A 69,551-nucleotide genomic window follows, 5' to 3' on the forward strand; every position below is an offset into this window, starting at 1 on the left:
TTTCTGTGGTTGCTAAATATGCGCCAGACGCTATTTTTTATAAACAATAATTGAAAAATTTAAGTCATTTTAGTATGTCTGAAATTTTAATATTATATTATTTACACATAAATAAATGCAAAATTAATTTGCCAGGCATTAACTCGGTTGCATTCATCAGCCAGATGGATTTAAAATCAAAAAAATAATGTGTATTTTCAGCAAAACGATCGCTGCTTGGGTTAAGAAACTAGACAAACAAAAGATACGACAATTGCGGGGTGAATGTTGTTCGCACATGTTATTAAGATGGTCAGTCACAGTCACAATAAATTCACAGTTTGTTAACGATTCTTGTCGAGTTTCTATTTAGTGAAAAGTAATTGTGATACAATATAATGGCAAATAAAATACAATGTGTGTTTTGCAAGGAAAAAAACGAGAATATAATAACTTTTGTGGATGAAAAACTGTTAAAGTGTAAAGAAGTTTTGAGTGCGCGTATGAAATACAATTTAAAATATAATAATGTACAGTTACCGGACCAAGTGAATACCACTGATGGATACCATAAAAAATGTTACAATTCTTTTGCAGCCTTAATGGCTAAGTATCGTAACATATCTGACATTAATTCAGTTTTGTCAAATCTTCGTCATACATCAAGTTCTTCGCTGTCAAGTGTGAGTGACACTGTTTTAGATAGTGATGAATTTTCCAATTTATCGTCGACCGGTTTTTCTGATACATCTAGTTCTAAGACATTATTTAGACAAGGCGAAAACGGCGGGTTCGAAGGGAAAAATATTCCCATGAGATTTTTTTGCATAATCACATTCGTGAAATATCCCAGAATAAGGCTCAAGAAGTCGCCCACGTGAAAAGTGGGCCAATTTTTTTTAACAATTTTTTTTTAATCAAATTGCAATAATCAATATTTTTTGCCCGAAAAATTTTTTCTTTAATTTTTTGGACCATTCGGGACAAAAAAGGTCTTTTATAATTTTTCTCTAAAGTTGATCGTTTTCGACTTATAAGCAATTTAAAAATGAAAAAAAAGGAAAATGGCGATTTTCAAGGCTTTATAACTCGGTTAAAAGTTATTATTATGAAAGTCAATATATGACTAAACAAAGTTTAAAGACCCCCCTACAAGATGCTGAAGAAATTTTTGTCATTATTTTATTACTAAGCTGTTATTTTTAAGTAATAATAATAAGCGCCATGCACATGTGCGGCCGCTGTAAATTCTGAGTGCGAGAGAGAAGCCATTCCAGCAGTCCAATTGTGCATCTTACTCGCACTCACATTTACAGCGGCGTCAATATGATCTAACCGCTCTTTTTTATTAATTAAAAATAACAGCTTAGTAGTAAATTAATGACACATATTTCTTCAGGATCATGTAGCGGCGACTTTAAACTTTGATTTAGTCACTTTCTGACTATATATAATATGATCTAACCGCTCTTTTTTATTAATTAAAAATAACAGCTTAGTAGTAAATTAATGACACATATTTCTTCAGGATCATGTAGCGGCGACTTTAAACTTTGATTTAGTCACTTTCTGACTTTCATAATAATAATTTTTAACCGAGTTATTAAGTCTTAAAAATGGCCATTTTCGTGTTTTTCAAATTTTAAATTGCTTATAACTCGAAAAAGATCAACTTTAGAGAAAAATTATAAGAGAGCTTTTTTATCCAGAATAGCCCAAAAAACCTAAAAAAAATAGTCCGGGCCAAAAACATTGATTTTTGCAATTTGATTAAAAAAAAATTGTTAAAAAAAAATGGCCCACTTTTCACGTGGGCGACTTCTTGATCCTTATTCTGGGATGTCTCACGAATGTGATTATGCAAAAATATCTCATGGGAATATTTTTCCCAACAAACCCGCCGTTTCCGCCTTGTCTAATTACCAAAAACTTCAATTAGTATAAGTGAAACAGATATGACGAGGCTTCTTCAAGTTCATGTACCAGTTCAAATTTCCAAGAAACAAACTTTTGTCCTGAAATCCCGCCGATTGATGATTATCAGTCAACAGACACAGGTAATAAAAGAATATGTTTTTTTTTGTGGAAAATGATACATTCCTGTAATGATGTTAAGATATATGATAAAATAACAGAGTGGGTAACAAAATTACAAAATCAGGAGTTATTAAAAAAAATTAATGATAGTAGAGCTTTAAATAGTTTAATTTTTTATCATCATTCATGTGAATTGGAATATTTAAATAAATATATATAAATATAAACATATTTAATTCTGTCATTATTAGCTAGATTGAGATAAATAAAAATTTCTTTAAATACCGTAGGTAGATTTATTCCTGTCTCTTTCCGCCAGTCTACTCTACTCTACCGCTATCTTTCTGTAATAACTAATATATTACTGGAATACCCTACAACTTTAACTTGATCTGGCTGATGACTGCAACCGAGTTAATGTCTGGCAAATTAATTTTGCATTTATTTATGTGTTAATCATATAATATTAAAATTACAGACATACTAAAATGATTTACATTTTTCTATTATTATTTATAATAAATAGCGTCTGGCGCGCATTTAGCAACCACAGAAATGTCTAGCAATTATAATTCAAGTTTCTAATAATGTTTGAGAAGTAATGACAAAAAAAATTTTCGTCTTAAACTAATTTCAAATATATTTACCTGAATATTTTGTTTGTCTTATTTCTTAACACAGCCAGCGTACGTTTTGATGAAAATATATATCATTTTAAATGATTTTAAATCCATCTGGCTGATTACTGCAACCGAGTTAATGTCTGGCAAATTAATTTTGCATTTATTTATGTGTTAATAATATAATATTAAAATTACAGACATACTAAAATGATTTACATTTTTCTATTATTATTTATAATAAATAGCGTCTGGCGCGCATTTAGCAATCACAGAAATGTCTGGCAATTATAATTCATGTTTCTATTAATGTTTAAGAAGTAATGACAAAAAATTTTTTTGTCTTAAACTAATTTCAAATATATTTACCTGAATCTTTTGTTTGTCTTATTTCTTAACACAGCCAGCGTACGTTTTGATGAAAATATATATCATTTTAAATGATTTTAAATCCATCTGGCTGATTACTGCAACCGAGTTAATGTCTGGCAAATTAATTTTGCATTTATTTATGTGTAAATAACATAATATTAAAATTTCAGACATACTAAAATGATTTAAATTTTTCAATTATTATTTATAAAAAATAGCGTCTGGCGCATATTTAGCAACCACAGAAATGCCTGGCAATTATAATTCATATTTCTAATAATGTTTAAAAAGTAATGGCAAAAAAAATTTTCGTCTTAAAATAATTTTAAATTCGATATATTTACCTGTACAGGTGCGCTGCGCAGTAATGAACGCAACCTGTCTCAGTAGCCAGATGGCCGGGAAGGTGTTCGAGGATTCATAGGGAATAATATATTAAAGAATCAGCTGTCTTAAAATACTTTCTCGAAAACGTTGAGAGCCATTTAGACTATAGCGTCTGGCACGTATTTAGCAACCACAGAAATGTCTAGCAATTATAATTCATATTTTTAATAATGTTTAAAAAGTAATGGCAAAAAAATTTTTCGTCTTAAAATAATTTTAAATTCGATATATTTACCTGCACAGGTGCGCTGCGCAGTAATGAACGCAACCTGTCTCAGTAGCCAGATGGCCGGTAAGGTGTTCTAGGATGTATAGGGAATAATATATTAAAGAATCAACCGTCTTAAAATAGTTGCTCGAAAACGTTGCTAGCTCTTAGACCATAAGTAGCTTTCTGAATTTTAAATCTCGGTTAGTTTTCACTGTAGCAGATTTTCGTAAACAGCTTTTGGAAGTTTTTAATTTTATTTATAAAGGCGACAATTTTACAAGTGATGATATCTCTATCCATGAGGCAATCGGTTTGAAAACTTTATTAAATGATTATTCTTTTAATATTTTTTTACATATTTTTAAGAAAGTGTTTACCCAAACTGATGTGATAATTAATGTTGTTCAAAATCAGTCAACTGACATATTTATTCCAAAAATAGAATAACAAAGCTGGTAAAAAATTTCAGAGATAATAATTTTTAATATATACGCAGTGACGTTTTGGATTCGCTTGATATTTCCGAACACCCCCAAAAAAGACAAAAGTATGATATAGATCTCGAAAAACAAGTGTATTTTAAAATTTTTGATACTATTATTACTTATGCAAATAGATACTCATTTTTTCAAATTTTGAAGATATGCAAATTTTTGACCTTTTTGACCTTTTGAGAGAGAGAGAGAGAGAGAGAGAGAGAGAGAGAGAGAGAGAGAGAGAGAGAGAGAGAGAGAGGCGCATCTGCGTTTCTTGGCCGGTGGTGTAAGACGGCTGGTGGCCTGCTCAGCTCATCTTCTTGTGTTTATTCTCTGGTTAATCTGCGTACCAGTTCCTTCCATTCTCCTCTGCTTCTTGCTGTGTTTTTCACTTCTTCCAACTTAAGCCGATTCTGTTGTGTTCTCTGGTAAATGTTTTCTTCCAGGTATTATCTGGTCGTCCCCTCTTCCTTGTCCCCTCAGGTTGATATTCGAGTGCTTGTCTTGCGATGTTACTAGGATCTTTCCTTAACGTATGGCCGATCCATTTCCATTTCTTCTGTCTAATTGTTGTTATTATACTGGTTTGTTTCGTTCATTTCCAGAGTTCTTCATTCGTTATTTTATTAGGCCAGTAAATTTTTTGGATCTTTCTTAAGGACCTATTTACAAAAGTCTGTAGCCTTTTTGTTGCGCTTTCATCGTGCTTCCAAGTTTTGACTCCGTAGAGTAATATGCTGTTTACACAAGTTTTGAATACATTGATTTTTGTTGACTCTGATATTTCACTTGTTTGCCAGATTTTGTTTAACGCATTGAAGGGTTAAAAATTTTTATATGCTGATCCAAATATTTTCGGAAGATGGGATAAGTTACAAACTATGTATAATTTTATATACTGCAAATCATCGCAACAAACTGTTCCCGAAATTAATAAATTATTATCATGAATTCTCTCATTGCCACCAACTTTTGCCTTAAATGAACGGGATTTCTCTTGTCTCAAAAGAGTCAAAACGTATTGTCCAAACATCATGAAACAAAAGAGAATTCAAGCTTTTCTTTAATGTCAATAGAAAAAAACTATTAAAATCTCTCCAACACACTAATAAATTTTACGATGATGTTATATACATACATGTTTTGCTACTTCCAAACAACATAGACTAAAGTTAATTTATAAACATGTTTAGGTTCTAAATCTATGTAAGAAAACAAAAAAAATAATAAAAAAACAAAAACCAAAAATCTGCTAATCTGCTATGATGATTGAAGCCTTTTAATTAGATGGTATACCTATCTGAGGAGACAAAAACCTTGCCGACCCTGTCCCTAAAGCCACGAGCCGCCACTGACTACCATGGCGAATAATATGCAATTTGAGGCGCTGTGCCCTGCGAGTTGCGTAATTAGGTGCCTAGTGCTCTGCCTGGCGAGGTGCGTTGCTTCACTACATTTCTACACTTGCGAGTACGTTCGAATCAGATCCTCCACATAACGATTTTAACGAAAACATAAATAAAAATCTTCACGAATAAACTAACGCTTTTGTAATTTAACATGGGTTTTAACCGAAACAAAAGCTTGAGACACCTTTTAGGGAGAAAAAGTCAAAAAGGTGAGTATACCCCGATATTATGTTGTAGTCTCATATTTTTTGAATATTTTATTTTTTTAATTTCTCTGATATATTTAATAACAAAGAAACTAGACGGTATTACTCTTTAATATGTTTTTCTATGTTTCAAATGTGTGATGTGACGCATGTCGTCAGTTAAAACACATATTAAAGAGCAATATCGTCTAGTTTCTTTGTTATTAAAGATATCAGAGAAATTAAAAAAATAAAATATTCACAAAATATGAGACTACAACAAAGTATCGAGGTATACTCACCTTTTTGCCTTTTTCTCCCTACAAGGTGTCTCAAACTTTTGTTTCGGTTAAAACACATGTTAAATTACAAAACCGTCTATTTTTTTTATTTCTAGAGCTATCAGGGACATTCAAAAAACAAAATGTTCACAAAACATAAGACTACAATACGATTTCGATATATGCTCCCATTTGTACCTCGTCCTCCCTACAGGGCGTCTCAAACTTAACATAAGAAAAACATTTCTTTTCTTCCACCCGGTATAAGTACAAAAAAAAAGTTTGAGTAAACCTTTGCATAACTGTGTAAATACTGAAGAAAAGTCTAAAATAATAAAAAGAAATTAGCGGAACCCGTTAATCTGTTCACGAAAAAATGTACTATAAAAATTCAGCAGAATTTTCTATATCCCTAACTTTTGACGAGCAGTTTATTTAATGGTTTTGATGTTTCACCTAAATAAAAATGTGCATTCATAAGTATTCATATACATATTCATTTATTATAAATACTGATTGTATTTGTTCTTTTGTTCTTTATTGTTCATTGTTAGTTATAGAAAGTTTTTAAAGTTTAGATAAAGGAAAAAGAGGATACAAGTAGCAGCGATTGGAGCCATACAGAAGAAACATAAGATACAGCTTGGGAAGTTTAATAAAAATAATTACATTTTTATAAAAAAGAACTTTTTTATAGTAAACGTTTTTATTATTTATAGGAGAGAATATAAAATAATTTGACGATATAAAATGTTTAAAATTTCAAAAATTACCTTAGTAATTCGCTTAGAAAATTCTTATAACTTACTTTAATGGTCTACCAAATTTCATTAAAATCAACCTAATAGATTTTGCACAATAAATTTGCAATTTAAATGTTTTTAAAAAAGTTCAAATTTTTAAAAATCTTTCTGAACAAAAAGTAGACCATTTAGAAGGCTATTTTTTACATATAAAGAGATGCTCTACCTATCTAATACACTTTACAGAATTAAAATCGGATTATTTAAGGGGCCTCAGCTTTGTTTAATATAAAAAAAAAATTATTTTTAGCAATGCAAATAATTAAAATCGGTATAATTTGACTTAAACTTTCAAATGCTGTCAGCAGAATTGCTATTTTATTTTTTAATCAAAAGTTATTCTCGTTCAAAAATTGCAATTTTTCGATTTTTTTAATGTTCCACCGCGTTTATCTCGAAAACTATGCATCCTACGAAAAAACTTGTAAGAACTTTTTTGCTTAGAATTACCCAAGGAATACAAAAATGTTTTATTTTGCGAAAAATTGATGTTATGTAAGTCCTCAAGTTCTTTGTTATAACAATCTTATCGACAAACGGATCAACTGTTACCCAAAAAATTCGTGTTCTACGGGTCAAAATACGTAAAAAAAACTTGGGTAAGCCCATCTAAATAAAGGAGCCCGTAGCACCCCCTCGTGGACACAGCACTAATTTGTTTATAAGCCAAAAAATTGTTTATAACTTTAAAACATTGCTGAGGCTGCATAAATAATCCGATTTCAATTCTGTAAAGTGCATTAGATAGGTGGAGTGCTTCTTTATATGTAAAAAAATTGACAAATCTTTGTATGTTCTAGTTTTTGCTGTGCAAGGTTTTAAAAAAATTTAATTTTTTAAAAAAAGTTTAGATTGCAAAATTATTATGCAAAATCTAGTGAGTCAATTTTAATGAAATTTGGTGGACGGCTTTAGCACATTACAAAAATTTTCTAAGCGAATTAGGAAGGTTAAAAGTGTAACCTAAGTGATGGAAAAACATTGAATATATTGAATATAATTATTGCTATTTTGCAGCAAATGTGTTAAATTAAGACATTTTTAACCAGTCGTATCTGATAGAAATTTTAATTATCTTTGTTTTATTCCTATACGACTTTGTTCCAAAATGAATCGTTTTAAAGTTATAAGCAAAGAAAGTAGAAAAAAAAAACGAAATATTTTGAAATTTTTAAATATTTTATTTTTTTTTTTTTTATTAATGTTCCGGGCATATTTGAGAAGGAGCATAAGTCAATTATTATTAACGAAGTTATCACCTAACTTTATCGGCAAAAATCCGAATGCCACCTCTCACATCCACCTAAAAACAAATCCTTCCTGGTGAATTACTATAACGGATCTACGGAGCTTTACCCCACTAATCAATCACCCTTTATAATAGCACTTAAATATTGCATTGTTAGCTAGTTCTAAGCTATTCTGAAAATTTCAGGTAGCTAGGTAGCCTACAACTATTTTTAAAATGAATTACAAAATTTGCGGAGGCCGTGACAACAACCAAGCCAAGTATGTAAAAATGTTTTAAAAAATCGTGGAAACATACGATCATTGCCTATAGATCAAAAAGAGAGATAAGAGGACGAGGAAGGAGATGAGGACCATTTAAAAGTCTCAGAGGTAGAGAAAAACGCACCCGAAGCAGAAGAAGAAGCCGCTCTAGTAAAAGAAGTCCATCTAGAAGAAGAGGATAGTCAAATTTATACTGTAGATTGATGGTTTCATAGTAAAGTAGCAGTTTCAGTATAACAAATTACTTATTTTAAAGTAAAATCGTGGTTTAATCCCAATAAAAATAGTAAATTATATTTTTTATTAAACGCTTCGTAATGATTAACTTATGTTTTGTCATTGAAGATTGAAAGATAAAGAATAATCTTGACATCCAAAAATTAGTCATCCAGAGATATAACACACATTTATATTTTAGTTCTTATTCTGCAATAAAATCTTCCTATTGCATCATGCCTCTTTTTATGTTTGCAGCATATAAGAAAAATGTATCTCGCAAGTACTACAAAACCATAAACACTCAATATAACAACTCTAAGAACAAATTTTGATAGTTTTCTTCTTGCGCTCTTTTATGTTCTTGATTTATTAATGTCAATTTTAGTATTCTGTCGGTGAATTCCTTTTTCTGTCGGTGAATACTTCAAAAGTCCTGAAAATGGGCATGAAACGGACAAATTTGTGGTTAGGTAAATATACTGAACAAGGAAAGTATGAAGAAGAAAATAAAGAAGAGGTAAGTTAATTACAATATAAGTGAATTCAAATAATTTTTTGCTGATTTATATCTTAAAACACATATATTATAAAGGAATTACTTCCAAATGTCCATATATTATGTGAATTGTTTATGTAGAGTATACAGATTTTATTTTGTTGTAAACTATTATTTAATACTGATCTATGTATAATTTTATTCTTCGCTAATTATTATGAATTTGATGTTCTATTTATTATCATCTGCGTTTGTCACACATATCTTTTAAGTTGTAAAGTTTTATTTCATGGTAATGTTTGCAGTTCTTCCAATAATTGTTAACATTATAGTATTCTATCTTTTCTCTGTTACGCAACAGTGCGTCTTACGAATTTTATTAAAAATGAACAAAGCTCACCGGTGCACTTTCCGCATAGAAGGGTTTCTCTCTAGCTCCTTATTTGTCGTTCTCATACATATTTCTTTTGTATTGTACCGATATAGCTATTTGTATAACAAGGGAGGAAAGTGCTACTTTTCCTCCTTAGAATGAAGTTTACTGCCCGACGCGTAGCGGAGGGCAGTAATCATTCGAGGGAGGAAAAGGCACTTTACTCCCATGTTATACACATGATTTTTCCACCTTCAAATATCAAGTAATTTTTTCATTTTTAAATAATTTATATACAGCGTGTCTACTTAAGTTGGAAACATATGGGAAACTTTTTTGTTATTCATTTTATGAAAAAAAGTTATTCTTTATAAAAAGTTCTGCATGCTCTAAAACCTAAGATTCTATCATCATATATCAAATTTTGTCAATATTATACGAGGTATGTCAAAAAATATGAACTTTGTTCAAGAGTAAAGTACCTTTATTTCTCTCAATATCGAAAATTCTTATTATGAAAAGTTGTTTGGATATAAAAACTAAGATCAAATATGCAACTACATGCTTTTAATTGGAAAAAAATATTTTCCAAATTTTTCTCAATTTTATTCATACTAACTTCGTTTTTATTTATTGCACATACAATAACTCTTTTATTATTACTTTTACGAAAAAAAATGTATTCTTTATAAAAAGCTCTCTATGTCCTAAGACCGCAGATGCAACCATCAGATGTCACATTTTATTAATTTTATACGAGGTATGTCAAAAAATATGAATTTCACTCAAGAGTAAAGTACCTTTATTTTTCACAATATTTAAAACGGTTATTAAAAAAGATGTTTAGAATTAAAAACTATGTTTCAATATGCAATTACATCCTTCTAATTGAAATATTGTGAAATATAAAAGTACTATAATCTTGAGCGAATTTCATATTTTTTGACACACCTCGTATAAAATTAATAAAAGTTGATATATCATGGTTGTGTCTTAGATTTTAGACCATGCAAAGCTTTTTATGAAGAATAACTTTTTTTCGTAAAATGAATAATAAACGAGTTATCATATTTGTAATAATTAAAAACGATGTTGGGTATCCATAAATTTGAGAAATTTTTTTTTTCAATTAGAAGCATGTAATTGCATATTTGATCTTAGTTTTTAATTCCAAACAACTTTTTATCATAAGAATTTTCGATATTGAGAGAAATAAAGGTACTTTACCCTTGACCGAAATTCATATTTTTTGACATACCTCGTATAATATTGAGAAAATTTGATATCTGATGATTGAATTTTAGGTTTTGGGGCATGCAGAACTTTTTATAAAGGATAACTTTTTTTCGTAAAATCAATTATAAAAAAGTTTTCCATGTTTCCAACTTAAGTAGACACGCTGTATGTAACTATCTGACAAAATTTATTAGAGCACTAAAACTAACAAGTAGGTGCAGTATAACTGTCAACTGTCAAATATAAGTCAAATTATTAATGTAAACATTGTTAAATCAAAATAACAATTTACTGTTTTTACCATTCTGCAAAATACAGGATGCTCTATAAATAAACGTTAAAATGTATAGATACTTACGTAATAGATAACAGAATATTGTATAAGGCGTCAATAAGTTATTTCATCAATGACATACCATGACATCACTTTTGCTTTTCCTCCCTAGGGAGAAAAAGTACTTTCCCTCCCTAAGGAGAAAAAGTACGACTTTGCTCCCTACAAACAGGTCAGGAAATGTATATTTTCGGTAGAGGTATGTGAAAAATATTTTCCTCGGTAGGTTTTTCGCATATTTTTACATAAATCTTGCGTTACAGAAATTTCACTTTCTCTGGTAATTGAATAAATATTTAACTCCTTATGTAATCTCTTTTTGTCTACTCAGTGAATTTCGTCGTTGTTAACTCGTTGATGACGGGTTCTTGTTTTTTTCTCTTTCCCAAGGGTTTTATTTATCATCGTTGATGTTTATTACAGATAATCTCTGAGATATTCATGCTGCTTCCTTTACAACTCTCTCCAAAATAACAATATTTTCCATACTCCTTCATTGCCTATAATTCTTCTTTGACATGTCAATACCTCTTTTCGCCTGATTCTATGTACTAAAAATAAAACCATCGTCGTTTTATGGTGCATAATTATTGTCCTCTATGTTAGTCCAGAATGTTTTAATTCTAGTAAATTTAAAAATTATTCAAATAAATTAGTTTTAAAAATTACATCAGAAAACTAGCTAAATATTGTGCGCATCACAAACCTGAGATGATATTTCTTTAAATCAGGAGATAATTAATCATTATTAAATAAATAAAAATATATTTAATTATACCTTATCGGTGTCACGACATTATGTAGCGTTAAAAATATCTAAATTAAATTAAACACATGAACAAAGATAATCTGCTTCTTTATGCAACTCGACCCCAGAATACTCTATCAGTGTTACTAAGAGTGATAATGAACAAAAAAAATTAATATAAAAAGATGACTAATTTGTGTAGACGACATACTTCAGCAAGGTACATCAATCAATATGAAGTTCTTCATTCTCCTTTCGCTGGTTGCTCTTTGCAGCTGTTCACCAGCTCATCAAAAGCAAAACAAATATGAACAATCAAAGAACGCTGTTCAAGGAAATAATCCTTACAACACCTTTTGGAAGACATATAGCCAACAGCGTCAAGGAGAAGAACCATGGAACCAGTGGGCTCAATATGGCCAAGACAATCAAGCTGGTAATTACTGGAGACAATACGTACAAGGCAAAAACCAAGTTGGCGGTGCTACTGTACCCTGGATCTACCATTACTGGTAAGTTAAATTCTTGGTAGTAACAATTATTTTTTCTTTGCACTGCCTCATACACTTTGTCAGAAAATTTCTTTTTTAAATTGTTTTCGTTTTTTTGAACATTTTTGCAAGTGTATTAATACTAAGATGTTCAGAAGCAATATTCTGAAGCCGCCTTCTGAATCTCTAACCATATATGGTTCAATTTGAGAAAGATTCCTTGCTTCTCTATTTTGAACCCAATTTCAAGAATACATAATGTCGGAAATTCTTCATTATTTTCTTCTTTTTCAAACTTGTATTAAAAGCTTTAGTTTTCAAATTAATTATTCAAAACATGGTTGTGATTATTGTCTACGTTTCTACATATTTAGGCACTCCTCTTTAAACATATTCTATTTGTAAATTTATGTTTTAGTATACTTTTTATACTTTTTTGGTTTTACGATTGTTTTATATAAAAACAGAAAATATTTGTTTTTGTACAAAGCCTTATTGTAAATAATAAATTATAGGTATGCATAACTGCGTACATTCAGTACTTAGGGAAAAGAACTAAAAAAAATTGTTGTCTGTAATACATGCGTTTCCTAATAAGAGAAATCAGTCAAGTAGGCTCACTAGGCTTAGTAGGAAATAATAATTACTGTTTGGAAAACACCAACAAATTTTCTATCTGGACACTTTTCACAATTTTCTTTTTTCTTCCTCAGCTTTACCCTTTTTTAGAGATCGCTGTTCCAATAATTTCTGTCCATGGTGTCTTCTTTATTTACATCGCACTCCCTCAAATTCTCTGGCACATAATACTTTCATCTTCTCCTCAGTTTTCCTTTCCTTAACTTCTAATAGCGCTATCCCTCGTCCACATAGTTCTCATTTCTATGTCTAACGTTACCAAACTATTGCACACTTTGATCTTTGACCACTTCTTACTATATGTATCTCAAATGTTCTCTATAACTTAGCTTATTTTGTCGCAACATCTGCAAAATAAAAATTTCATCTTTTGAATACTAACAGACCCACTTATTACTGTATCTTTTTTAGGGATAACCAGGATTACGAAAACTTGAGCCCTGCACAACGTGTCCAACTTGTTCTTAATTATATGCAAGTTCACCAACAGTGGAACCAATTGAACTCTGATGTAAACAATGAAGATTATTTGCACCAGCTGATGTACCAACATCTTCCTGAATACGTACAATATAACCACGAAGATGTACTACCCCACTTAGTACAATACTTCGAACAAAATCCCGCAAGATATACCAATATGTTGCACCAAGCGTATCAATATTCACAGTCCCAACAACAACTTATGTACCATGTAATGTACCAATTGTACCAACATTATGGTCAAGCTCCATGGTCCCAAGAACAAATCAGAAACCAAATTGTAAAGTACCAATCAGTTTACCCTCATCAATTATCTCAGGGTCAAATCGAACAATTGGTAGAATTTGTATACCACATTCAACAAGAATTAACACCAAGGCACTACCAACAATTAGAACAAGTACAACCCCAATTAGAAAATTACCTTGAACAAAGTCCAATGTCTCACCAACAATATCCATGGTCTCAAAGACAACTTATGTACCATGTAATGTATGAATTGTACCATCATTATGGTCAAGCTCCATGGTCCCAAGAACAAATCAGAAACCACATTGTACAATACCAAAATGCTTTCCCTAACCAATTATCTCAAGAGCAAATCGAACAATTGGTAGGATTTGTATACAACATTCAACAGGAACTGATGCCAATGCACTACCAACAACTCGAACAAATGCAACCATGGGGCCAATATACCGCTCAACCATCAAACTATCAAACTTATTATTCAAGGAACAACCAGAATGGTTTGTCATGGACCTACAGACAAGCTCAACAAGGATATGGATCTGCTCAACCATGGACCTACAGACAAACTCAACAAGGATATCAATCTGCTCAACCATGGACCTACAGCCAAACTCAACAAAGATATGAAGCTGCCCAACCATGGTCCTACAGACAAACTCAACAAGGATACGAAGGTGCCCAACCATGGTCCCATTATCAAACCGTTTCACAAACATACGGAAATCCATTAGCTCAATACTATTCTAATCAACAAAACCAACAACCATGGACCCAATACTGGAACCGATATGGACAACAGTACCAACATCAACAACAGTATGTTATGTAAAATTATTTATTTTTATTAATTATTTTAAAAAATAAGTGAGTCACATTTTGTTATATATCAAATATATACAAATAATGATTTGCCAAATAAAAAAATATTTTCAAATATTCTTTTTGTTATTATTCTGTATTGCACCCTACATATTGTAAAGTTTAGCATATCTATTGGTTAATCCTATGCAAATGGAAATCTATATTATTGGTATCCTGATGCTGATCGACCACAAAACATCCAGTAGGTATTTGATCATTTTATTTCTCTAGATCTAATCATCTATACTTAATCTGCTCCTGCTCCTCGTGATCTCTTCGTGGAGAAGACCCAAGGTGACTGACGTCATTGAAACGATAGCCAGACTAAAATTAAGGGTCGCCAACTTCTTGAAAGTTTCAAGATCTTGTCTTGATCTTGTCTTGATTTCAAGACAAGAAGTAATTTTAGATTTCAAGACAAGACAAGAAATTTTACATCAATACCAAGATTTCTTGTCAACAAAACAAGAAATCTTGAAATATCTTGACTAATAATGAAAACTCTAAAACGTATTTATTTGTGAAAAAGATAACGTTATTTTAACATAAAATATTTTAATTTATTGAACACTTTTTTGCTAAAACGATTTACAAAAATGTAAATTAAAAATAATAATTAATGATACTTACCTAATCCTGTCGAAAATAAAATTGCAAACTAGATTTTATTTTAAACTACCTGACCCGGCGAACTTCGTAGCGCCTTAGATAATGTGTCATAATTAGATAATGGGTCATAATTTTGATTTTAGGTCAATTGCTCGAACGCAATTACTCGAAATCAATTTCTCAAAATCAACTGCTCTAAAATGAAAATTGATCTAAATACAAATTGTTCGAATAAAAAAGAAAATTATATGTCTACATATTGTATTCACAATAATGCAAAATATGTAGGTACATAAGAAAGATACATTTAATATGAAAAATTATGTGATATTCCACGTATGTATATAATCACATAATATATTAATTAACTACATAACATAATATATTATAACTATTGACCTAGGCGACTCCTTCGTCATTTTCTTAGGTAGAATGACAAATGAGATGCCAAATGAAAGCTTATAATCCAAGGATGATAATAAAGGTCAGAAATTTTACCTAGGCTGTCTGTCAGTCTGTCCGTCCGACCTAGGCGACTCCTTCGTCATTTTGTTAGGTAGAATGACAAATAAGATGCCAAATGAAAGCTTATAATCCAAGGATGGTACTAAAGTTGAGAAATTTGTCCTGGGCTGTCTGTCCGTTCGACCGCGAATATAACTCCTTTGTCATTTTACCAGATAGAATTACAAATGAGATGTCAAATGAAAGCTTATAATCGTCTTCAACGTCAAATAACCATATGGTTCTAGGCCTTCATTTATTTCGTTTTCATGTCGACCACTATTGTAATATTTTCGTTATTGTTTTTGTATCTTCTTGTCTCTAGACATATGCCAGCCATAACAGTCGTTCACTTCTCACAAATTTTACAATATCATACCCTCCATTGAATTCATTAATTTCGTCGATTCTCGATACTCGCGGAGGTGGCATCTGAGTTCATGACTTTAATTAAGATCATCATACGATCAAATGCATAGTTTGCGAGTATATAAGGAACATACGACATACATACATACATACTGTTATGATCTGCTTATTATTAATTTTATATTAATTATTATTTATTTGATTAATTATTTAATTGTCGCAAATCATACATAAAAATTGAATAAAAAATCTCAGGGTGCCTTTTTATAATATTAAAAAAATGGTAAAAAAATTTTTACCACTTAAATTTATTCTAGTTAAAAAAAACAATTTATCGGTTTGTTCCCGATGACTTTGGTAAAACAAACTAAACAAAACAAATTTATGTAATTGCAAAATTACCTATACTTCCTATTTACCTTTTGAAATATTGGAATTTTAATTCATATGCTTTTTACTCAAACTTTTAGTTTCCGAACATAAAAATATCTTTCACATAAATTGACTGACCCTTTTCTTCACTCACTCTGATGTTTTCTCGTGACCCAAAACAGCTCTCCCTCGTTGACTATGTTAAAGGCTACTCATCAAAGCCCTCTCCGTTCTCCAGCTTCAAAACTATCAGCATACCAGCACCAATTCTCCAACGAGCCAAAGCCTCTTTTGACCAGTACTCGATTCACACAAACTCCAAAAATTATCTGCTCTCCTTCTCTCAATAATACAGAACCAAAGAGGTATTTCGTCTCAATTTGATCTGTCTCTCGTTCCACTTTTCAGCACTATTCTCCACTATCAAACAACCACTGGTACTTGCTAACTACTTATCCACGAAAACGTCGAACTGCTCCTCAGCGATGCCAATAACATACTGCCTTCTTTTTCAAATTCACTGAACATTCAAACCACTTTTCCCCTTCCAAATTGCCAAGAATCAGAAACATTTCTCTTTTCCATTCGACAAACAAACAGTCATTTTCAAAATTATTCCGACCCTCCTAATTACTTTCGGGGAACCCTACAACATTTACTCGGGTTGAAACAAAGATATTAAAATTCCAAACTTTCTTTTAAACCATTTTTCTAGAAAATGATAATTACCGCTACCTGTAGATTCTATAGTTCCCGTAATAAACAAGCTTTTTCCATTTTAAAACTAAATACATCGTCCTTTTCACTTTAATTATTCACAAAAGTCTTTAATGGTTCATCGGAAAGCTCATTAAAAGAGAAATCTATTTACATCCAAACTAAATTCTAATAAATATTTATAGATCAATATACAGGGTGTATCAAATTTATGTGCCCGCGTTATTTAAAAAAAAATAATTTAATTTTCATTTTGCCTTTGATTGATAAATTGAAAACACAATAATACAAACATTCATTTTTATTTATATAGAAGAGGTAATATTTAGATGGCTGTTAAAAAATAACGGTTGGTGATAAAAAAGTGAAAATTTGGGGTTTAATGTACATTTTGGTTCTACATCGTATATAATTAAAAAATAGCAGTTTGTCCAAAAAAATAAAAAATAATTATGGGGGCCAAGCCCCCTTTTTAGTTAGGTTGGTCGTACCAACTCAGAAACCATCCCGGGTTCATGTACAACAACTTTAATTAAGATCATCATACTATCAAATGTATAGTTTGCGAGTCTATAAGGAACATACATACCTACATACATACATACATACATACATACATACATACATACATAGATACATACATACATACATACATACATACATACATACATACATACATACATACATACATACATACATACATACATACATACATACATACATACATACATACATACATACATACATACATACATACATACATACATACATACATACATACATACATACATACATACATACATACATACATACATACATACATACATACATACATACATACATACATACATACTGTTGTGATCTTGATTATTGATATGAGATAATATTCTTATATGTCATTTAATTTAATCAATGCATTTATAATAATCTAATTAATTTACCAGATCACATATCAATATGTTTTCAATCTCAGGGCTTTTTATAAAATTAATTACTTACTTACGTGGCTTCTAAGTATTTCTCAATGGTTCCTAATCGGGATAGGAAAGAAAAGAGTAAAATAATACACACATATGGGTTACAATTATAATCAAAATATGGTTTATTTTATTTAAATGGCAATCACTGCTTAATATTTGCTATATCTTATTATTCTTAAACATAACATTTACACATGGGAATCTTATTTCCTTTTGGTTTCCAATTGAAAGTTTTTATTAACATTTAACTATTAGGATTTATTAGCAACAATTCTATTTAAGTTTGATGAAGCTTTTCTGATATTATTGATTATGTTCTTCAATTTTAAATGTGGTATTTAATACGAAAAACCCATACATTCATGTCCAAACAAATGAGACTGACCTTTTTCTGGTGAACTGAGAATGTCTTCACACAAGACCCGTTTCCTGCTATCCTTGGCTGCGATCAAAACCTCGTCCTGGCTTCCAGTAATGTTCTCCTTTGAAAACTAGCTCGTATAGCTCCCGTTCCTGCTTCTGTCGTGATGCCGTGTTTCTACCTTTTTCGAAACTTCAATCAGCTACCGGGACACTCTTGGCTCAAGGAGGTTCTTTACTCTCGACCTGGCCTACCTCTCGTTCCACGATAGATACTCCACACTCACGGAACTATACCGGCTTTCTCACTCTCCGTACACTACCGTCTACTACTGGACTTCACTTCTCGACAGCTCAAAACATTCTGCTCTCTATTTTCAGTCATTCACCTACTTTCTAAATATCCCTTCCAGATTCACAAATCAACCTTCCACCACCAACTCTCATTCGCAGTATTCCTCAAAACCAATTTTTAATCTTTCTAAATATGCTTAATGGATTTCAAAAAAAAATAGTTAATTCCCATTCTAAAATTACTTTCTACTATTTACAAAATTTAATGACCTATTATCTACTTCAACTGAGTCTTATTTAGCATAGGCTAATGATCGAACCTTCCGCGAACAACGATAATGAACTATTATCTATTTCAACTGAGTCTTATTTAGCATAGGCTAATGATCGAACCTTCCGCGAACAACGATAATGGTACGCGCCATTCACTTTGTTTATTCTAAGCGCATTGTCCCGAGTTTCGTATGCTTCTTCTAATCACTACTTAAAATTAAATATAACAATTTGTTGTATACAGGTTGTTCTAAATTTATATGCCCGTGGTTGAGAAAATTGAAAATATTTTATATTAAATTGAATTCTGTTTATAATTATCAAAATTTAATTTTCATATCAAATAGAAATATAACAAATCCCCGCCTTGTATTCGATAAAATTTATCTGCATTTTTAAATAAATTTTCTCGAGGCAAAACCAACTCCCTGTATATTTCCTTACTTTAATCTACGTCTTATATCCTAACTTACTATCTACTTCATGTAATTCTGTCTTTTATTCGTGATATTTGTATACATCGTGAATATTATAAATTCCTCGGATCTTTTCCGAGTTCCTGTGCCTCAACTCATAACTATTTATCCCATTTTCATTATTCACGATGTACGGGCCTTCGAAAACAGGCATCAACTTTGCGCAAATGCCCCCAGGAAGATTTGATACTCGTAATGCCCTCACGAGTACTTTTTCACCCTTTTGGAAAGTCACTGGTCTTCTTTTTCTATTGTGTTCCTGTCTTTGGATATATTTTTCGTTGCTTCGCCGTAATCTTCTCTGTACGGTTTCAATCACCTGTTGATATTCTTTTGGCTCTTGGTCTTCCCATGGCCTTATCGGCAGTACACCCTTCATGATGTATTCTGGGGTCTCTTTTGTTACTGTGCTCGGAATTGTATTTAGATACCTTTCTATTTCCGCCATTTTCCTGTCCCAGTGGCGATGTTGACCACCTGTTGCAATGCGAAGAAATTTCGTCACTTCCTGTATGAATCGTTCCGACGGATTACTCTGTGGATGCCTGATGCTGACAAAATTTGTCTCTATTCCTCGTTCTCGAAGTTGTCCCTTGAAACGATCATTTCGGAAATACGTTGCATTGTCCAGTAGAATCTTTTTTGGTGTTCCTACTATGGCTATAAAATTGTCGATTTTTCTTAATATTTCTTCCCCCTTTGTGGTGCGGCAACTATATAATTTTACGTATTTTGAAAACACATCCACCATTACCAGAATATGTTTGTTCCTTTTAGTGGTCATAATTAGATCGCTTAACATATCTATTGCTACAATGTCTAGTTTGTTTCGGGCTTCAATATTTATGGCAACATTTTCGTTTTTGAAATTCCGACTCTTATATTTTTGACATACATCGCACTTCTGGGTAATTTCCTTTGCAATGCAGTAATCCTGTCGGCTGATGTAATTTTCCCTAAAAACGAGCCAAACTTTTCTGCTACCGATATGCCCATTGTCCTCATGTAATTTCTTTATTATCTTTTCGGCCAATGTCTGTGTCACTAAATATAGTTCCTTTCCGTCTATTCTCTTAAAATATATGTTATTTTCTACTTCCGCTCTTCTTTTCTCTCTTTCCTCTAGGTCTTCCTGGTTTGTCCTTATCTCATTTAACGAATATATCCCTTCTTCTTGTATTAATCTATTCAGTCCCACCTGTAGAGTAATTGTTTCCTTTTTTCCGGTGTCCTCATCCCGTGTTAGAGCGTCGGCTATTATGTTGTCTTTTCCTTTTATATATCGGAACTCAAAATCATACTCCTGTAATAATAGAATGCCTCTATGTATTCTATTATTTACTAATCTATTCTTCACGATATGTACTAAAGCTGCATGGTCTGTTTCGATTGTGAATTTTGCTCCCAATAAGTAAAACCTCAATTTGTTTACGCAATATAGTACACTGGCAAACTCCAATTCTGTAACACTATATTTTCTCTCATGTGTTTTAGTCACTCGAGATATAAAACATATCGGCACTTCTTGGTCGTTTTGTATTTGAGACAGAACTCCTGCAAATTTTTGTATGGACGCATCAGTTCGGAGTATAAAAGGTAAATTGTAAATAGGGTGGTATATTTTCGTTCCTTTTGCGAATTCTCGTTTTAATGTTTCGAAAGCTTCCTCCTGTTCTTCTTTCCAATTCCATTTTATTCCTTTTTTAAGCAATTTTATCAGAGGGATTTCCTTTTGGCTCAAATCGGGAATCAGCTTTTTAAAATAATTAATCGTGCCAAGAAAACCTCTCAATGTTTTCAAATTCGTTGGTCTTGGGTATTCATCTATGAGCTTGACTCTGTCTTCGGCTAATCTTACTGTTTTGGTGTCCAATTGAAAACCCAAATAAATGACTTCTTTTTGAAAAAATTGACATTTTTCAATGTTTAATTTCAATCCCGCTGTGTCCAATTCTTCCAGAATTATTTCTATGTGTTCCAGATGACTCTGAGTATCTTGTGAAAAAATTAATAAATCATCGATATAATGAACTATGAAATCTTCATGGCGATTCAAAATGGTATGTAGAGCTCGGACGAGTGCAGCACAAGCACTCTGCAATCCAAATGGCACTACCTCAAACCGGTAGACAATACCATCAATAGAAAAAGCGGTGTAGTTTCTACACTTTTCAGCTAACGGTATCAACCAAAAACTGTGTTTTAAGTCAATTTTCGAAAATATGTGTGACGCGGTGATTCTTCCAAAAATGGCCTCGATGTTTAGAGGTGATTCATATTGTGATCTGTGATACAGTGTGCTGGTTGATATTCCTGGCATCTAAACATAATCTCAATTCTCCATTGCTTTTCTTTACTATCACAATCGGGTTAACATACGGTGAATCACATCTTTCGATGATTTGATCTTCCAACATTTTATTTATTTCTTCTTTCACCTCTTGTCGATACTTGTATGGAATCGGGTAAGTTTTTGATCGAAAATTTCCCAAGTTTTTCACCTCAAATGAATGTTCGTACTTTTTAGCCACTCTGTTTTCCTCATTGATCAAATTTTCGTAGTTTCTTAACATCAACCGCAATTCTTTTTCTTTCCCTTCTCCACATATTAATTTTCTGTCTTCTTTCTCAGATTCTTCACACATGTTTACCGTGCATTCTGCATCCTCGTTTGCATATACCTCCTCTTCAAATACCACTGTTTCAATCATATTCTTTTCACTTTCATTTTTTAGCTTTATTTCTTCTTCTCCTGAGCTCGTCTCTTCTTTTGAGGAATCCCAGGTTTCCTTTGTTTCTGATACTCTCAAATTTTCTTCTTCTGGGCTCAACTCTTCTTTTGAGGAGCCACAGGTTTCATTTTCTTTTATATTTTTCTGACCTTTTCTCCTTTTTTTTCTTTGTCCTTGCTTCGCTGCCAAATTCATTTCCACTGTTTGTTCTTTACCTGATTCGTCCGTATTTTGTTTCTCATGTTCCTTGTCCTGTTCTTTTTCTTTTTCTTCTGTTAGTTTCATCGTATTATTTTTAAAATCTATCACTACATGTTTTTCTGCCAATTCGTCAACTCCTACTATCATGTCATGTGACATGTTTGGCATTATTACACATTGTAGTGCATACATATTCTTACCCAGTCGTACCATTACTCGTATGCCTTCATTTATAGTTGCCAATGTCCGTTTGTTTGCGCCCACTAAATTTACCCTAGGTATTTTGTAAATTAAATTTGTTAAGTTAACTTCTTCTATTAGTTTTCTGTTGACCAATGTTATTTCAGATCCAGTGTCTATCATAATTTTAATTGGTTTCTCGTTGATAAATCCATCCACAAATTTTAAATTAACTCCATTTTTCTTTTCGTTGTTTCCTGCCAATTTAATAAACTCCTTGGGGTGACAAAAGATTCCTGTTTGATTTTTGGTTTTTAGTGAGCGCCGTCGCGAAAAGACGCCGGTTGCTCATCGTTGTTTATATTTTCGTCATAATGTCTCTCTCCGTCATATTCATCTGTCTGGGTATTATTTACTTCTCTTCTATTTTCTCTTGGTCTGTCGGATCTGTTTCGGTTTTCTCGATATCCCTGTTCATTTTGTCTACCATTATTTCTGTTTTCTTGATTTGAGCGTGTGGTGTTTCTATTCTGGTATTCTCGATTTCTATCCTCATTCCATTGCCTATTTCTTTGTTCATAATTTCCTCTTCCGTTGTCTCTATTTTCGTTTTCCCTTCTGGGATTAAAATCTCGTCTTGTATAGTCCCTCCTATTTTGATTTCTATCTCTGTAATCTTGTGTTTCTCGGGGCCTGTAATCTTCTCGCGACCTTCTTGATTTTCTTTGTCTTAGACGTGATTCTCTTATTTGTAGGAATTGGCATAGACTATCTATGTCTTTGTAGTTTTGCAATGTGATATGGTCTTCCAGCGTTTCTTCGAAATGTCTTGCAATCAGCTCGACTAATTGTTCCGATGAGTAATTATATTGTAAATGTTTTGCATTATTGTAAATTTGTAAAGCATATGTCCTTTCTGATACCCCCATCCTATCATTGTATTTCCCATTTTGCAATTCCTTGTTAATTTCCAATTGTTGGACTTTTCCCCAGAAATAATTCAAAAATGTTTGTTCAAATTGTTGCCAATTGCCGAATTCTTCTTCTTTACTATCGAACCATAGGCTTGCTTCATATTTGAGATGGTTTCTGATAGTTTCTTTTGCTGTTTCGAAATTTCCGATGTGTTGTATTTTCTTTTTCAGGCTATTTATGAACGGCACTGGGTGTAATCTTCTTACATCCCCGCCAAACCTTATCTTCACGTCATCTGTGCTATGTATAACCATTTCTCTTCTTTCTCCTACATTTTGTTGCGTCCGGTTTTCGGTGACTTGTTTTTCTATTTCTGTGATTCTTTTTTCCACTTCTTCTCTATCTACTTGAATAGCATTTTCCAACTTATTTTCCAAATTTTCTATTTCCTTTTTCTGGCCATTCGTTAACTCCTTTATTTTATCTTGAATTTTCATTTCATACTTCTCTATGCGTTCCTCCATTTTCTTGTTGTTCTCTTCTATGGCTTGTTTTGTTTCCTTCTGATTTTCTTGCATTATTCTTTTTGTTTCATCCATTTTTTGATCCAATTTTTGTTGTGTTTTATCCATTTTTTGTTGTGTTTCATCCATTTTTTGTTGTGTTTCATCCATTTTTTGTTGTGTTTCATCCATTTTTTGATCCACTTTATCCATTTTCTTTGATGTTTCTTCCTGATTTTTATCCATTGCTTGTTTTGTTTCCTCCTGATTTTTATCCATTGTCCTTTTTGCTTCATACATTGCTTGTTTTGTTTCTCTTTGATTGTCATCCAGTTTTTGTTGTTTTCATCCATTTTCTGTTCCATTCTTTGTGAGTGGAGTTGCATCATTTGTAATAATTTATCTATTCCTGATAATTCTTGCTGTTCTGATGCCATGATTGTCGTGTCTAAAATATTTTCTTGGTCTGAATTATTCTCTTGATTTGAATGTTCTTTTTGTTTTTTGTTGTCTTTGCTTTGGCTTCTTGTCACAGACATTTGTTTTCAAGAAGTACTGTCCCCGCCAAATATGAAATTTTACTAGTATGTTACCAAGACGACTTTTTCTCACCCAAATATTATAAATTGTCAATAAATATATCAAATGTAAATATCGTAAAAATAAAATATTAAATCAGTTATGTAAAATTTGTATCTAAAGAGATCTAAAATTTTATGTTATCAAATGTAAGTATCTCACTTTTTACCACAGGCATATAAATTTTCAAATACCGGCTTTACTCTTTCTATCCTTCAAATTTGCCACTAGAAATACTTTTCAATGCTTTCCACGTTGGACGACAGTTGTTGTGATCTTGATTATTGATATGAGATAATATTCTTATATGTCATTTAATTTAATCAATGCATTTATAATAATCTAATTAATTTACCAGATCACATGTCAATATGTTTTCAATCTCAGGGCTTTTTATAAAATTAATTACTTACTTACGTGGCTTCTAAGTATTTCTCAATGGTTCCTAATCGGGATAGGAAAGAAAAGAGTAAAATAATACACACATATGGGTTACAATTATAATCAAAATATGGTTTATTTTATTTAAATGGCAATACTGCTTAATATTTGCTATATCTTATTATTCTTAAACATAACATTTACACATGGGAATCTTATTTCCTTTTGGTTTCCAATTGAAAGTTTTTATTAACATTTAACTATTAGGATTTATTAGCAACAATTCTATTTAAGTTTGATGAAGCGTTTCTGATATTATTGATTATGTTCTTCAATTTTAAATGTGGTATTTAATACGAAAAACCCATACATTCATGTCCAAACAAATGAGACTGACCTTTTTCTGGTGAACTGAGAATGTCTTCACACAAGACCCGTTTCCTGCTATCCTTGGCTGCGATCAAAACCTCGTCCTGGCTTCCAGTAATGTTCTCCTTTGAAAACTAGCTTGTATAGCTCCCGTTCCTGCTTCTGTCGTGATGCCGTGTTTCTACCTTTTTCGAAACTTCAATCAGCTACCGGGACACTCTTGGCTCAAGGAGGTTCTTTACTCTCGACCTGGCCTACCTCTCGTTCCACGATAGATACTCCACACTCACGGAACTATACCGGCTTTCTCACTCTCCGTACACTACCGTCTACTACTGGACTTCACTTCTCGACAGCTCAAAACATTCTGCTCTCTATTTTCAGTCATTCACCTACTTTCTAAATATCCCTTCCAGATTCACAAATCAACCTTCCACCACCAACTCTCATTCGCAGTATTCCTCAAAACCAATTTTTAATCTTTCTAAATATGCTTAATGGATTTCAAAAAAAATAGTTAATTCCCATTCTAAAATTACTTTCTACTATTTACAAAATTTAATGACCTATTATCTACTTCAACTGAGTCTTATTTAGCATAGGCTAATGATCGAACCTTCCGCGAACAACGATAATGAACTATTATCTATTTCAACTGAGTCTTATTTAGCATAGGCTAATGATCGAACCTTCCGCGAACAACGATAATGGTACGCGCCATTCACTTTGTTTATTCTAAGCGCATTGTCCCGAGTTTCGTATGCTTCTTCTAATCACTACTTAAAATTAAATATAACAATTTGTTGTATACAGGTTGTTCTAAATTTATATCCCCGTGGTTGAGAAAATTGAAAATATTTTATATTAAATTGAATTCTGTTCATAATTATCAAAATTTAATTTTCATATCAAATAGAAATATAACAATACATACATACATACATACATACAAACATTTATTTTTATTTATATAGATAACAAATTTAGCACATTTTCAAATCGGAATTGATAAGCCATGAATTAATGCAGATAACACTTCTCATGGAGTCAACGCCTAGCAGATTTTTTTTTATTAGCCTAGCTTTTGTTATTGTTAAAGCGGCTCTTGAAAATAGCATTTCCGCAGGTACAGATGTTGCTGGCGTTTCGAGAAAATCCTTGGACATTTTCGATAATGACGGGTAGATATTTTCGTGTCTTCTTCACCAATCAAGTATATTCTGACCTAGGCCCATTTATGTATTTTTCAATTTCATACTTCCAAGATTGTAAGTTATCATTGTCAGCGTTCTTAAATATGTAAGTAATATCTAAATCAAATTCGTTATCTTCTTTTTTCAGACTAAGTGCTGGCTCTGGTATTGGGTTATGTAGATCATTTTGGGATTTATTAAAATAGTAGGCTTTAAATATTTCTTTAAATTTTTGTACTGCCTTCGATCATAGAAGCTTTCTCCAAGATAAAGAGGAAAATGCCTCTACTTTATGCCGAGGATCCAAAATAAGAACTATACAGTATATCCAATTAGTTTTGTTATAGTGTTTCAGTATTTTATCTCTCGCAGCTTGAATGAAGTAAATTAATTACTCGTCGGTAGTGTCTCTATCAATTTATTTATCAAGTTAAGTTAATGAGCCCAATATTTCCAGTGTGTCTAAAAGTAAGTTTACTCCAATTACCGCCAATGGGAGTGTGCAATATTTTTCCACTTCGAGCCTTCGAGTATTGAAGAAACTGTTTTAAAGCTTCTCAGATACTGACAAAATTTACTGATCAGAACCCATTCTTTATCTAATATTCTGCATTTATATAGATTTGCGATCGGGACTCCCCCCAGTGGTCGTGTTAGCACGCAACGCAATTAATAGTTCGTCGGGGAATCACCGGACCGGGTAATCAAGAAATTTCAAGATCTTGAAATTTCTTGAGTCAAGACAAGATATAAAATGTCAAGAAAACGTCAAGACAAGATTTTTTTAAATTTCCTGATTTTTTCTCAAGACAAGACAAGAAGTTGTTGTCAAGACAAGAATTCTTGTCTTGTCGACCCCTAACTAAAATGGAGATGGGCAGAGCACCTAGCCAGAATGACAGATGGGCAATGGTCAAAGAGGTTAATGGAATGGACACCAAGGGAAGACAAGAGAAGCGTTGGTCGACCACATATAAGATGGACCGACGATTTAAGAAGGCTAAATAAAAACTGGACGAGAGCGGTGTAAGATATACATGGTTGGAAACAGAAACAAGAGGCCTATGTTTAGTAGTGGACCTTTGAGGCTGGTTCAAGATATCTAATCTTATATGGACGACTTTGATATTTTTCTGCTTACAAAAAGACTTTTTACATTCCAAGTTGCAATTACCTTTTTTCTGTGAATGCGGCGGAGGAATTTAGCATTATATGGTTATTCTCTCTGTCTTTTTTATCAATCTTTCTAAAGTTTTACTGATAAGTAATGAGATGATTATTTCTGTTTTTATGTACTTTTTATATGAAGTATATATTCGTATAATATATTATATGTATATATATACGTATATATATACGTATTAGTATAATATATGGCTTTATCTGATACAAACTTTAAGATGGAGGTATAAAATGAACCTCTGCGTCATGTGTGACTTTAATCTTTCACGCAAGGTTCCCAAATGAAAAACAAAACACGTACGACCAACTCCATCAGGTTAAGTTGTTTAAAACTTCAATAACTTAACACAACAACAACAATTGACCAGTGACACTCAAAAACCAACTATTCTCACTCAAAATACAGCTTATGTAAACATCCAAAAAACACAAATATTACAATGCAGGGCACATACATTTTCATAACCTTCTAACACACAAGCAAATGCAAGCAACCAGGAAAAACTCTACTCCCCACAAAAGCTTAGAAACATCCCATCAAGGAATACCCAAGAAAACTCGAACAAAAAAACTCTATTAAAATTAATATTAGTTAAAGCTCCTGCTAGTACAGTTTTAAATCATCAAAGTACTACTATCCTGAAGCCACCTAGCTCCGAACCAAACCCGATTTTAACATATAATATTAATATATCCAGCAAAAACTAAGATAACCGTAAGGGATACCAAAATCACATTTACACCTAAATATCGTGATGGTAGGTCTGCTTGGGCCAGGCGCCGATCTAGAAATTCATAATAGGGGCCTAGACTTCCCAAAAATATTATTATTATCCATATTTAACCATTTGGCTCACGCTCCCTCTAAGACTCTGAGCACAGTGCGGTCCCAGTATACCTTAAAGTTGTCGTTTTCAAGCATTCTGTCAAGGGTGTATTGATAACAAGGGAAATGGTCGGTTTGGAGGAGTTCCAGTTTATTTGCTGAATAATCTTTCCTACTGAGACTACCGCCAGGAAAGATGTTGGATAGTTTCTTTTTGCTTCACATGGCCAGCCTGAGTGGCTAGCAGGAAACCCTCTGTTTCAGCCAACATCCTTCCTGATGTCAAACTGTAGTCTGACGCTACATTTCCCACATATATTTTTGGTTGATCTCACTGAGATGTCGCCCATGTAGAAGTTTACTTACCCAGGTTTGCATTTTTTTCTTGCTTAGAAAAGTGGTTTATGCTCATTGCTTGTTCCATCAGTTCAAGCCGAGCTCTTTCCTCTACTGCGCAAATTGCTCAGTAGATTAAACCGCGGTAATGTTGTTCTGTCCACTACACTGAATGGATGATATTTTTGTGTGTTCTTGTGTTCTGCTGAAGACTTTCTGTATCCGATTTTTACTACTTTATAACTCTAAATAATGGCAGAAGAGGCGTTATTATTATTATTTTAGATTTAGTCATGGCTCTTACTTCCTTTAAGGGGAATATTCACTCATCCCAGATACCAACGGTATCAAAAGTATTGAACTCAGGTGGGGCTCTTTCCGTGATATGGAGACCTAAGTGACTTGGTATGCTGGAGTATCTCCCAAAAATTATGTGCCACTGTATGGTCTGAAATCCCAGTTTAACTTGTAATTTATTGTCTCTCTCAAGCATAAAGGCGTATTGATAATGTGGGAGATGGTTGGTTTGGAGAAGTCCCACTTTGATAACTATCTCTTGATGAAGGATCTTTTCTACTGAGTCATGCCGTTCCTTATATTCAGTTTAGCAAACGCCTGGCAGCCCTCGGTAAGATATTGGATCTTTTCTTTGGATTGACATCCATATCGGACTAAATACAATAGGGGGTTTAAAGCCCCGTTGACCCCACTCTGTATCCGCGATTACAGCTTCTACATCACAAATTATGATACTCATGGGCATACATGGTTGTACTGAAAGGTGGAAAATTAGGAACTCAACCCAACAACCCAACTGCTAATCACAATAAAAATCCAGGTCCGGATTAACAACAAATATAAATTCATTGTGACAAAACCCTGTAGGTATACTAAAATTTTCCAAATCCGTTTGTACATTTGAAAAGGGTTTAATGGTTCGCTTCACTTTTTTACGCAGACAATTATTTAATGACATTAGTTTTGAAATTATATTGAAATTTTTGTTAGACTTCTCAGAGTTTTTAAATATTTCGACATAATTTAAAAAATTAAAGTCATTAACTTGTCCGCACAAAAAATGGAAGCAAACCATTAAACTTGTGCAAACGGATTTTGAAAATTTCACTATTCAGGGTGTTGTTTCAAGATCACAATTACTTTATATTTTTTGTGTTAATCCGGACCTGGATTTTTGTTGTTATTGGAAGTGGGTCGTTCCAATCTGGTAAATATGTACTGATTATTTTTAAAATGAGTATTTATTCATCAACTTTAATAATTATTTATTAAAAGTTAATAATATCTGCTTTTTACTTTATCGTACTACATACATAGTATGAGTATAATAAATAAAGTTATAGGATCGTGCAAAAAATTTTTTTTCAGATTTCACTTTTTTTTGACGTTTTGAGTCCCCCTGAGTGTAAAAAGCAAATAAAAAAAACATGTCGGAAGTATGTACGTGTGTCTGTACGTATGTCTGTACATACGTATGTACGTACGTATGTACGTACGTATGTCGCCACCGCCCAGCAAAAACTACACGACCGATTTCGATGAAATTTGGTATGAGTAAGTTTAAGAGAATTTTGTCGAGAAACTAAGCTTTTGAAAAAAACCTCTCAAAGGGGGGCCGAAATAGGGGGGTTATTTGGGGCCCATTTTTGCAAATTTTGACCGAAACGAATGAAATTTAACATAAAGTTAGCTTATCGATAGTTGAAGAGAAATACGGAATTTGACATTTCCAAATCCAAAATGGCGGCCAGCATGGCCGACCTCCCACCCGATACATTTCCCTACCAATCTAAAAACTTGTTTAAGATAAATTTAATTTGAAAAAACATTTATATAGCCTAAAGATGGGCCTATAACAAGAATATTATCGTTTTTCAGAAAAAGTTATGGGTTGCCTATATTTAAGGGGTCAAAATTTGACATAATTTTGAACTAGATTTTCTCAAAAATGGCTCCAAGGAATTTGTTTATTTTTTGATATATTTTTGATATCTTATCGGTTAATTCAATAACATTAGTCAGATTTCTTATCTCCTCATAGGAGGGGAGTTATAAATTTTGTATAAAAAAATATTCGAGTGCCCGTAACTTCCTCTGTAATAGAAACTATAATTTTAAATTTGGCATACATATAGAATACTTTATTATCTATTAGTTCAATAAATTTTATTCACAATATGGCTTCCGGTTGAACCGGAAATGAAAAAAAAATCTTAATTTTTTAGATACGCCCTGTATATTTTTACATATTTTGAAAGAATGCAAAATTGCCTTTCCAATGTCATAAAACTCGTTGCTGTAGCTCAAAAATTCGAAAAGTTACAGAAAATAGAAATTTTTCTAGAATCTTGTGTGTGTCCCCTCTCACGCGATCATAGCAGAGCATTATTATAGGGCAGTCAATGAGGGTATTTGGCTCCGAATTCCATCCTACTACATCGATGTACTTGATATTTTCACAGTAAGTAGGGAATAGCTCAAGAAACAAAATCTACCCTATATAATATGGCGCTTTTATCTTGGGGCAATTCCCACCCCTTCAAGGGGGTGGAAAATTTGTTGGTCAAAATAAGCATGGAGGTGGCTAGAGAACCTATTTTTAAGCAAAAACTGATCTATACTTTTTTTTGAGAACTCAATACCTTTTGAGTTATGCGTAGTTGAAAATTGGCCATTTTCATTTAAAAATGACACGTTTTCGGACGGTTTTTTGTGAATACCTTAAAAACTATGCATCAAACTAAAAACAGTATATAAATTTTTTTAGATTATAAACAATAAAGAGATTCGTTCCTTCGTAAATTTTCTATTTATAATACAAAAAGAGATATGGTAGGTAAAAAGAGTTTGCTTTTTTGGTGCATGCCCAAAGTACTCATGCTTTTGTAGTGTTTGAAAAGGCATTTAAAACGAGCACCGTTAAAATGTCGGTTACATTCAAACTAAGCGAGATATGGTGCAAAAGAATATATGACTAATGTACTTTAAGGAAAAATGAGAAGTACATACATTTAACCCATCATCCACCAGAATTTAAATGCATTGTTTTTCTTTTGCAATACCTCTTAATATAGTGTTATTTCTATTTTCAAACAGTTGGACGGGTGAAAAAAATAAGATCAAATTATAGAGCGCATTTTTAACTTTTCTTAAAATTCTTCCTTTTGCTCCATGCAGTTCGAAAATAAAAATGTTCTATCCCCGAGAAGTAGTGGGAACCGCCCCCATGATAAAAGCGCCATAGTATATAGTATATAGGATAGACTTTGAATTAGGAGATTGGGCTTTGGGCTACTCCCAAAATTTCATTAAAATCCATGCAGTAAAATGCAAATATTGTAAACTATTAATTTCTCAGAAAAATGAACTAATGTGAAATGAAAGTATGACTAATATTCTATTGATTTAGGTATGCAATAATCTATAGTGTGTCCCCGAACATTCTCTCAAATGCAGGAATTAATGATGCGTAGAACCATAAAATATTTTCAATTATACAAGGTGTTTCTAAAATATCAAAATAACAAGTAACTTTGTTATTTTTACAGAATGCTAGTATCTAGTACGATAACGATAATAGATCGGTACGATAAAGTTCTCGGGCGGCCCTTCCGTCCAGCGTTTTAATCTTTGAGTTCTTAAAAAATTCAGTAGGTATATTTAATTTCAAAATTAACCTCACTAAATTTTCTGCGCAAAAAATTAAAACGACCTTATAAATTCAGTTTAAAGATTTTAACTGTGCAAGATGCTTGCATGGGCGCCCCAGGATTATTTTCAGGGGGTGCATCTGAACTTCAGGGAATTGCATCTGAATCGATACATACTATTAACCAGTATAAAATATTCAACTATACATGTATATTTATGTACTTGTTATGTTATGTATAGTTATGTAGTTTATGTACGCCTCAAATTGGCGGAAGTAAAAATAAAAATGCATTTTGAGGGTATGTAGGTACACTTAACCTATATGTCTATAAAAAATAGAGATGTTTTGTAATAGTCTCAACTATGCGTGTGAATTTTTTGAAATTTTAAAAATTGCATCCCACGTAAAAGAATAAAAACGAATAAATGACGTTTTTGATAGGGAATGTAAAAAAATTCAATTCTGATAGTGAGGGCACTTTGTCTATCTTAACGGGGCGGGGGGTACCCTTTAATTTATTTATCCGGTCCATAACTGGAAAGTTTGATTTTCCACTGAAAATTGACGGCACCAGTGGCGGCTCGTCAGAGGAGGCAAGGGAGGCTTAGCCTCCCCATAAATTTTTTACACACGCTACACTGTTTTGTTTTTTCTTGAATCGCGAAAAACAACAAGCACTCTCACTATTATACAACGTGTAAATTCCATATTATCACTAAATATCCATACGCACGGAGCATTAGCATTAGAACGCATGATTGCGTCTCAGTTTTTTTATTATTATTATTGTAGGCAGGACCCTGGGTTATTCCGAGATGCATGAACGGAGCCGAGAAGCCGGCCAGCCTCCGTTGCTAATGCTCTGCGCAGCGCAGCAGGCGTTTAAGGAGACCCGGTCTCCTAACAGTGACATCTACGGTGCCATCACACGCTGTCCGGAGATTTACCAACGGAGGCTAACTAGCTTCTCGGCTCCGTTGCTGTTGCGTGCATCTCGGGCACAACGAATTTTAGGGTCCTTTTAGGGTTTAGAATTTTGGTATTTGGGGTTAGAATAATATTTGGAACAACTTGTTCAAATAACTTTTTCCGATATTTGTAACGCAAAGCAAAATATCGGTAATTTATCATGTGTTTGGATTCGCAGTAGGTCGCTTTTAGAATTAAAAAAATTCATTTGAGTATCTTAAAAAATGTGAACCTTTAACCTGTATGGACTGCAAAACTTCAAATCTGTATTTATTTTGATATGCATATCTACTTACAAAGATGGAATTGTTAACAAATAAACGACACAAACTTTGGTATTAAACTTTTACAATTAGACTAATTATTTTTAAAATGATATGATATCATGAAATTATGAATTATGATGATATTATGAAATATAAATAAAAAATGGTCAAAAAATGGGGCCTTACATTACATTTTTTGGCGCATTTTTTTTGCTAGTTCAATTTTGTCTAGATATTGTAGAGTTAGGTATAGCCTCCCCTATTGTAAAAATCACGAGCCGCCACTGGAGGGCACATGTGCCATTGAAAATTGACGGCATAGAGCTCATACGTTTTCTTTTAGGTTCTGCTATTTAAGTTATGGACTCTTAAGGTGCCTAAAATGATTAGCAAATTTGTCCTATCCGGCTCTTAGTAGTGATGTTGATTATAATTACTTTCGAGAATTCGTTACAAATCGTTACTTTTGTATAAAGTAATCATTTACAGTATTGGTTACTTTGATTACTTTGATTACTTTATTTATTACTGTATTTGAGTACCAGTAATCATATCGAGAATCGCATTTCTCAGTACATATTTTTTATTAGTATTAGTAGGATACTTTGATTACTATGATTACTTTGTATTTGAGTACCGGTATTCATATCGAGAATCGCATTTCTCAGTATTTCGTATAAGATTCGATATAACAACAATAATATAACAACGACCTTCACCGATCTATTTAATGGATAGAAATTCTGGATAATGGATCTATTATGTTAAAAATTATTAAAAACAATGGGTGCCCGACATAATTTTGTCCAGACTAATTAATAATTAAAAATGATTTTTGTTTCATAAATTCTACTAATTTTTTGACCCGGGCAGATATTATTTTAGATTTATTGGATCATAACAATAAAATACACATAGACCAAATACAAAGACATTTAGGAAAAAATAAATTATTTTTAGGAAAATAGTGAAACAGGAAAAAGTTTTCAATAGAAAAATGGATGGAAATGCAAATAAGAATAGTGTGTATTTATTATTAAAATCTAATGTGTTGCATTTTTATTTTCAAAGGAACTAAGATCTGTGAAATTGTGTGAATTATTTACCTCGACAAATCGTATGTATAGACATCTGTTTCTGGGTGCATGCTTTGTTAAATGATATACCTCCCTCTGTTTCAGTTACTTCTCAACGCCCTGTAATCCTGTAAAACTCTTCATGGCCTTCGCCCTTCGCAGATAAAATTTTTGTTAACTGTACTGATACCGAACACTCATGGAATACCGGTCCGATTCCGATATCAACCTATTGTTGTAGATACAATTATCAAAATAGGTACTCGCTCTGATACGATTGGTACGAAGTAACGAAGTAATCAGAGTAATCAAAGTAACGATTTGCCTCTCTGTATACTAGTAGTAATCGTTACTTTCGGTAATGGTAAGTAACGAGTACTTTGTAACGAATAGTTACTTTTTCAACATCACTAGCTCTTAGTCTACTGTAGCCTCTAGATTCTAGATACTCTACCAGTTTTGCTTATTTATAGAATTTATTACTATAGCTTGATGTTTGGCTAAAAACGACATTGCATTCCCTTGCCTTGTAATCTGTGAGTATAAGTTGGTATCTGTGGGAGATAAATAATGTTATGAGTTGCACTGGCAATTATTATTAATTTTTAATAACTAACACACTGAACTTTTAAACTCTGTGCTTACCTCCTATCACTTAATTATTACCGATTAGAGGAAGGTTTTTCAATTTTACTTATTTGATAATGAATTTTTGAATTTATAATTTACATAATATGAAACATTGTAGTTCGTTGTTAATAATAAATAAATCAAACTTATATAACACGTATATTGCTAAAATTTGATAATAGAATTCATCATAATATACAAATTTTGAATTATAGAAAATCATTAAAAATTCATGTCTCAGGAGAATCTTGAAATATTGTGTTTGGTTTGGCAATTTATTTTTTGTTTCAAATTAAAATAATTAGTTAGTTCTAAACCTGACTAAAGATATTTTTTATTGTTATTCTGAAGCTATTTCCTTGTGGCTATTTTGTAATCAACTATCCTAAATGGGAAATAGGCCACAATTTTACTAAAAAAATAATTTTATTAACGTTTAGACGTCCACATCGGTGTCGTCAAAATACAAAATATTAATAAATTTAAAAAAATGTTGTTGCTTAGTAAAAAATTCTTCTAATAATTTAATTTAATCTGACTTATTTATATCGGCAATTCAGGCATATATTATACATTTTAAAGTAGAAGACCTTAAGATGATATTGCCAATATTTATGAGTTGCGTTCCTGGGATGACTTTACTGAAAGACAGTTCATTCGTTTACATAAAATCAATCGTTTACAAGAGTCACAAAAAAATCATAGCATGTGTTCTGGCTTTAAAAAAACAACCACATGCAACGGTGACAGTAAAATTCTCGCGTTAGATATTTCATAGCAAATCACGAGGTTTTTTCCTGGTTTTTCCTCGTGATTTACCATGGAATCTCTAACACGAGAATGTTACTGTCACCGTTGCATTCACATGTTACGATTTTTTGTGACGGATATTCTTGAGTTGAGGTTTATTTCATGTAATCGAATGAACTATCTTTCAGTAAAGTTGTGCCAGGAACGCAACTCATAAATATTGGCAATATCATTTTAAAGTCTTCGACTTTAAAATGTATAATATATGGCTGAATTGCCAATATAAATGAGTCAGATTAAATTAAATTATTAGAACAATTTTGTACTAAGCAACAACATTTTTGTTTAATTTATTAATATTTTGTATTTTGACAACGGCATTCGATGTGGACGTCGGAACGTTAATAAAATCATTTTTTTAGATAAATTGTGGCTTATTTCCCATTTAGAATAGTTGACTACAAAAACAGTCAAAGAGGCTGTTACCGACGAAAACATCAAAAAAGTCCACAAAATAATTTTTGATGACCGTAAAGTGAAGTTATTCGAGATAAGTGAGAGTCTAAAAATATCAAAGGAACGTGCTGAACAGGATTGTGCATTAATATTTGGGTATGGGAAAGATCTGTGCAAAGTAGGTGCCGCGAGAGCTCATAATCGATCAAAAACAACAACGAATTGATGATTCTGAGAAGTGCTTGAAGCTCTTCAATCGTAATAAAACCGAATTTTTGCGTTGATATATATGCCGGATTTATACTCAGCTATTGCCACTGCTGCTGCCGCTGACCGAAATATTGCCCGAAATACGATATCGACACGAGTGAGGTGTTCATATCAGTTCCTCGCCAATCTCACAGAATAAAGAGGGACAGTAGAACCACTTACTTTTAATGGGAAATAAGCCACAATATTACGAAAAACATGATTTTATTAACGTTTCGACGCCCAAGTCGGGTGTCGTTGTCAAAATACAAAATAATAGTATCAGTATTATTTTGTATTTTGACAACGACACCCGACTTGGGCGTCGAAACGTTAATAAAATCATTTTTTTGGTAAAATTGTGGCTTATTTCCCATTAAAAGTAATTGATTATAAAAATCTCCCAAGAAAATAGCTTCAGAACAACACTAGAACCACTCTCCGAAAAATTGGAAGTAAAATCTTCGCGCATGGTGACGTATCGTGTGACTCTATCACGTATTCGTGTTCAGCAACCCAAAAAACCTATAACTAATCCGTTTGCATTAATGTAGTAACAAAGACCCTCAAAACTCCAGGAGTCCCTTTTATTGACATTGGAAACCAGGTGCTCCGGGAGTCGGTTCTGGTGGCATATTCGAGGTTAGAGACCTCAAAAACCCTCTAGTAATTCATTTGCATCAATTAAATGCCGAAAACCCTCGAAACTCTAGAAGATGACGTCCGTTGAAGGTCAAGGTCAAAGTAAAGGTCGCCATTCGATAGCCAGGAAAAAATCCTAGACTCATTATCATTCTCTTTACCTTATCCCTATGCGGGGTCGGCTTCCCTAATTGCATTTATCCACACAATTCTATCTTGGGTCATATCAATGTTAATCCCCTTTACCAACATGTCCTGCCTTATCGTCTCCCCCCACTTCTTCTTTGGTCTTCCTCTCCTACTCCTTCCAGGAATCTGCACTTCAGCTATTCTTCGTATTGGGTGATTAACGTCTCGACGTTGAACATGACCAAACCATCTCAACCTATGCTCTCTCATTTTGGCATCAATTGGTGTCACACCTAGACTTCCCCTAATATACTCATTTCCAATTTTATCCTTCTTTGTCACTCCACTCATCCATCTAAGCATTCTCATTTCCGCCACGTGCATTCGTTGTTCCTCTTTCTTTTTCACTGCCGAACATTCAGTTCCGTGCATCATAGCCGGTCTCATGGCTGTTTTATAGAATTTTCCCTTCAGCTTCATTGGAATTTTTCTGTCACACAACACACCACTCGCTTCTTTCCACTTCATCCATCCAGTCCTAATTCTACTGCATGCATCTCCATCTATTTCTCCATTACTCTGTAATACCGATCCTAGGTACTTACAAGTACTAGGTACAACTATTGCTTTCCACAATCATTTCACAATCCAAAGATACCATTTTATTTGTAGTAACTCCATCTTTAAGTGAACATTCCAAATACTCTGTTTTTGTCCTACTAAGTTTTAAACCTTTTTCCTCCAGAACTTGTCTCCACTGTTCCAGTTTTTGTTCTAAGTCTCTCTCACTATTTCCTATTAACACTACATCATCAGCATACATTAGGCACCATGGAATACTACCCTGTAGTTTCGATGTTATCTGGTCCAAAACTAATGAGAATAAATAAGGACTTGGTCCAAGGAATAAGGTCTTGGTGCAATCCTACTTTCACCTGGAATTTATCAGTCTCTCCCACACCTGTCCCAACACTAGTCGTTACTCCCTCATACATATCTCTCACAATCTTTACATATTCGCCAGGGACTCCTTTCTTATTGAGTGCCCACCACAGAATCTCTCGAGGAACTCTATCATATGCTTTCTCAAGATCAATGAATACCATATGAGCGTTGGTCTCTTTATTCCTGTATTTTTTCATCAGTTGCCTTACAATGAAAATTGCCTCTGTTGTTGATCTGCCCTGCATAAAGCCAAATTGATTATCGGATATTTCGGTTTCTTCACGTATCCGTCTGTCAATTACTCTCTCCCATATTTTCATGGTGTGGCTAAGTAGTTTTATAGCCCTGTAGTTTGTGCATTGTTGTATGTCTCCCTTGTGTTTGTAGACAGGTACTAATATACTGCTTCTCCATTCGTCTGGCATTTGCCCAACTTCCATAATTCTGTTAAATAGACCTTCTAGCCAACTTATTCCTGTCTCTCCCAATGCTCTTCATACTTCCCCAGGAATATCATCTGGTCCGACTGCTTTTCCTTTCTTTATTTTTTGAAGCGCTTGAGCCACTTCCTCGTGTGTTATTCTGGTAGCCATTGCTGTTACTGTCTCCATTAACTCCACAGGCTGTGTGTCAAATTCTTCATTTAATAAACTGTCCAAATACTTTCTCCATCTCTTTTTGACATCCTTTTCATGAATTAGTATTTTATTATTTTCATCTCGGATACATATAATCTGATTAAAATCTCTTGCTTTCTTTGCTCTCTGTTTGGCTATTTTATATATCTTTGCTTCACCTTCCCTGGTATCAAGTTGATCGTATAGGTTTGAATACGCTTCTGCTTTAGCTTTTGCTACTGCTACTTTCGCTTCCTTTTTGGCGACCATATAGTTTTGAAGATCTATGTCGGATCTGGTTTCTTGCCACTTTTTATATAATTTTCCCTTCTCTCTTATTTTTCCTTGTACTTCATTTGACCACCATAAGTCTCTTTATCCTCAAACTTCTTTCCTGACGTTTTCCCAAGTATTTCAATAGCCGTCTCTCTAATAATATTGGCCATTTTTCTCCAAATTGTGTTAGGGCTTCCTTTCATGTTCCAACATATTTTTTCTACTATTCTTTTCCTGAATAGACCTTTCTTCTTATCTTTTAGCATCCACCACTTGATTTTTTGTGGTCCTCTCCGATATTTTTGTTTAGTTTCGCTTTCTACTTCGATGTTCAGAACAAGCAGCTTATGTTGTTGGCTTACTGTCTCACTAACTATTATCTTGCAGTCCTTGCATTCACGTATGTCTTCTTTCCTTATCATAAAGTAGTCTATTTGGGATTGATGTTGTCCACTTTTGTAGGTAATAAGTTTAGTTTCTCTCTTTTTAAAGAATGTGTTAACAATCGCCATATCCAATGCTGTTGCTAATTCTAGCATGTCATATCCAGCTTCATTTCTAGTTCCAAAGCCTAATCCCCATGTATTGTTTCATATCCTGTCTTGGCTTGGCCCACATGTGCATTGAAATCACCTCCTATTATAAATTTCTCCTCTGCTGGAATATCACTCAGTACGTCTCCTAATTGGTTATAAAAAGCTCTCCTTTCATTCTCACCCAGACCTGTTTGAGGAGCATACACACACACAACATTCAATACCTCTTTATCAATTACAAATTTCACTGACATCATTCTATCACTCGTTCTTACAACTTCTACTACGTTATCTTTCATTTCACTATCAGCAATTATACCAACTCCATTTCTAGTGTTACTACTCCCTACATACCACAATTTATATCCATCACCTAGTTCCTTCGCCCTTTGCCCTTTCCACCTAGTTTCTTGAATACAAGCAATTTGAACTCTTCTTCGTTTGAGCGCATCCACTAACTCCAGACTCTTACCTGTAAGACTACCAAGATTCCAAGACCCTATCCTGATTTTTCTAACCTGTAATGGTGTTCCCCCTGAGATAGTCCTCACCCGGAGATCCGAACGGAGGCTCATTTTACTTCCGGAACATTTTACCTCAGGAGATGCCATCATTTCAGTATGTATAAGTTTTTATTGCGTTTGGAGAAGGCCTTTTCATTATTATGGCCTGAAAAGATTTTTGGATATTTGATGCCTGAATGCCTTTTCTATCAGCACCATACCCTGCCCTGCACGTTTAGCCAATACACCACCAATGCAACCAAAGTGCAGTGTTACCCCACACCCGCCTGCATTTTTCTGTATAGGCCAGGATCCCTACTGAAAGGACTGCCCTATAAGCCAATTTGTTGTCCGTGACCCGCCACTAGGAGGCACGTACTTTATTCGGGATACGAAAAAAAAAATTCCAGACTACTGGTAATTTTTCTTGATCCAAACTTATACATGTTGCCAGATAACCAGTAACTCAGGAATACCCAGTAAATCGTATAATTTTCTGAGTTTGTGCCTCTATATCTTGAAAATCCTTCATACGAGTGAGTTGTGTCCATGAGAACTTTTTATCAGGATGCTTCAAAGAGTATTTTCCCAAAGTATGAACGAAATCCACTGGGACCTAATTTCCATAAGGTTTGTGCGGGGTACAATTTCATAAAGATTACATACCTAACGAAGAAAAATCAGTAACTAAAAATAATTATACAAACATTACATATACATACATCGAGAAAATCACACTTATTTATTTTAAAAATTTTAAAAACTGCATTCATAAAAATTAACTAGGTGAAATTGTTATCATTCGACCGAAAAATAACAGTTTGATATGAATTACTAAACATAATGATAATGATTTTAAATAGCAATTTTGCAATATTCTTCTCCTCACATTTTTTAAACACTGAGAATTAACAAATATCTGCAAAACACCTTATCGCATGCATTTACTATGTACCTAATTTTAATCAGAAGATATTTTTGGAAAATTTATTTTATCTAAGGGCAAGAGTGCACTCAGTACGTAAGTGTTCATTAAAATGATAAAAATTTTAAAATTTGAGTATAAAATAGCTGACCCAAAATTCAGAAATCACATTTCAGTACACTGCTCCAAGATGAAGGTACTCATTCTTCTTTCCGTTGTTGCCTTGAGCAGCTGCTTACCAGCATCCAGAAATCAACAATACGTTGATGTAGACTACAACAGCTACAACGCTCATCCCGTCTACAACTTCTGGAGGACTTGGAATCAGCAACACTATGGACAAGAACCATGGAACCAATGGGTACAATATGGTGTCCAGAACCAACCCGGTAACTACTGGAGGCAGTACGTGCAACGCAGCAACCAAGCTGAAAATGTCGATTTACCTTGGATGTATCACTCTTGGTAAGACAATATTATAATAATTATATTCTTTACTTTCTTCATTTTTTGTTATATTTTCTTCATTTTTTTTACTGAGTTCATCTTTGGTAATAGATATTCTCCATCATAATATGTTTCTATCTCATCACATTTATTTTTTAGTATGGTGTACTATTCTTTTTTTATGTTATGCTTCAATTTGTCTATTATTCTAATCCATGTTATGGATTTATTGTCCTTTCTGTTTCTATTGCCGATGCCAATACTGGTATTAGGCATTATTTCATCACTCTTTTTATTCTAGTTACAATTCCTTTGCTTCTGCTCTTCATTATAAATATATAAAGGTTAGTTACTTCAAGCATTTCTGCTTTTTCTATCTAACTGCGTCGTATGTATGCGTCTTTAATATGTTTTAGTTAATATCTTTGTTTTGTTCATATTAATAGTTGTTATTTCGATATTCTTTGATTTTCTTTTAGTTCCGTTAACAAGAGCTGTAATTTCTCTAGATTTTCTGCTAATAGTACTAAATAATTCGCATATTTTAGATAGACAGTTGTTTTTCCATATATGTTAATTTCTCTATATTCCCAGTTTACTTACTTAAAAATATCTTCCATAGGAAACGTAAATACTTGTGGCGATATAGCAACTCCTTATACCTCTTTTTATTTCTATTATGTTGGTGTCTATATAGAGTCTCTCCTGAGTTTGTAGCATGAGTATAGATATTTTCTACAAGTCGTGTATGTTATGTACTCTAAACAGTTTTAGAGTAATTCTATTATTGCTAAGATTTCTAGTGAGTCAACCACTGGGATTTTTCGAATTTACAGTAGAGCCTCGATTATCCGAACTAATTGGGGGACATGGGCGTTCGGAAAACCGATTTGTTCGGATAATCGAACTATATTGAGATTGTCATACATATTTATCGACAAGTGAATAAAAACCATATTTATATAACTGTATATTTGTTTATACCTTGATAATGACAAATAGCAATTAAACAATAAAGTGCAGTCTTTGCAACAACATATTTTTGGATACACAATTGAAGAAAATTGAAGATATTTTAAGCGTTAATTACTAACGCTTGCTCAGTACTGGATTGTGGGGCGCGGGAGTCGGGAGTTCGGATAACCGGTCGTTCGGTTGATCGACGTTCGGATAATCGATGCTCTACTGTATTTGTCAGTCTGTTAGTTATCTTAGTGATACATTTGATATAGGAGACTTAGCGGTCTGAAATTATTCAGCTAACTAAGTTGTGAATTATTCTCTGTCACCATTTTTAGAGCATTGTGTAGAATTTTTTCAAATTCACTTCAGACAACAGGAGCCTTAGACCAGTTTGAAGTGGTTAACGAGTTCAATTATCTAGGATCCTACATCAGTAATACAGGATCTTGTGAAACAGAAATACGTAGGAGAATATGCATGGCCAAAAACGCTATGAGTCGATTATCGAAAATCTGGAAAGATCGCTCCTTGTCGAAGAACACCAAAATAAGATTAGTGCGTGCCTTAATTTTTCCCATATTTAATTACGGATCCGAAACATGGACAATGAAATCGGACGACAGAAAAACGATTGACGCCTTTGAAATGTGGCGCTGGAAAAGAATGCTTCGGATCTCATGGACGGATCACAGAACAAATCACTCAATCCTCCAAGAGCTTAATATTCAGACTCGACTTTCCTCTATTTGCCTCTCCACCGTCTTAAAATTTTTCGGCCTTATTGCAAGAAGAAGTAATGGTAATATTGAAAGACTTATAATTTCGGGAAACGTTGAAGGGCGCAGAAGTAGAGGTCGCTCACCTACTCGATGGACGGATCAAGTACAGAAAGCCAGTGGAAAAACATTCTCTGAATCCATGAGGGAAGCTCAGGATAGAAGCCGATGGAAAGAGATAGTTGCTCGTATTATAAGGAATCACGACACTCAGCAATGAGGAAACGACTGAGGAGGAGGAGTAGAATTTTTCTGTTCTTGCTAGCATACCCTTTCTGTTAGTAGTTAATTCTCCTGCTATGATTATGCTACTATTATTTGGGTCTTCTTTGTGTTCTTTTCTTTCTTTTTCATTACTTCCTATTCTGTTACAAATCATCTCTGAGGTCACTTGCGCTTATTGCGTTGCTGATGTCTTAAGTCCAACCAGTTTTTAATACTCTTCGCGTCCTTTGGTCAGGAGGTTTTCATTCCAGACATTGTTTTCCAAATTAATTGTTTTCTTTCTGTACCTTTCATAATTGCTCCGTCTATTCTCATACGACTTTTAAAGTATTCATTTCTTATTCTGCCTCTTCTGGATATCCGTAGTCTTAGTTAAGAGCTACTGCAACATAGATCTTAAAAAGAATTGGTCTTAAAAAGATTCCTGTCTTAAAGATATTAAAAACATTCCTGTCCAAACCCTTTGGTTATTGCAAAATTATTAATCGAGAAATTTTCCAATTTTTGGAGCCTGTAATTTTCACTATTTCTCTTGTATACTTTCTTGTAAATAAATGAAATATACGCCAATTTCTATTCTCCTGGCACTAGGTGCTCTACAGGAATGCCTCGAAGACTTTCGTTAACATCTCAAAAAGTTTAGGTGTTCCAATTTTACTCAATTCTGTCTGCATACCTTCTGCACATCAAGCTTTATCATTCTTATATTCTATTCGCTCTTCTGTAAATAGGTTTTTGTTTTATTTCATCCCACACATTAGTTTTTCTTTATAATTTTTTTTCCTCGGCAGTTATAAATCGCCAAGACTCTGTAGATTGCCTGCCCATACGTATGTATTTATTTTCACACATTTGCGATCCCATAAATTTTTTTTAACTATGGTTCGCACCATGGTACAAAGACGCCAGGTACGATAGCCGGAATATCCGAAATTCGGATGAGTTCGCGCATGACGTCACAATGAGAGTGATTTCAAATATTCCCCATTTAAAACATTAGCGCTTGGAGCACAATTAGTCTTAAATTGGTCATAAAGAGTCATTTTAATCGATTAATATAATTTCTGTTAAACTATTTAGGATTTATTGAAATGTAGGTGTTGTATTATTTGATTTAAAGAATTAATTAACAATACAATGAACAAAAATAAATTTCTAAAATAAATTTGTGATGTATATTCAAATTTTTTTTTGTATTCGTCGCTTTTTAAATAAATTTTACGAGCTTGTTTTTGATTGGCTTGTCTTATTTGGGGCCAGTGTTAAGGAGGGGAGCGAGCCATGGGCGTACATATAAAAATTTGCAGGGGGGCTAGACTTGAAGATGTTGCACATTACATTTTGTATACTTTGGATGACAATATATAGTTTAAAGCACCCGAAAAGCCATGGGGGCCACGCCCCCACCCATATGTATGGGCGCTTATGAATCGAGTCTTCATTTAGTTGCACGTAAACAGATGAAAATAATTGATTATTAATGGTGTGAAACAAAATCACAAAACAAATAAAACACTAAGTTACAATTTTCTTTAATTTTATTTTATTTCTCATATTTTCTTTAAGTGTTAAGTTAATTTTTCTTAATCCTAGAATACATGCGCGACCGAAAAAGCAGGAGTTTGGTTTTGTAATCGCATCCAATCTTTTCAGACAAATCAAGTATTTGCAAATAATTTTTCTCTGACTTTAACTGAAGTCCAGACCCATTAAAATTATTAAATATAGTATCCAGTTGATGCATTTTTACCACCAATTCTTCTGGAGGTTTCTTTAGGCGTTTAGGCCCCCTTCGGAGACTTGGTCAATCCACGTGTACGTGGAAGATATTTAAATATTCTATTTTTACCTGTAGCGATTTAAACGAAAAAACTGCCATTTTTGACCCATATTTGTTAATAACTAAATTTCCCGTCTGAACTGTGACGGGCATTTTTGTATTTATAATATATTAGGTATATAGTACCCAAAAAACCCATTTGCAACCTGGCTGCTCAAGTGTCCCGACAAAAATCTTATTTCTCTGGACTAAAGTGGCAGTAAGTATATACATGTGGCAGTATCTAAATAGGTATTATTTACCTTTTTTATTGCCCAATGCCCAGCCGGTGTTGAGTCACTGTAAGATGATATTTATTTTTTATCTAATAACATCCAGTCGGAACTATTGATAACTGATACGTATTTATGTCAGAATTTTGTTTTGCGATAGGGCAAAATTTGATGAATAAATAATTATTACTTTGGTCTTCAATATAAAATACTTACCACAGCAATTTTTAAATTTGAACTATTTAGCATAGGAAAATATTGAGTAGGTATATACCGACATATATAGCGTAAATTGTAATTAAGAACATTGGATATAATTTATATAGTATATCAAAACATCAATATTATACATAAATTATATAGTTATCCATCTTTAAATTTCAATCATTTCTGTAAAATTCAATAATTTGTCGACCGAATCAAATTTCAAAAGTAATTTGTACATTATTTATTTATTAACGGCATCCATTTACAAAAGTTTGAAGAAAGCTGTACTTTATAAACAATAAATTTTAAACTATCAAACATCTCAGAATAATAAACTACAACAAACTTATTTTAAGATACCCTTGAGTTGTTTTTTAAATAAACTAATTTTGGAGACAATACATTAAGGGATAAATAATAATTCTTTCACACTAACAAGCGTACTAATAAACTTAAATCTCACAAAAATCTCCCCAAAAGCTAAAAAATCGATAAAACTTCCATATAAACGTATGTATTCCAACAGCGACTACTCTCATTGTGACGTCAACAGAAAGCGATCAGCTGATAGTCGCATGCGCAATATCGTACCTGGCATCTTTGTACCATGGGTTCGCACTGCCCGTTTACTCTATTGTATTTCATCAAATCTTCGTAAGTTTCAGTACTCACTCAGCCATCAGAGAGTGGGAGCGAAGAAGAGAGAGAGAGAGAGAGAGAGAGAGAGAGAGAGAGAGAGAGAGAAAGAAAGAAAGAGAAAGAGAATGTCGTCTTCAAAATGTTTTTTATTCCAACTGGTTTTGCAACTTACTTCTTAGGCCGTTTTTCATTTATTTGAGTTCAAAATTCTGTCAAATTCTTTTCCATTCTTTTTTAGAAGCATTTTTTGTAAAAATTAATATAACTTTGGGATTTATGATTCCTACAAACTTTCTTTAACCGTTTCAAAGAATCTATTAGGATCTAATATCCAATTCGGCATGTTTTATATTTGAAGTTTAGTCCATTCTTTCACGGTTTTTGCTCTAAATTTTAAAGAACCGCTTGGATTGACATGAAATTTGGCATACTTATAGCTTACATGTCAAAGAAAAAAAGTGATATTGTGCCGATGTGTGCTTTTGCCCTGGGGGTGCCTTTCACCCCCTCTTGGGGGTGAAAAAATATATGTCTAAAATAAGTCCGGAAATGGGTAAACTGACTAATTTTAAGTAACTTTTGTTCTATAGAGCTTTTTCGCTAAGTCAACACTTTTCGAGTTATTTGCAAGTGAATATGTTCATTTTTCAACAAAATAACCACATTTTTAGAAGGTTTTTCGCAAATAATTCAAAAAGTAAGTATTTTGTCGAAAAAAAGTTCTTGGAAAAAATATAGCCTATAAAAAAGTAACAAAAATGATGTACACGTTAGGTCTCTGGATCTCGTAGAACCAGAGTTATAGCCAATGAAAAATAGATTCATATTCACCAAATTTCAAATAGAATATTTCGACGTGAAATATCCAAAAAATTAAGCACTTTTTGGGAAAAACCCATTTTAACTTTTTTAAAGTATTTAAAAATAGCTTTATTTCTGTTTTAACAAAAAGTTTCTAGCATTAAATTTAAGCAAGTTACGCTCAAAATAAAGTTGGTCCATTTTGTTTTTGCAAAAAAAAATCGGGAAGACCACCCCCTAATTAGCAACTTAAATGAAATTAATCGTTACCGCTCCACAAATTATTTTACTTATGTTGTGTTTATATGATCTGTAAGTTTCATCGATTCAAAGTGCTTATTTTTGAAAAAATTTGGTTTCAAAGTAAAATTTTTAAAAATTTAAATTTTGAAAAATATGCTTTTTTTTTCAAAATAACTTCAAAATTTTTAGAGATAATAAAAATCTCGAAAAACAAAAAAGTCAGATTTGCTTTTCTGAATATCATGTATTTTTTGTTTTTCTGTTAGACAAAAATTGATTGAGATTTGGTGTTTCTAAATTTGCATACATTCGTGATCAGTGACTCGTTCAACCCCTTTTAACTACAGCCCTTTCAATAATAAGAACTCTGAACCGATGAAACTTACAGACCATATAAACAATATATACACGAGTCAAGAAACTTGTGAAGTCGTAAGGATTAAGTTCATTTAAGATACTAATTAGGGGGTGATCTTCTCAATTTTTTTACCAAAACCAAAAGGGACTAACTTTATATTGAGCGTAACTTGTTTAATTTTGATGCTAGAATTTTTTTTATAAAACAAAAATTTTTTAAACACTTTAAATAAGCTGTAATGAGTTTTCCCCGAAATGTGCTTTATTTTTGGTTATTTCACGTTAAAGTATTCCATTTGGAATTTGACGAATATGAACCTATTCTTCAATAGCTATAACTCTGCTTCTACTAGGTGTAGAGACGTGATATATACACCATTTTTTTTTTAAATTTTTTACAGGCTATATTTTTGCTAACAATGTTTTTTCGACAAAATACTTACTATTTGAGTCATTTGCGAAAAACCGTCTAAAAGCGTGGTTATTTTGTTGAAAAAATGAACATATTCACTGCCAAATAACTCGAAAGTATTGACTTAGTGAAAAAACTCTATAGAGCAAAAGTTACTTAAAATTAGCCAGTTTATCCATTTCCTGACTTTCTTTGGACGAATATTTTTTCACCCCCAAGATAGGGTGAAAACCACCCCCAGGGCAAAAGCACATATCGGCACAATATCACTTTTTTTCTTTGACTTATTAGCTATGTGTATGCCAAATTTCATGTCAATCCAAGCGGTTCTTTAAAATTTAGAGGTTTTGCAATATTTTACCGTTAAAGAACGGACTAGTTGGTATAACGCATTTTAAGTTCACAAGTAAACTGGTATTTTAAATATAAGTAAAATTGTAATAGTTTTCGTTTATCTTTTTTTCCTGACAAAATTGTGTCTCGATTCTTAGAATAAAATGTTTTAATAAAATTATATGCTTAATAGGGATGTCCAGGATGTGCAAAACTTAACTCCCGTTCAACGTGTTCAGTTGCTACTCAACTACGTCAGACTTCACCAACAATGGAACCAATGGACTCATGATGTAACTGCCAATGAACGTCTTCAGAATATGTTGTATCAACACCTTCCTGAACACTTATGGAGCTCCAACGAGCAAATTGTACCATACATGATGAACTACTTCAACCAATACCCAATGAAATACAACGACATTATGCATGAAGTTATGCAAACCCCATGGGCTCACCAACAACTTATGTTCCACGTTATGTCTGAATTATACCAGCACTTCGGTCAAGCCCCATGGTCCCACGAACAAATAATGAACCAGATCATGCAACACCAATACCTCTACGGTACAACCTTATCCCAACAACAACTCCAACAATTGGTAGAATTCGTACTCCACATTCAATACGAACTTACTCCTTTACATTACCAACAACTTGAACAAGTTCAACCCTGGAACCGTGAACAAGTACTTTCATGGAACCAAGGACAAGTACTCCCATGGGCCTACAGACAACTTCTTCCATTGAACTATGAAACCGTTTTACCATGGACCCGCCAGTATTCCGCACAAAACAACATGAACCTAGAGTCCCAATACAACTACAATCTCCACCAACAACAAATGCCATTGTCCCAATACTGGAACCAGAGATACGGACAACAATACCCACAACATTATGAAGCCATGGAACAACCCGGATGGTGGAACCAAGAATGGACCCAAAACTTGGTTGGACAAGAGAATCATTATCCTCTCTTGGGGCAAAATATGCCCTTAGTATATTAAAAAGTATTCTGTTCTAAGCATATGATTTAAAATAAAAAAAGGCATATATACTTGTTAGTTTTATTTTTAACCCGTATACAAAGAGTTTTGTTTAAATTTATTTTAAAAATTGGCAAATTGTTAAGTTATTGTCCATGTAATATTGTAAATAATAATATATACGCAGAAGAAAAGCAGTAAATTATATCTTTATAACATAATGGTTCTAATAAAAGAAAATTTTCTTCGTAACTTAAACAGTTTTTACTTAATAGTTTTCGTTAAACCTGTTGTAAATTATGCATATTTCCTGGTACAGGCCAAGTAAAACTTAGTTGTTCCTCTTCCCTCCATGTGGTGCATAAGGGCGTCAAATGTTTGCCTCCATTCTGTCCTATCCTTTGCACTGATCTTTATTTCTACCCAGGTTTTCCCAATAGCATTAATTTCTTTGTCCACACTTCTTTTCCACTTTTCTACGGGTCTACCTGGTCTTCTCTTTTCATTTGGTGTGTATTCTAGGGCTTGCCTCGCTATGTCTGTGTCAGGTCTCCTTATAGTGTGCCCCATTCATTTCCTTTTGCATATTGCCTTAGATATAGGTTTTAGGTTAGTTCTTGTCCATAACTCTTGGTTTGATATGCGGTTTGGCTAGTTAATGTTAAGAATCTTCGTTCGGCATTTATTTATGAACTCCTTCATCTGTCCGATATATCTCCTTGATACTATCTAAGTTTCTGCTCCGTATACCTAGTAGCACAGTTTTCACGTTGCTGTTGAATAATCTAATCTTAGTTTTACTTGTCAACTGATGTGAAGACCACATCCTCCTTAGCATATTGAATGCGTTTTGAGATATTCCCTCCGTCCCTCCTTTGTTGTTAAAAATACTGCTCAAGTAGTTAAATTTCTCTACCGTTTATAATTCCGTGCCTCCGAGTGAGTCCCATTTCTCTTGGTGTATTTATTTTCATTAGCTTAGTTTTCTGACGTTTCTATTAAGTCCGACCTTCTTCTCTGCATCTGCTACTTTTTCATTTTTGCGTTGCTTGTGTTAACTTCCCTTCAGCCTGGGTTTCCTCGAAAGCGGCACCGACAAACAGCGATCGTAGCACTGCGATGAATTAAGTCAGATTACGTTGAAAAATTCAAGGTTCTTCACTGCGGCAATGGAATGTGCAAGCTCAGCAAGCGGTGGCTTCCAACGCATCCTTGGAAACCAACGCTATTATTTTGCATGGTTTTTTATTATGTAATTCATCGCAGTGTTACGATCGGAGGTTGTCGGCACCGCTTTCGAGGAAACCAACGCTTTCGTGGACTATGCGTGCTCTGGACCCTTCGTAGAACAGACTTACAAAGAAGATTTACAACAAATGGCTGACAGAGTGGTAAAAGTCACCGAAGAAAACTGACAATCGTTAAACACAAAAAAGGCACAATTTATGGTAATAACAAATTAAAAAAGTTGGAAAATATAAATATCTGGGTACAATAATAATGAAATTATAATAATACACAGAAAAAATAAAAGCAAGAATACGACAGGCAAGAAAAGAAATGCTTTGAACAAACTGAAAAAATATTTTGCCAGAAAAGCCAGAAGTTTTGAACTCCGTCTGGTCCAGGAGATTTCCAGTTATGAAGCTCTTTGTTGATATTTGAGACTTCTTCAGTGGTGAAGGGTTTGTAGAGAGTAGTAGATACACAGAAGAGATAAAAGCAAGAATACGACATGCAAGAAAAGAAATGCTTTGATCAAACTAAAAAAAGTATTTTGTAGCAGGGATATTATAGTCCCTTTCTTTTTCTTGTAGTGCCTATCCGTTTCGGATGTTGGCGACCATTATGGCAATCTGCAAACTTTGCATTCTGCTGCTCTAAAAAGACTTGTGGTTGTTGTGTTGAACCTTGTGCGTAGATTCTTCAGCCAGGAAACCCTTCGCCTTCCATGTCCTCGCTTTCCCTCCACTTTTCCTTGCAATTTCTCATGCTTCTAGTATAAGAAAGAAAAGTCCTCAGAAAAATATATGGAGGAAAGCTGTGGAATGGAATGTGGATAATAAGACCAAATATAGAACTGGAGGAGATGTATGGAGTACCGATTATAGTAGGAGTAATAAAATCACAGTAAGAGATAATTGGAACATAATGCAAAGGATACCAGACACGGGACTATCCAATGTAATACTAACGGGGGAAATAGAAGGAAAGAAGGAGAAAGGTAGACTAAAAACCAGGTGGAAAGTACAAAGAGAGAACTTAAAATCACAAATTTGAAAAATAAATCAACAAACAGGAAAGAATGGAAAAGAATACTAAACCAAGCCATGGGCTTCTAGGCCTGTAGGTAGAGCTGGATTATTATAGATTGCAGATTGTAGATTTCAAAAGACTCTGTTAAGGTACGTATCCATACAAGGGTGAACCCCGATCCGTGTAGCAGCTCCACATAGTGGATACGTTGGTGAACCCTGCTCGGCGCTCACCCTCTTGGGTTCAACCGATTTGCGGTTGAGCTGCTACACGGAGCGGGGTTCACTCTTGTTGTATAAGGATACGTAGACTGCAATAAATATAAGTTTGGGACTGTGACGCAAAGTTTCGCGCAGGTGGAGTTTCTACCAGTGACAGAAGGAAATTTAAAATAATTTTTAATACGTATATTCAATTAAAGTGAAGAATTAACAAACTGGCCGTTTCCATGGTAACACTACTAAAAAAGAACCACTGCGCACCGTCGAGTTGTAAAGTTACAAACGTCACATCTTTGATATTTTATTTTTAAATAATTATTGTAATATATTTTCTTAATTATTCATTAATAATTATCTTGTTTGGCGTCTTGTTTGGCGCCCTCTTTTATTATCTTATATTTAGTATATCTCTTTTTATTTAAATCATCAAGTCATCATACTGAACGTACCCCGTATATCCTTACTCTCTAAATATCTGTCTTTCAATACGGAACATGCCTGCTACTTCATACGTACTTGGTCGTCATTTCAAATGTCGTTTTCAATGACAGTGATACTTCATCCCTACCCGCTGACAAACTGAAATATGGAAGGGAAGAATTATTCCTTAAATAGGCATGTAATTCGAATATTAGATTTATTTTCCATCAACAATTAATATTCTCTTGGGGTGAGTTTTTCATACAACTTTTTATAATAATTTCTTCTAATATTTTTTATATCTAACCTAACCTCCCATCTAAAAGCATGTGTTCTGATATTTTAGTTTTAAATACCTATATCTCTTTAATTTACATATGTATATGCACGTTTAGTAATCAAATTTTAACTAGTAATATTCAATCTTAATTCCACTTAATTATTCCTTTGCCATTAACTACTTTTTACGATTGTTTGGCAAAGGCTCGTTTTTGGTTTTTCTTCTTGATGATTGATATGTGTCTTTATCTTATAGTTTTTGGGAATAAAAATCAACTTTTCTCCCTTCGGAAGCCATTAGCTTCCATCACCATGAAGTTACAACTTTAGGGCGAAGAATGAGACTATGACATTCAGACTACAGCACCCAACATCTTCAGCTGCAGGGGCCTAGGGCCGAACATCTGCCCAGGTCTACAAGAAGTCTACAGCAGTACCATTCGACATTAAGAAGTTACCATCGAACCAGATAAAAAAAGCCATAAGTATAATCTACAAATTGTTAGTTTTTGGCAAGAATTTGAATATATTTGTTAATGCAGTCACATTTTTATTATATTTTTAGGAACAATAAACATGATTAGTTAAAAATACTGTTTTGTTTGCTTCCATTCCGAATTTTCAAGTCGGACACACACCTTGAGAGACTGAGCTAAGCTAAGGGTGTAGCGATGGCTATCTTGGATGATTGAGGTAATATTTTTCGTTTTTCCTTTTTCGTTTCAGAGTAATGAATCATATTCCCAAACTTTAGTTTGTTGTAGTCTATCTTTAAGTTCAGTAAACCTTTTTAACTGAGGTTGGAAAATTCTTACATATACCGTAAATGTTCAGTCGAACAATTCTATGTTTATAAGAAAGTCTGTTGACGATTTTAAAGATCCGTTTGCTAACTTTATTAACTGATCAGCTTCTCAATTATAAATAGACCTGATCCAAGTATACTGTACATTTGTACAAAGGTTTAGTTAAACTTCTTTTTTGTACTTCTATTTGTACTTAAATTTAAGACGCCCTCTAGGGAAGACTAGGTACAAATGTGAGTATACATCAGAATCGTATAGGGCTTTTCATAGATTGTCATCTTCTTCTTCTTCGTTTTTTTGGCTTGCATACAAGTGCATCTGCCAGCACATTTCATGTAGGTTATGCGAGTCTTGCTCGAAGCAATGCACAACCTACGTTTTTATCGTTACAAATAGTAATATATATAACTTTTCTTCAAATATCCATTATTCCATTTAACTAAGAACAAACACATTAGCAACCATGCTCGAAAATAATTCTTCTTTAATAAAGATAAATTGCCATAAATATAAATTTTACTACAATAACTATAACAGACAACACTAAGCTACTTCACTTTCACGAATTATAACTAAAAATTAACTTTTCTTTGGGGATTATTTAGATAACTTCAAATAAATTTTTCATTCTACATAAAACATCCTTCGGCGGCCATTGCCGCCAAAGGTCCCCCCCCATACAAATTGTTTTTAAATATCCTTTTTATATTACTGATTTGTGGTCCATCTGACTGACGTTTAAGGTTTAATTTCATAGATTGTCATTTGTTTCGAGCTTCTGTCAGATGTTGTATAATCTGTGTATAATATCACTATCCACGGATTATACGACATATGACAGAAGCTCGAAACAAATGAAAAGCCCTATTGTAGTCTTATGATTTGTGAACATTTTTTAATGTCCCTAATACCTTTAGGAACAAAGAAAATAGACGATTTTGTAGTTTAACGTGTGTTTTAACCGAAACAAAAGCTTGAGACATTCTGTAGCGAGAAAAAGGCACCAAAGTGGGTATATAACGAGATTATGTTGTAGTCTCATCTATTGTGAACATTTTGTTTTTTTAATGTCTCTGATATTTTTAATAAAAAAGAAACTAGACGATTTTACTCTTTAAGATGTGTTTTAACTGAAGACATGCGATAGGTGAAGAGACCATGTCTTATCATACCACTAAGATGAAATTATTTTCTATATATAGTGCGACAGGAAAAGAGTGTGTAATGAAAATGCAAGAAAATAATCAGTAGTAATTACACGAAAGATCTAAAATTATCGATTTGTATCCCGAGTGACACTTTGACAGTTTTAATTTCGCAATCCGAAGGGGAGTGAAATTATGTCAAAGTGTCACGAGCGCAAAACAAATCGATAATTTTTAAGAGCTCGAGATTAATTCGGTAAGATTATTTCATGAATAGAACTGTCTTTTTAATAAATCATTTTAACTTATATTATTTTATTGATATCTTCGCCTGAATATTTGCTAAACCTATTTCTTGTTGTTCTCTGTGACAAGTTGTAAAACGTATTTTTGCGTAGCAACGAAGGGCATCTGACGTAAAATACTTGACGACGGGAAATTATCACAAACTTATAGCTGTAATTTTTATTCTTGTAGGTTTCTATTGGTCAGAATATCTATGAATGAAATAATCTGTGTATTGTGCCTCTCACAGAAACCTTACTTAAAACAATCTATACTAAATTTAAAATCAGGATGCAGTAGAAATAAACAAACCAAGACACGTTAAATAGTACTATAGTCTAAGATACGATATAAGGTCGATTTGCACCGATCTGTTTAATGGATAAAAATTATTGGATATGTAATTTAGCATGTTAACAATTGCCAAAAACACTGCCCGATCTAATCTTGTTCTAACTATAATTAATTAATAATTAAAAAATTACATTTTTTTATAAATTAAAAAAAAATTTCGACCCGGGCAGATATCATTTCAGATTTTTTAGGTCATTCTAAACAAAAAAGGTTTTTTAGTTATAAACAATTTTAAAAAATTTAAAGTTGATCGTTATTTAAATTTAAATTTAAAGATGACGATTTTCAAGGCTCAAAAACATAAGTATACAAAATATCATTTTTGTAATCATCAAGTACGTAAATTTAAGTTCAAACCTTATTCTATCATTTCTTGATAATAGTTCAGAGAAATAAGGAAAAAAAATATCGTGTTGGTGACACATCCTCCTCCAGGCTGAAACCAAATTTTTCGAGTAATATGGTCATATATAATAATAACCTATATGTTTCCTGCAGCCGATTTTGATGATATACATAGTTATAAACAAATGAAGATCAAAAAACGGTAAAGTTTCGCTTTTTTCGTCTCTTACTAAAAAAGTGGGCATTTTAAACAAATTTGAGAGTAATAAACTCATAAACCGTATAAAAAACTTCAATATGGCGTTCACTGAATATGTCTATCCTTATTGGTTACTTAGAAAATTGCCAAATAAATCATAAATTTTGAGTTTTTATAAATATTCATAACTTATGTAAAAATTAACTAAGAACCTTCTTATTACATGAAATGCTGAGACTTATGGTGCTTAAATTACACCCTAAATTCCAAAGCAATTGGTAAAATAGTTTAAAAGTTATTTAATTTGTTTATCCAAAATTAATTTTTTTTGCAACACTGTAAGTCAGAAAATGATGAAGTTACAGTAATATTTTGGATAGTTTATGAAAGAAGAAAATTTACAGTATTAATTTAATTTAAAAAAAAATGACAAAAAATAATTATAGATATTGCAAAATAATTTTGCAAAAACATGTGAATTAAAAAAATGGGGGGGGCTAACTTTGTCCCTAAATGTCCTAGAACAATTGTTTTTCTTTCTAAATGTGTATAAAAATTCAGTCTTTCTAAATATGAAAAAATAATTTTTCTACGGGTAACGGTTAAAAAGTTATTCTAATTGTTTATAAGTAAGCAAAAAATGGACATGTTTTTGCAAAATAATTTTACACTGTTTAAAATTATTTTTTGTCATTTATTTTTAATTAAGGTAATAGTATAAATGTTCTTCTTTCATAAACTGTCCGAAGTATTATTGTAACTTCATAATTTTCTGACTTATAGTGTTGCAAAAAAAATGAATTCGGGAAAAATAAATTAAATAACTTTTAAACTATTTGACCAATTGCTTTGAAATTTAAAATATAATTTAAGTACAAGAAGTCTGGGCATTCCGCGTAATAAGAAGATTCTAAGTTAGTTTTTACCTAAGTTACGAATATTTATAAAAACTCAATATTTATGATTTATTTTGCAATTTTCTAAGCAACCAATAAGGTTGGACATATTCAGCGAATGCCATATTGAAGTTTTTTATAGGATTTATGAGTTTCTTACTCTCAAATTTGTTTAAAGTGCTTAACTTTTTGGTGATAGACGAAAAAAGCGATAATTTACCGTTTTTCGATCTTCATTTGTTTATAACTATGTATATCATCAAAATCGGCTGCAGGAAACATATAGGTTAATAATATAGATGTACATACTACTCAAAAAATTTGGTTTTGGCCTGGAGGGGGATGTGTCACGAGAAAAACCTTATTTCTCTGGACTATAAGTATTTTGGACTTACAGTGGAACCCCGATAAGTCGGCCTCGATAACCCGGAAGTCCGGCTAACCCGGACCGATTTTCATCAGATAAACATTTTGATTGTCAGTACATATTTTGTATTTTGACAATGACACCCGTTCTGGGCGTCGAAATGTTAATAAAATTATTTTTTCAATTTAATTGTGGCTTATTTCCCATCAAAATAGTTAATTATCAGATAAACATTTCAACAATAAAAATGTATGTATGTAATATAATATTTGAGAGATAATGTGTATTTGTGTAATTTGAACTATACGATAGTAAAAATGACTCATGGCACAAGCCGGCAGAAACAACAGGCACCTGTCTGTAGTATTCCTTTATTTTTTATTTCAAACTGTGTTAGCATTGTTTAAGAAAGACTATTTAAAAAATTCTTTTTTAATCAATGGTCTTCGTTTTTCTTAATACATAATAACAAAACATCGTTCCGTTTGTGACTGTATTAATACAGTATTGTATTGTTCGCTTCCGTTTGCTTAGGTTTGTGTTTGCGTGTTTTTAGTAATTTAGATGTGTAGGTACTGTGCATATTTATATATATTTCATGTTATTTCAATTCTAACGGAGTTTATCTGTAAGTATTTTATTAATTTTTACCATATTCTCCGGCTAACCCGGATTTTCGATAGCCCGGATCGGCCGCGGTCCCGATTAATCCGAGTTATCGAGGTTCCACTGTAATTCATTCTGAAACATTGTTTTTTAGGTGTTAATGCCCGACTCCTCATAAGAAACCTTCCACATTAACAATTAAAATAATATGTTTTAGAATAAAACATGGCTAAAATTCTTATCAAGACCTGATAGAAGAAGGTTTGAACTTGAATTTATGGACTTGATGATTACAAAAATGATCTTTTTTACTTATGTTTTGAAGCCTTGAAAATTGTCATCTTTTGTTCTTTTTTCAGGTTTAAATTGTTTATAACTCGAAAACGACCAACTAAGAGAACAATTACAAAATATCTTTTTTGTTTAGAATGATCCAAAGAATCTGAAATAATATCTGCTCGTGTCGATTTTTTTTAATTCATAAAAAAAATGTAATTTTTTAATTATTAATTAATTATAGTTAGAACAAGATTAGATCATGTAACCCTTGTTTTTTGTAATTGTTTTTTTTTGAAAACTGGCTTTGGCAGAGCCAATTAGCCAGACTTGTTTGTGATTGATTGGAGATTCATAGTCATAAATTTCTTATTGCATAACATAAGTACATACTACAATATTATTTTTAGATACATAGGTACATTGTGTTGCTTTTTTTTATTTTGTTTTTGTTTTAATTATTTTACTGTTTTTTTTTTAATATATATTTTAATTTGTGCTAAACATTTTTTTTAATTTCTTTTTTTATTTTTCTTTTCTTTTTTATTTTTGTTTCATTTTCTTTTTCTTTAATTTCTTTTTTATTTTTTTTTTGTTATTATTTTACTATGTGTTTTTTATATATTTTTTTTCTTTCTTTTTTTAAATTTTTTCAAACCACATTAACAAATTATGCCTAATTAGTAGGTATATATTACATTTACAACTTTTATTTACATAATTTAACATGTTTATAAATGAGATGAAGAATTTCCATATCATTTGTAAATATTAAAGTATTAAGATTTATTGGGAAAAAATATCTTAAATTTTTTAATTCGTTATAAAGGTCGTTTATATTATTTATTTGTAAATGACATTCTAATATGACATGTGTTAGATCTCCGATTTTGCCACAAGTACAATTAGGAGTATCTGACAAGCCGATTCTATGCATGTAAGATAACGTAAGAGCACGATTGGCTCTCAGCCGATTAATGGTCTTTAAAAAATGTCTATTATATTCTGTGTAAAACCATGTTCCTGAGAATATCCTAGGGTTACAATGAGCAAAATTTGAGCCAGTGTTACATTCTCTGTAATACATTTGCCAATTATTTTTAAGTTTTTGTCTGCTAAAAGTATCGATCTCTGAAGCTGGAATTAAATTTTTGTTTATTTTTTCTCCGATCATATAAGCTGATTTAGCAAAATTGTCAACTATTTCATTGCCTTTTATTCCAGAATGGCCCTTAATCCAAGTAATTGTTACATTTACTCCCAATTGTATAGTTTCAAACAGAGTTTTAAGAATATTCAATTCAATGTGGTTTATATGTTTGACTATTTGAATGTTACACAATCTGTCCACCACACTTTTACTGTCAGTAAATATAACATAATTTGTAATTGCTAACATGCTAAATAACATATCAAATAATTTTTATCTATTAAACAGATCGGTGTAGATCGACCTTATATCGGATCCTCTACTACTAGGAGCACTCCCGAATCATAATTTACAATGTATATACATTGTAAATCCCAAATCATGATTTTCAAGTTTATACATTGTAAATTATGATTCGGGAGTGCTCCTAGTACCTAGCATTTAACGTGTCTTCGTTTGTTTATTTCTACTGCATCTTGATTGTAAATTTAGTATAAGCTCTTTTATGGTGCGCTGTGCATACAGCTTACCTGGTCAACAAATAACTCTTATAGGTGTCGATAAGGACTGTTTACGTTATGTGCCTTTCTGTTTTTAAAGTTTTGATAAACAGATATTTTTTATTGTTAATTTAGTTTTGTCTCAGTTAAAACACATGTCAAAGAGTAGAACCACCTATTTTCTTTCTTTCTAAAGATATCAGGAAAATTAAAAAAAACATAATGTTCACAAGACATAAAACTACAATACGATTATGATGTATACTCACATTTGCACCTCGTCCTCCCTATAGGGCGACTCAAACTTAACATAAGAAAAATATTTCTTTTCTTCCACCCGGTAGGAGTAAAAAAGAAGTTTGCAGAAACCTTTGCCCAACTGTGTAAATACTAAAGAAAATCTAAAATAAAAAAAACTAGCTGAATCCGTTAATCTGTTCACGAAAAAATCAACTATGAAAATGATCATAATTTTCTATAGGATTGTCAAACTAACGTCAAAACGTGTATGTATCGATCTGTAAATTGGTGCCGAAATTTGTAATTATTACTGTAAATACTAGTTATTAAAATTAGTTTTCGCTCAAATAGTGACTAATAACAATTGTGTTACGTGTTAATCATCAAGAACAAGCTCTAACGTCAGTCAGTAAGAGATGTTTTACTTAATAATCTTCCAACTTAAACCCATTCAGTGTCAAACTGTCAATAGTTTTTCACTGTTGCTATCCCGTCCCAACGGACGCCAACGGTTAGGCAACCAGTATTGCAGTGATGTATCCAAGGTTATTACTTATGAGTAGTGATACTTTTGAAGTGAAGTTACTTTTGACTACATGAGTAACAATTTAAATCAATGTTCCCCCACTGTTAGCATCAACATGTCTGGACCCAATTCTTCCAGTAATCTTACTAGTTCATATGCAACGGCTACTATGACTAAACAACGTGCGAAGTATCCCAAGAAGACCGAATCATTTTTATAATTAGTTGTACGTCTCTATAGTATCCAATGATTGTATATCCAATTTGTTTTCTTCATAATTTTTACCTAATGTTATTTAAGCTTTAGAAATTAACTGTTATAATAATTAGTTTTAAGTCCTTATTGTAATTAATTATTATATAAAAAATATTGTTTGTGTCAATGGCCATTGCTGCCGAGACACATAAATTTAAATAAAAAAAAATCTATATTTTTTACTTATGCCTCGTAGTGTATTTATATCGTTGACGAACGAATATTTTCTGCCGTTTTCTCCGCATTTTAACAGAATAGATACGCATTTTATTCTGTTCACCTCGCCGATTTCACAAAAAATATATCTGAGGAAATATTTTACGTGAGTTTAGTCACATCTTTTTATCGTACCCCTATTCGATATCAGTAACAAAACTTTTCCCCCGATTGTTGATGAGCTCGGTTATCTGTCTGGCATAATTTTCCTTTTGATTGCATGTCTTATGTTTTTTTGTAGTACCTTGCTCTAGTGATAAGCATTCCTCTTTTCTTTTATCGCTGTTTGTAGTTCTCCATTCCACAATCGTAGTTTTTTGTTATTATATGTATTTTTTTTCTCATTGCTTCAATATGTTTTCCATAAAACAGCTCATAGGAAAAATAATAGCATTCAACACTGAATTGCATATTCTGAGAAAATATTTTTGAAAAATTTAAAAGCAGAATGAAAGATTACATTATTACCGAGGTCTGAAAGTCCCTGAAAACTTCTATACTTAATGTCTATTTTAATAAGTTACAGGGGTGAAAAAAGAGACAAGTTTTTAAAAATATTTAGTAATTTTCCCAGGATTCGAAAATAAAGAATGCATTTAAATAGCGTTGGACCAAGATTTTGCGTCTACCCCTATAAAATCAATAAATAACATCGACAGGGATACTGTCTACTACAAAGATTCTTTAACTTTTATATGGATGAAACACTAAAAAACTGAAACAAAAAATGTAAACAGATGGAAGTAAAAATTGACGGCAACTATATCCACCCACAGCCTTTTGTTTGCCGATGCTCAAATAATTTTAGCAAAAGAAAAAGATGACATCGTCTACAATGTCTACATGATAAAAATGCTGGAAGAAGAATTTAAAAAATGGGGTTTGGAAATTAATTATGATAAAATGCAATATTTGCTCATTGGAAACACTGCAGAAAACTTGGAGGTGAATAACAACTCACCAAAACAAACAAATGAATATAAATACTTGTGTGTAACTTTAATAAATACAGGATCAGATGAAAGGGAGATAATAACTAAAATAAAGAAATGAAACTTAATAACACGACAATTATTATACTCGATTATATGAGCAACTATCTTACAAGCAAAACTAAATAAGAAATTTTTAAAACAATAGTAGAAAGCTTCTCACTTCATAGCTCAAAGACGTAGTGACAAATATAAAAGAACTCAAAATAAAATAAATGCAATGAAAATGATGGTTTGGAGAAGAAATTGAAGAATAACGGTAAGTAATGGACAAAGTGCGAAATTAACGAATTAAAAAACTAACGGATGTGAAGGAAATACTAAATGACGAAATAGCAAAACGAAAATTACTGTGGTATGGGCATAGGCAAAGAATCTATGAGACAAGAATACCACTGATAACCTTGATAGATGAACGACTATTACGAATTGGCGGAATCCGTTAATCTGTTCACGAAAAAATCAACTGTGAAAATAAGCATATCTATTCTAAATCTCTAACTTATTTCTATATCTCTAACTTATGCCTCGCAGTATAAAGTTGGTCCCTTTTTTTTGTAAAAGAATCGGGAAAATCAGCCCGTAATTAGCATCTTAAATGAAATTAATCGTTACCGCTTCACAAATTTCTTTACTTATGTTTTATTTATATTATGATCTGTAAGTTTTATCGGTCCAAAGTTTGAAAAAAAATTGGTTTTAAAATAATTTTTTTTATTTTTAATTTTGAAAAAAAAATGATTTTTTTAAGTAACTCAAAAATTATTTGTGATTCCAAAAATCTCAAACAATAAAAAATGCAGGGATGCAATGTCTCCCCACTACTTTTCAGTTTATATTCAGAAAGTATCATCCAGGAAGCTCTTGAGGGATGCGAAAGCGGCATCAAAGTAAATGGTACCTGTGTCAATAATATACGATATGCGGATGACTCGGTCTTAATAGCAGACAATATAGAAGACCTCCAAAGCCTTCTTAATAAAATTGGAGAACGTAGCGAGAACATGGGACTTAGCGTCAACATAAAAAAGACGAAGTTCCTTATAATCTGGCGAACCTGGCTATGTGAAGACTGGATGTCGGATATGGAAATTAAACGTCGGATAGAAAGGGCCAGATAACTGCATTCATGAAATTCAGAAACGTCTTTACGAACTCTGACTTTGACCTGAACCTAAGACTAAGATTCACGAAATGCTATAATATGGTCGGTGCTCTTATACGGCATGGAAGGATAGACTTTAAAAATAAACACAATGAATAAGCTAGAGGCATTTGAGATGTGGATATATCGACGAATCCTTAAAGTTCCCTGGACTGCACGAATAACAAATGAAGCAATCCTGAGAAGAATTGGTACAAAACTACAACTGCTATGATGCACAATTAAACAGAGAAAAACGGCATACCTGGGGCACCTAATTAGAAACGAAAGATACCAGTTTCTGCAAACCTTAATTGAAGGAAACATCGAAGAAAGAAGGGGAGTGGACAGGAAGAAAATGTCATGGCTCCGTAATGTCAAACAATGGACAGGGCTAAGAATCATAGGAGACCTAATACATACTGCAAGGGATAGAGAAAAATGGTCAAACGTGATCGCGAACATCCATTAGTGGATTGCATCAGAAGAAGTAGAAGATTTTCACGACATTTTTACCCAAAAAAAAAATGGTATCAACTTTATCTTGAGAGCAACTTTTTTACTTTTGGTGCTAGAAACTTTTATAAAAAAAAATAAAGCTATTTAAACGCTTTAAAAAAGTTGTAATGAGTTTCCCCAAAAAGTGCTTAATTTGTTTTTTGGTTATTTCACCTTGTAGACAAGGCGAAAACGGCGGGTTCGTTGGAAAAATTATTCCCATGAGAATTTTTTGCATAATCTCATTTGTAATACACCTCAGAATAAGGTTCATGAAGTCGCCCACGCGGAAAGTGGTCCAAATTTTTTTTAAAAATTTTTTTAATCAAATTGCAAAAATTATTATTTTTGATCCGGACAAATTTTTTTAGATTTTTTTAGACCATTCTGGACAAAAAACGTCTCTTGTAATTTTTCTCTAAAGTTAATGGTTTTCGAGTTATAAGCAATTTAAAATTTGAAAAACGCAAAAATGTCCATTTTTAAGACTTCATTCTTAACTCGGTTAAAAATTATTATTATGAAAGTCAGAAAGTGACTAAATCAAAGTTTAAAGCCCCCTACATGATCCTGAAGAAATTTGTGTCATTAATTTATTACTAAGCTGTTATTTTTAATTATTAACAATAAGCCGTAAGATCGTATTGACGCGGCTGTAAATGTGAGTGCGAGTAAGATTCCCCATTGGACTGCGGCAATGGCATCTCTCTCGCACTCACCATAAACGGCCGCCTAATACGTGAAGCCGCTCGTTTTTATTACTTAAAAATAAGAGCTTAGTAATAAAATAATGACACAAATTTTTTCAGGATCTTGTAGGGGGGACTTCAAACTTTGATTTAGTCACTTTCTGACTTTCATAATAATAACTTTTAACCAATTTATTAAGCCTTGAAAATCGCCATTTTTCGTTTTTTTCCATTTTAAATTGTTTATAGAGGCAATCGATTATGTATGTATATATGTATGTATAACTGGAAAACGATCAACTTTAGAGAAAAATTACACGAGACATTTTTTGTCCAGAATGGTCCAAAAACCTAACAAAAATTTGTACGAGCCAAAAATATTGATTTTTGCAATTTGATTAAAAAAAAATTGTTAAAAAAAATTTGGACCACTTTTCACGTGGACGACTTCTTGAACCTTATTCTGGGATGTCTCACCACGAATGTGATTATGCCAAAAAAATCTCATGGGAATATTTTTTCTAACGAACCCGCCGTTTTCGCCTTGTCCATTGAAGTATTTGATTTGGAATTTGAGGAATATGAATCTACTTATTTTTTATTAGCTACAAATCTGCTTCTACTGTGTCTGTAGACCTCATACATACACAATTTTTTTAAATTATATTTTTAATATATAAGAATGTTTTATTCGTTAAAATACTTGTTGAGTTATTTGCGAAAAACCATCTAAAAACTTAGTTGTTTTGTAGAAAAATGAACATATTCACTCGTAAATAACTCAAAAAGTATTGACTTAGTGAAAAAACGCTATAGAGCAAAAATTGCTTAGAATTAGTCAGTTTATCCGTTTCCGGACTTACTTGAACGTATACATTTCACCCCTGAGACGGGGTGAAATTCATCCCCAGGGCAAAAGCACACATCCGCATAGTATCATTTTTTTCTTTAACGTGCTAGCTATGTTTTCATAAATTTCATTTCAATCCAAGCGGTTCTTTAAAATTTAGAGCTTTTGCAATATTTTACCGTCAGTGAATGAACTATTATAGTTTTTAATTATTTATGAAAAACCACTTTGAAGCATGCATTTTTAAAATCTTTGATCTTTAAGAACTCAAAAAATATTAATTTATTTTAATAACTTTATACAACAAATTGTGCTTAGAATTTGTCCCTATATCGAATAATTGGTTATTTTTAATAAAATAATTTTCACCCCCGAGAAGGAATGACATCCACCCCCAGGCTAAAAGAGCAACTTGGCACCATCTCACTTTTGTGTCTGAAAGTATTCCCTAACTACTCACCAATGTTCACGAAAATCGAGGTTCAACGAAATCGGAGGTGAAAATCTTCAGTGACTGTAGTACTCGTACACGGTTTATTGACGTTATATTTTAAACAAAAATAATTGTATTTAAAGATTTATTTGTAAAAGTTATTATTAAAATATATGAATTTTTTTCTTCTATAAGTAGCACCTTACGAAAAACTGACGCAAATATGATAAAAAAATTTAATAACAATTTTGCAATAGCAATGCCATTTCTAAATATTGATAATAAAAATAAATGTGAGTCAAAGTCATCAAAACACCCTATCACTTGCAGTTATTATGTACTTTTTATCAAAAGGTATTTTTAGACAAATGATATTTTACTCGATTTATCTCTACACCAAAGAATATTGCGTGTAAGTAATAGTGATAAAGATGCAAAAAATTTAATATAAAACAGGTGTATCAATGTTCAGAAATCAAATTCTACAAACTGCTTCAACATGAAGGTGTTCGTTCTTCTGTCCATGGTTGCCTTGTGCAGCTGCTTACCAGCATCCAGAAACCAAGCCCATTACGGCCAGCAGCAGAACTATGGCGACGTAGAGAACAATCAATACAGCAGCCACCCCGTCTACAACTTCTGGAAGACTTGGAACCAGCAACACAATGGACAAGAACCATGGAACCAATGGGTAGAGAATGGTGCCCAAAACCAACCTGGTAACTACTGGAGGCAGTACGCTCAAGCTCAATCTCAAGTTCAAGCTCAAGCTCAAGCTCAAGCTCAAGCTCAAGCTCAAGCTCAAGCTCAAGCTCAAGCTGGAAACGTAGCTTTGCCATGGATGTATCACATTTGGTAAGAAAATATTTTTTTTCTATGTATGCTATACAATATGCAACTTCTCTCACTACTTACATACGAACATTACCTCACGCAGTGAGAAAAGTCGGCCATTGCAGTGAGAAATATTTTTTCTCACGGGTTCTCCTACGGTCTTCCATACTATGATCGCCGTTCCGTTTCCATGGTAACATGCACAATACAAACACAATTAATGTTGTCAAATAAATGTTTTAAAGCAAAACTTACCAGGAATTGCCTTTCAAAACTGTTAAAAAATAACTGTTAATTAGAATTTTAAAAAATAAGGTATATAAATTTTAAGAATAATAAATACCTACATGTATATGTATTTTATTGCAATTTATGCATATAATATACCTAAAAGCAGCTAAATTATTTAAATTTGAAGTTTGAACTCTTGACAAAACCGCATCCATAGAAAAAGTACAGTGTACAACACATGAGAAAGTGACATATTTCTCCCTCGCTTGATTTGCGGCCCTCGCCGCGTGCCAACAAACTTCTGCGCTCGTGAGAAATATGTCTTTTTTTCTCACTTGTTGTACAATATCCTATTATTTTTTCAATTTTTTAGATGAATAATTTATTTTGTTTTATATTTCATTTATTTCTTTTACAAAAAGTCAAAGATTTTTGTGGGAAGATATTTTATTTAGAATATTAGTTCCTTCTGCTTTGGGTTTTTAGTATCTATTTTTTATATATTTAAATTATTTTTGAAAATACAGCACAATAGAGATAAATTAATTATAAATTAGGGTTCGATTTTTTCTCTGCCAAAGCCACAATACGATGTATTTCTTTTTATTTTTTCTTGTTACCTTTGTGAATTCCTTTAGGTAAATGGCATCAATACACTAGATATTCTACTTTTAGGACTGTTTTAATAATGTAGACTTTCTCACTGCTTTCGTTTTTGTTTGTCTATCTGCATATTATAAAGTAATTTTTTCAACTCTTGTCTCATTATCGACATTTCATTTGTTTTTGGCCTACCAATTTTCCAGTTTAGGTTGTGATAAATTCTTGGATAGCAGTGTCTTACTATTTATATTTTTATTTCGTTAACAAACTATATCATGGGCTTACTTGTTATTTTTTTTATATCAATATGAATATAAATGTATTATTTTGTGTTGTTTAATATTTTATGTAAGTTTTTTATCGGCATTTCTTCGTAGTGCATCCAGTAAAGTTGGGCCTTGCTTGTATTTTATTTAGATCTATTCTTACTCTTTTTATTTATATCTAGTTTTCTTCTGTCAAACTGTTTGTTCCCCATTTCTCCAGCTTTCACTCTTTAGTACTTGCAGTGTAGGTTCTGCTTATTACTTTATTGTCTGAAACTTTTATTTTAATTTTTAAATGTTTATTATTAGTATGTCATATGAGCATATTCTTCTTCTTTTGGAATCGTAACCCTGGATGGATATGTGCCTATGTGGCTATATAATATATGTTTTAGGTCGTCTTCCACATCATCCAACCATCTCGTGACGGAGATTGTCTCGATTTGTTCATTTTTATTGTCTGCGTTTAGGTTTTTTCGTAGTGTTCGTTCCATCTCCTTGTAATTTGTTGCTTCTCTGCTAGTAGTTCTCCGTCCTTGTCTTTGGATATCGTCAATTTTGGTCTAAATGACTGTGTGCTTTCTTTTAATTATTTACAGCAATTTCTGCTTTTGTGTGTGTTATTATCCAAGATTTCTTGTATTTGGTATTTCATAGCCTCTTTTGTTCTTCTGCAGATTTTAGTTGCTTGTCTTGTCTTGATGTTATAAATATCCCTGCTATTTATGGTGTTTCTTTTACGTTTATTAAGTCTAGATTGCTTCTTTCCTCGATTGCAGTCCTGCATTCATCATCAGACTCTTCTGTATTTCTTTGTCTTGGCTTTTCTGATAGTTTCCTCCGCAGATTCCGTTATTATTGATTTTAATTGTTTCCATTCTTTTTCTGTAGTACCTTAGTCTTTGGTTCTTTGCGAGGATATAAGTGGCGGAAAAAGTAGTGTCAGGTTTTTAGGATTGATGTCATTTACAGCAATAGCCGATTGCAAAAAATTTACTTAAAATTCGTTTGCTTCTTATTTTGGTATTATTAGAATGTTTTTGTTTTAAATATTTGAAATTTTATTTTAATTCGAATATTTTGTTTTATTTTTTCAAACTATTCAGCTGTGACGGCATCTACAGTGTTATCGAGCATAAAAAACGGAAACTAAAATGAGTCTTATATTATTTAAGTCATTTTTATATATTTAAATGAGTCGTTTATATTAAGTACTAAAATGTTTTCATAAACTAAATTTTGGGATTTTATTAGCAATACATGAAAACTCTTAATATAAAATTTTTTGTTTTTAGGAACGTCCAAGATCTTAACGAACTATCTCCAGTTCAACGTGTACAGTTGCTCCTCAACTATGCTAGACTTCACCAGCAATGGAACCAATATGGTTCAGATGCATCAGACAATGAATATATGCAACATGTTTTGTACCAACATCTTCCTGGACAGGCACAATCCTACTCCCATGACCAAATTGTACCATACGTCATGCAATACTTCAACCAAAACCCAATGAAATATAACGACATTATGCATGAAGTAATGCAAACCCCATGGGCACACCAACAACTTATTCACCACGTTATGTCTGAATTAAATCAACATTACGGTCAAGCCCCATGGTCTCACGAACAAATCCAAAACCAGGTTATGCAGCACCAACTTGTATACGGATCTTCCAATTCACAACAGCAACTCCAGCAGTTAGTAGAATTTATTCACCACATCCAAAACCAACTTACTCCTGTACATTACCAACAACTTGAACATGTTCAACCTTTGAACTCTGAACAAACCCTTCCATGGCATCAAGGACAAGTATACTCATGGA

At 32.7% G+C, this 69,551-nt stretch overlaps 3 protein-coding genes across 3 annotated transcripts in view; all 3 read left to right on the forward strand.

Annotated features, from left to right (window-relative positions):
• Positions 1–11,877: 11,877 nt before the first annotated feature.
• Positions 11,878–14,479, forward strand: LOC114328794 (bromodomain-containing protein DDB_G0280777-like). The gene is made up of 2 exons (XM_028277754.2): positions 11,878–12,190; positions 13,220–14,479. Exons 1-2 carry the CDS (start codon positions 11,913–11,915, stop codon positions 14,370–14,372), a joined length of 1,431 nt encoding a protein of 476 aa, XP_028133555.1. The 5' UTR covers positions 11,878–11,912; the 3' UTR covers positions 14,373–14,479.
• Positions 14,480–41,546: 27,067 nt separating this feature from the next.
• On the forward strand, positions 41,547–49,909 carry LOC114328795 (bifunctional endo-1,4-beta-xylanase XylA). Its single transcript, XM_028277755.2, has 2 exons — positions 41,547–41,859; positions 49,043–49,909. The coding sequence occupies exons 1-2, from the start codon at positions 41,585–41,587 to the stop codon at positions 49,857–49,859; spliced, it is 1,092 nt and encodes a 363-aa protein (XP_028133556.1). The 5' UTR covers positions 41,547–41,584; the 3' UTR covers positions 49,860–49,909.
• A 16,312-nt stretch (positions 49,910–66,221) lies between these two features.
• LOC114328796 (mediator of RNA polymerase II transcription subunit 15) overlaps positions 66,222–69,551 on the forward strand; it is a 3,701-nt gene continuing 371 nt past the window's right edge. The window contains exons 1-2 of the mRNA XM_028277757.2: positions 66,222–66,641; positions 69,016–69,551. The exon at positions 69,016–69,551 is cut by the window's right edge and continues 371 nt beyond it. Of these exons, the coding sequence (XP_028133558.1) occupies positions 66,286–66,641; positions 69,016–69,551 (892 nt within the window). The 5' untranslated portion in view covers positions 66,222–66,285. The remainder of the gene's footprint in view (positions 66,642–69,015) is intronic.

The sequence above is a fragment of the Diabrotica virgifera genome, chromosome 3 (assembly GCF_917563875.1).
Source record: "Diabrotica virgifera virgifera chromosome 3, PGI_DIABVI_V3a".
In the NCBI taxonomy this organism is placed as follows: domain Eukaryota; kingdom Metazoa; phylum Arthropoda; class Insecta; order Coleoptera; family Chrysomelidae; genus Diabrotica; species Diabrotica virgifera.

What these genes read in the sequence shown, in the direction of transcription:
- LOC114328794 (XM_028277754.2), top strand. Translation starts at nt 11,913, where the DNA reads ATGAAGTTCTTCATTCTCCTTTCGCTGGTTGCTCTTTGCAGCTGTTCA. An exon ending in CCCTGGATCTACCATTACTG is followed by an intron (nt 12,191 to 13,219) that starts GTAAGTTAAATT and finishes TATCTTTTTTAG; the next exon opens with GGATAACCAGGATTACGAAA.
- LOC114328795 (XM_028277755.2), top strand. Translation starts at nt 41,585, where the DNA reads ATGAAGGTACTCATTCTTCTTTCCGTTGTTGCCTTGAGCAGCTGCTTA. An exon ending in CCTTGGATGTATCACTCTTG is followed by an intron (nt 41,860 to 49,042) that starts GTAAGACAATAT and finishes TATGCTTAATAG; the next exon opens with GGATGTCCAGGATGTGCAAA.